Source organism: Pseudophryne corroboree, chromosome 3, assembly GCF_028390025.1.
Source record: "Pseudophryne corroboree isolate aPseCor3 chromosome 3, aPseCor3.hap2, whole genome shotgun sequence".
Taxonomy (NCBI): domain Eukaryota; kingdom Metazoa; phylum Chordata; class Amphibia; order Anura; family Myobatrachidae; genus Pseudophryne; species Pseudophryne corroboree.
In genome coordinates, this window is record NC_086446.1 from 582,715,788 (window position 1) to 582,787,876 (window position 72,089).

Here is a 72,089-nt window from a genome sequence, read left to right on the forward strand (position 1 = left end):
AAGAAAAATAGGACCTGAAAATGATCATTTACAAATCAGTAAATTTAATTAAAAATGTGGGTGACCAATTTGACATGCCTTCAGTCTGGCGCATTTTCGCTTACTGTACAGTATATCCAGGTTTGCATAGCCCGCATTTGGGCGAACACGTGAGAATGTCCCACCACAACCCAGTTAAGCATTTTTGGTTCATAAGCGTAAATATGATCAAAATGTGTAGAACTCTGACATGCCCAAACTTGGGTGCGCTAATTTCTAACTACGCACGTTCTGCATGAGATGTGTTAGACTTCTAGGTACACACTCATGTATGACCATGTGATAGACATAAACAGTAGCAAGTAGCTTTCACCTACAAGCAAAATGTTACTGGGCCTTTGTAGGATTGACAACTAGGATATTCTAATGATTTGTCAACAGATACAGCCCTGTGATACATCATTTCTTGCATAGGTAATTAACTTTCTGTAGAGAACATACCTCATTGCGGCAGAGAATCCCCATACATGCACAGAGCCATTTGACAATGCATGTCCCAATCAGTGACTTTTAACCATGTGGAACAGTTTCATTGTAACAACAAACAAAATAAATGACAGTTGTGTCACAGGTAATGATTCATTTCACAGTATTCAGCAAAATATGATATGAAGACTTTTTTTCACTTAGCATATAGAGTCAGAGGAGAGGGCTTCCGGCTTCCGCATGTTAATATAGTAGCAAAAATACATGCAAATTCTTAGGCACTACCATTTTTCTAATTAAAACAGCAAACATATATCCATTTATTTTGTTTAAGAATATTAAGGTACACACAGGTATTGTTACCCTTAGCAACCAAACAGCTTGTTACTGTTATTTAGTGAAAGTATAGTGGAGAAATTATCAAATCTTGGAGAGAGATAAAGACCCATAGATGATGTTGGTTATCAAGAACAAGCCCTGGAAAGTTTCAGTTTCTGTAGCTTGATGTATATGGAAAATGCAGTCAATCCTTCAATTTTTCTGAGGTTTAACCACATTTTTGAGAATAGTGCAGTGCAGAGTGAGAGAGCTAAAGTACCAACCAATCAGCTTTACATCGGTATTCTGTTCTGCTGTAGTATTCCATTAATTCTACTATCTCTCTGTTTCCCCGTCATGACACTGTCCCTGTCTCACTGTTCTCACTAATAAGGGACTATTTATTAATACTGGGGTAATAAAGTAGTAGTAGTAGTAGTAGTAGTAGTAGTAGTAGTGACAGAGTTTAGTTTCATCCCGATCGCCAGGAGTCTTTGTGCATGTGTCAACCAGTGTTGCTGGTATACAAAGTGGAACTGTAAGCCTAACTTAGGACTGAAGTTCCACTTTTTTAAAAAAAAAAGCATAAACAAATATATAAAACTAAGTTTTTTTTGTTTTGTTTTTATTAATTAAAAAAGCATTTATCCTTGTGACGCTGCTATTTATACCTTGAGATGGTGATAGTGATTGGAGAACAGTGACGGAGGAAAGCCATGGTATAAGACTATTAAACATGCAAAGTCACTAAAGATAGTTTATCGCTGTTGAAACTCAACCATAGTCACCAATGGCTTTAGCCTTTAATAAATTGTAAAGAATCTGTGGTGAAATAGCAGGGTTTTTCACAGCTTGATATATATACCACAACAATTACGTGAATGGATAGGTCACTGTCTCCCACAAGATTAGAACACTTACTGAAATATACTGTCCGCATTTTGATTATCTGATTGGCTCTGGTTTTAACACCCACTTCAAAATATAGTGCGTGAGGACTAACAGAATGTGAAGATTGACAATACAAAAGTACTCCCAACCTCGTCCAATACACCTCAAAATGTGTTGTTGTCATTGGTCAGCATATTTTTATTAACATACTATCCCCAATGGGTTGGTATTGGGAGACCGGCGTTTGGGAGACCGGCGCTTCTGATCCTGGCAGTCAGCATACCAACCCCGGGATCCAGAATGCCGGCAGTGGGGGCGAGCGCAAAGAAGCCCCTTGCGGGCTCGATGCGCTTGCCATGCAGCAGGCTCGGTGGCTCGTTGCGCTCGCAACAGGTTCTATTCCCAGTCTATGGGTGTCATGGGAAAAGTAGGAATAGTCCCTGTTAGTCGGCATGCTGACTGTTGGGGTGTCCAACGCTTGGGATTCCAGTATTGGTATAGTGACCAATGACTACATCCCATCCCCAATTTTTATTTTATCGGTTATCTACCAATTTACCTCCTCCATCTCCCATGCCGCTGACATTCAACGCAAATAAGAGAGGAGACAGACTGAGTAGGCAATCTAATACTGTAAACAGAAAGATGCCTCCTCCACTGCAGCTTTGCTTAGTGGAATAGACAAATGAAGAAAATCCTTTCTGGTTTTACTAAGCAGTTATTTTTCATGTTCCAAATAGAACATTTGGTATTATGTGGTCATAACAATAGATTCAATAATGGAATAAAAATAAATATGAATACCATGGACAGCCCTACTAATAGATGTCAGAATATGGGTGACCTAAAAATAATGCCCCCCAGATTTTAGAAAAGATGAACAATAAAAACCAAAAAAACCCATCAATCATGTGTCCTGTGTTAGCACTGCTTAGTGAATTGTCCTTCAGTTAAGATATTACCGTGGTAGCCTCAACCCTCCCAACTTTTTCCATAACAAATGACTGAATCATCATTAAACAATGAGTGGGCTGCAATTTATATCTCATACTTGAGATATTAAACACATGATTTTACCATGCTGAATGAGAGCGGGTCATAAACCGCACTACTCTCCTGTCTCTCCAGTGTGGATTCTGTGACCTCTATAGATCTTTTATCCTTCTAGTGAATGCACCAGGAGACATACAAATACAGCTCAGCTAAGAGCGAAACCTCCAGAGTAACACAGTCCAAATAATTAAACTATAAGCAGAAGTACTTGTCTATCTGTAAGGTGACCTGTTTCTATCTACTTAAACAATGACATACAGTAGGAAAAGAATATGTGTTAATTGTGTCTAATGATGTACTGTATTTGTCATCATAATTTAGGGGAGATTTATCAAACCTAAAGGGAGCAAATGGCAGTGTTGTCCATAGAAAACCATAGACATCCTTTAGCACATTCTACAAAATGATAGCTAGAATCTTATTGGTTGTTATGGGAAACACCTCTTTAGAAGGTCTGATAATTCTTCACTAATAGGGGTAGATTTACTAAAGTCTTTGAAAATTAATTGGTGTTGCCCATAGCAACCAATCAGATTTGGTCTATCATTGTCTAAGATGCCATAGAGAAACAATGGGGGTAATTCTGAGTTGATCGCAGCAGCAAGTTTGTTAGCAATTGGGCAAAACCATGTGTACTGGAGGGGGGGGGGGGCAGATATAACATTTGCAGAGAGAGTTAGATTTGGGTGGGTTATTTTGTTTCTGTGCAGGGTAAATACTGGCTGCTTTATTTTTACACTGCAATTTAGATTTCAGTTTGAATACACCCCACCAAAATTTAACTCTCTCTGAAAATTTTATATCTGCCCCTCCTGCAGTGCACATGGTTTTGCCCAATTGCTAAAAAAATTGCTGCTGCGATCAACTCAGAATTAGGCCCAATATGTAGAATCCTATTAGCTGCTACGGGCAACATCACTTTTTGTTTTTAGAACCTATAATAAATCTACCCCATAGTTTTATTTCTTTAATAACAGAAATAAAGACTGAAGAAATACAGTTGAATGTAAAAAGACTATTTTATTAAGTGAGTCAGATATGTGTTATAGTGAGATCTATGTCAGTGAGCAGAAACTAGATCAGAGAATATTGGCGTCACAGCAAAGCCTCAGAGGGCCACCTCTCCACTGCAGTTTTAGAACATTGAAAGCATTCTCTAGTCAAAATGTGAGAACTCCTTGTCCTCACAATTAATCATCTGGTTTTTTTTAATTTAATAACTTGTTTCTGTAGGCCAGGTGGGTGCACTAGATGTAGAAAGGCATTTTAAGGAGCCACCTATGAAGGAACAATTAAAAAAATATATTTTGTTACACATTTGCACAACCAAGTCAACAAGGAAAGCAATATTAATGTACGATACATGAAAAAAACAAATCTGGAATATAAAATATAAAAAAGAAAACATGCCTGGTATACACAGTCAAGAGGTACAGTATAACTAGAAGAGACAGGAAGAGGGCATGTTTAGGTTGGCTGTAAATAGGCACCGGCAGTATGCAGATGTTCATGATGATGTTACTTAATGTAATGTGTGGCCGCTTTATGCATTGGGCAAGGGACATAGGGACTAATTCATGTTTGTACGCAAATGCATACGCAACTGCTTTTTCATAGGTTATGGAACTGCTAATCATCGTAAGTGAAGCAGCCGCCCAGGAAAGAAGATTGATGCCCACTGGATCCATCACAAGTTCTCAGCAAATATGTGCGCTTATGTAGCACCGATGCAATAACATTGACTCCTAGGGTTGACCTATGGCTACGCAGATTGACCGCGGCAGTAGCAAGGCTGGCGACATGTTTCTCTGCATGATCACAGCTGAAGCACATATTTGCCTCGAAAACAGCCATGGGTCCTGCGTTTTTGTAGCCACTCCCACATTAACTCCCCCATACGGTCCTTTCCTGTCAATCGCTCTGCGCATGAAATGTCAGTGGAAGCACAATTGGAAAGGTACCTTGGCATTGCATACAAACATGATTTAGGCCCATAGTACCAACAATCATGGACTGTTTATAAAAAAGGGTGGCACACACCTGTTGGTTCTAGATTTAGGTAAAGAAGTATTATTAAACCTCAGGAAAAGGGGATCTGTCAACATAATCTAGTATAGCACAAAACACTAAAAGTTGGTGGGTGGAGAGTTTGGGCCATTTAGACTCAGTATTGAGTTGACAATGGTGCTTGAACCATGGAGTTGTAGAGAGATAGCATCAGATAGCATTATAAGCTGAATCCCATATATGAAGAAAGGCTTTTATGGCTAAGATGGCAGTGACTGAAATTAGGTGGAGCTGCAGCACAGTCCAAAATTCAAATAGAGAGGCCGCACCAACTGCCACTGAGTCCCGGCTGATGATCTTTGGCAGTGTTTGGGGTGGCAGTTGGTGTGGCTCCCCTATTTGAATATTGAACTACGCTGCAGCACCACCTCTGGAGTCCCCACTGCTTAGGAAATGGCTAGTTTAGCGGAAGGGTAACAGCATAATGATTGAAACTGGAATTTGTTGAACTGACTTACTGTAGTACAGGTTGAGTCTCCCTTATCCAAAATGCTTGGGACCAGAGGTATTTTGGATATCAGATTTTTCCATATTTTGGAATAATGGCATACCATAAGGAGATATCATGGTGATGGGACCTAAATCTAAGCACAGAAGGCTTTTATGTTTCATATACACCATATACACACAGCCTGAAGGTAGTTTTAGCCAATATTTTTTATAACTTTGTGCATTAAACAAAATGTGTGTACATTCACACAATTCATTTATGTTTCATATACACCTTATACACACAGCCTGAAGGTCATTTAATACAATATATTTAATAACTTTGTGTATTAAACAAAGTTTGTGTACATTGAGCCATCAAAAAACAAAGGTTTCACTATCTCACTCTCACTCAAAAAAGTCCGTATTTCGGAATATTCTGTATTTCGGAATATATGGATATGGGATACTCAACCTGTAGTAGTCAAGTTTATTGGTCTTCATGTTTTGCAAAGAGAACTCAAGGATTTCTAAGGCTGGATACAACCGTAATAGTCAAGGAGGCTGGATTTAATCTATATATAGTATATTACTTCTATAAGGTTTTTTTTTGTGAGACCTGTTTTAAGATAATGGCTGAACGTAAAAATATGGTTGAGGTATTAAAATAAAAGGCTTACCATGTATATGTGCCAGTCGAAAAGAAAAATGAGATTGAGGGAACGGTTCGGGCATTGCGGTATGGCAAAATTCACATGCAAAGTCTATGGGAGAAGCTTGAACAAGCAACACATTTTCCAGTAGTAGCAATTATATCCTCAAACAGTGACTACATTTCTACAGTGCAGTTCCGCACGTGAGAACGTTCTCATGGCTGGTTTATTGTAAGGACACAGAAATTGCGTTTTTCCCGCAAAAAAAGTTATACGCAGAAACAAACTTAAAACAATAGAATTTACCTTGAGAGCTTACAATCTATTTCCAGTTTCCGGTGAATATTGTAGTCCATTTATATCATCCCAAACTACAAACCTTTTGTGAACCCTGTAATGGAAGTAGCACTGTATGTTGTGGAATACAAATATTAGCTCTATGATTTATGTTAGAATGACAAAGCATATGGGGACAGGGTTGTTGGTCAGAGACCCATAACTCAGCGTTTCCAAACTTTTATTACATTTGACGTTGACCCATAACACTCCCTTGGCATAGTTTTTTTAATGAATCGTCCTAGTTAGTTTGTACATCACTGCTTCCGCTGACAGTGCTCTGCAGGAAATAAAATACTCCACTTTCCCTCTCAACCCCATTTGTTCTCTCCTTATTTTTTTTCTGGTTGTTTGTCTTAGACTAAATTCAATGGTATGGAAAATGCAAAGGTAAACTCTTCTGGCAAAAAGGAATAATGCTGCAAAGCTTTTAAAAGTCATAAAACCAAAATCCCTATCACAGGAGAGAGCCATTAATGGCAATTTAGAATACAGTGTCCAATTGCGGATTTGGATAACTGAGCCTATTTTTGTCTTTACACAGTGTGTAACAACCCTTATGAATTGGCAGGTTATTGTCGGTATTGTTCATCCATGGTTACATATATAACTGACACACTCCAACGCAAGCATCATGACTGCCCCAGTGTGTGTGTGGGAGCATGAAAGGTGTGGGTGAATACTGTTTAAATGTCTGAAAATAAAAAGAAAATATATACCGTATATACATATATATTTATATAAAAAAAAATGAGGAAAGGAAGTGAATCAGGGTCGTTTCCATTTTAATTGTAAAACAGATAAGCACTAAACACTTTGAAAAAGTAAATGACTTGAGAATAATTACTATCTATTACTCTGCATCCCAGGGGTGCAGTTTGAGGAGCCCAGATGGCTACAAAAATGGGATTTAGCAGAAAATTGAAGACATTATTCACCGTAACACATTATCAATTACCTTCATATCAATTACAATAACCTTACATTAGAAGAGGGGCCAAGAGACTTCCTGTAGCCCCCTAGACTTAATGGTAATTGTGCACTCCATGCAGAATCTGCAAAGGAGGCAGAGGGGAGGAGATAGTGAAACAAGTTAAACCATTAAGCCCCCCTTACCCGTGTCCCTCTCCTCTGCAGTGTTATATTATAGTCCTCACTCCCCCTGCCTCTTCACGCTCACCTCACTCACAGTTTCTATCTGTCCTGTTTTTTTAGGTTTCATTATTTTGCAATTACTGATGATGTTGTTTCTACTTTTCCGCATAAAAAACAAACCGGCTTGATTTGTGCGATAAGCTATTTTATTGCAATTTACCTGCACTCCTTATGCACCTGCATTTCAACAGAACCAACAAAGGGGGCGCTCTACGACACAAATCACAGAGGCCTTTAATAAATACAGTTAGCAATGATCTATGATTATTATTGCTTATTTTTGGGGATTTTTTTAATGTCAAATTTTGCTTAGGCCTTATTGCAGATTTGTAGCATAAACTATTTAAAGAAGAACGTGGATTTATTCCTTTTTTTTCACCCTTTTAAAACTCTCTACTATGTTACAGATTTACTATACTTCTGTGCAGCTCCTCTCTATGTTTTCTCCTAACTGCGCTATACACTGATAATATGAGCGCATCTTGTCAAGATGCTGCTGATTGGATGAGTAGTAGCATGCTTCAGCAACTGCATTTATATGACAGTACTGTGTGCAAGGTTAGGTGATAAGGACATAGTTTTGGGTACAGGGTTAGGGAGGTAAGTAGCAATGGTGGCTCCAGAGGTGAGACTGCAGCGCAGTCTAAAATTCAAATAGGGGAGCCACACCAACTGCCAATGAGTCCCGGGTGGCGATGTTTGCCAGTGTTTGGGGTGGCAGTTGGTGTGGCTGCCCTATTGAATTTTGGCCTGCACTGCAGTCCCACCTCTGGATACATCACTTGTAAGTAGTGAGTAACATACCATCCAACATGGTATGGGGTGCAGGGTTAGGGGGGTAAACATTAGTGTTTTCAGGGTTATGGGGTAAGAGTACAGTAAAGAGTGCAAGGTTAGGAGCAAGGACACAGTAGTGGGAGTAGTGGGTGCAGGTTTAGTGCAGTAAGGACACAGAATTGCGATATAAGGCTCCATAGTGAGGGTCAGAGTAATGCAGTGCTGTGACAGTTGTATGTGGATGAAATTCTGAGTTCACAGGACAGGGCAGAATATTGGGGTGCCGGCGAGATGGGGAAGCTGAAGAGCATTATTGGCTGATAATGTACACAGGACTGATAACGGAAATGCACAGTACAGCAGGGAGAATACAGTTCAGAGAGGGGGTGTAAGCACAGAGGTAGAGAAAGACTAAAGAGAGATAAAGAGGAACAGAGAGAAAGTGACAGACAGCAGTCAGAGAACAGGAATAATAGACGACAAAGAAAAGAGACAGCTGAGAGTAAAGAGCTTACTAGAAAACAGATTACAGAAAGAAGAGGTCACAAAGGGAAAGTGGCAGCATAGGCCGAAGATATGCACGGGTAGTCTGACACTGTGGCTGTGACTGTGTGTTGTACCTGTCCCCCTAACCCCCCCAGCCGGGTCCTGAGAATCAGAGCTCTGCGTTACAGCTTTTCTCTGAGGGTGCTCTTCCCAGGTGTTCTCTCCCCATCCCTGATCCCCGGTAACCTTGCTGCAATGATTCAGCTCAGAGCCTACTGACCAGAAGGAGGAGGAGAAGCGCCACTCCGTGCTGACATCTGCTTGAAACTCAACTGTGTAGCCTCTGTCTCACAACATGCGATGGGAGATCCTCCACCAGGCCGCTCTTCCCTGGCAGGCGGTGGTGGGCTACCTACAAGTGCATCACATACATAGTCATACACATATACAAATACATACAGTCACACTTATACACATACATACATATATACTATCACACACATAGTCACAGTACAGTCAATCACATACACAGCAACACATACAGCCACTCACACATATATACACACATATGGTCATATATAGTCATAAACATACATACAGTCACATACTTATACACATACTGTACCAAGGGTGTGTAAAAAAAATAGGGAACTGAAACTTGTATGTGTATCTTATGTACAGTATCTTATGTGTTACAGCAGACATTTTGTGACAGCCTGCATGCCACAGTACGTCATCCAGGAACGTGCATGGTGTGTGGAGCATTATTTCCAAAGTTACAGGACAGAACGGAATGGCAAGCCGTCCCAGGCATCCATAACAACTGGGTTTGAGGACAATTTTTAGAGACCTACACCACCAAACAAAACTATCTACAGCTGTAATCATGCTATCAGTGCACTTTTGCACCACAGCTGCTTGTAATCAGACTATCAGCAAGCATGAGGATGGCCAAGTGAAGCAGGGAAAGAGCCTCTCAGCCTAACACTTTCCTATAGTGCTTACCCCACTTACCGCATTACGCCTGCCCTGTGCAGGCGCTTTGTGGGTGAGTCTGAGTCAGAACCTTAGTGTTCCCTAATGCACTGTCATTTGTTTATTTTTATTGTGTTACTGGTTTTAGGAATCAAGTTGTTCTATATTATTGTGTTTTACTTAATCTAGAGATAAGCCTACAGTCAGTTCTAAAGTGCTAGTAAAAACTCTAGTAAAACACCAGTGATGTCTTAGTTAGTTTTATTACATTTTTAATTCAGTCATTCAGTTGAGTAAGTTTTAAGGAAAAGATTCCACCAAATCTAATGGTGGGTAGCCATAAATGCATTATCAATGTTCTGTGATTGCTCTGCTATTCTGGACTATGGACCTGATTTGGAGATGCCCATAAATCCGAAGGTTTACATACAGGGTCGGACTGGCCCACAAGGGTACCAGGGAAACCACCAGTAGGCCCCACTGCCTGAGTGCCCACTCCTTCCTCTAGGGATCAGGTTCCAGACTGTGCACTTGTATTATACATGGTAGATATGTTGCATTACACTGCACTAGACTATTGTGTATTTCAAGACTCTGTGGAGGCTTGCCACACCCCCTTTGTAGGCTGGCCACACCCTTAAGTATGGGCCCCTATCACTGCATCCCCCCGGTGGGCCCTTCATACCCCAGTCCGACACTGTTTACATACATCTCCAATGGTCATGCACCTGCGCATGCAGTTCCCCCAAGCCACAGCCTGATTGAAATGCTGCCTGCGTCTGGGGTTGGGTGGAGCTGGGCAGCATTCCTAAAAATGGGGCTGAGGGGGGTAGGGGTGTCTCCCACATTTTCTGGGAGTGGCGAGTACACTATCTTCATATGCAGATTTCTTATATTTGTAAATTTGCATTATGTGGAACTTATAGTCTATACATATGGTAAGATTCTGTCCTCAGTTCCTCTGCTGTGTTGTGTGTGTGGGGGCAGGACTGGTTAAACTCCTCAGAAGTAAAGTGCAAAATTTTATAACCAAGGGGCTAATTCAGGCTAGATCGCAAATCACGATCCAAGCTGAATTATTGCGATCGCCCCGCTGGTGCATGTGCAGCGCCCATCCTGCGCATGCGCCCGTACTTTCTGCATGGGGGCTGCAGAAAATGCGATTGCCTCTGCCTGTTAATTAGGAAGAGGTGGTCTTGGGGCGGCGGGGGGAGGGGGAGAGGGGGGTGGCAACGCTCTGTTTCCAGGGTAGAGACAGAGCATTGTGGGGGCGGAGGTAGCCAAACGGGGGGCAGTGCTACACTAACGGGGCATGGCGGAGGCATGATCGCGGTGGCTGCATCACGTCTCATGCAGCCGCTGCAATCAGGAACATGGCAGCAGGCCTCCTGCAGGTGCAGCTAAGCTTCGTCGGCAGGAGGCATCCCTAATTTCTGCGATGAAGCAGAAATTGCGATGCAATCTTAATTTCTTCTTCATCAAGTGGCGGGAGGCATGCTGGGCGGCGATTCTAAGGATTGTAAATTCTGCTAATTAGCAGAATTTGCAATCCTTACTGAATTAGGCCCCAAATGCGGAATATTTCACAGAAGAGTGGAGAAAATATCAGACATCTTTACATTTTAGTAGGCAACAGAATCACGTTTGTACATAAATGGTTTGAAAAAACAACAAGATTTGTAAAAATGATGTTAAATTTGAAGAATGCTGAAAATATGAGCCGGAGAATAAACTCTGCCTTTCAACAATTTTGTATGAGTTTTGAAGCCACCAAAATAAACAAGGTACACATTCTTCAGCTGTGTTGATTAGCGAAGGGTCAGATACTTCAGGCAAAAGAAGAATAGAGATCTAATCTCATTCATTACAGAGAGAAAACTGAAAACACAGAACAAAAGTTGCATAAAGTGTTTTCACTGACTCATCCCCACTGACCTCAATTCTGGCTGCTCCTCACTCCGTCATTTGTGACTTATGCATGTGCTCCAAGAAACAAAATTAACAGAGACCCTTATTCCATCCATAAAGGACCTAAAAACATTTAGTGGCCTATATGTTGATCTCCTGTTCCCTAAGCACTGTATTGCTATAAAATCGCCAGAATTGCAAATCCAAATCCATTCTGAGGAGTCAGTTGACTTTATTTATAAGTGTAAACATAGCGTTAAATGTAAGGACAGTTAAGAAATAATTTAGGTGTGCCCCTCTGAAAGATACCATATTTCTGTGAAAGTTAATTTCAGTGATCTAATCTCTGCATTCCCTTTTTCCACCAAAGTCCCAGGTCCAACCTGAGATTTGGAATGTGGTTCCAATCCAACCCAAGACAGACCCCGTTCCCGACCTGGTTATTCCTGTGTTGGCGCAATTCACACTGGGCATGGATGCAGTCTCTCTTCTCCCCCTGCCTGAAGATGACATACTCTCCAAGCCCCATGAAATCTGCTAGCCATACTTGTTTACTTTCGAAAAAACATTTCAGGGAGATTGTGGAAGTAACACCTATCAGCACGGACATGTCTTGCTATATCTGAGAGGTGTATCATAAAAATGACTTACATGCAGATGTAAATGAGTCCCAAAGTTAGTAAGATCTACTTGTTGAAGAAAAGACACAGATATTTTTAAGGATTTGTTTGTGTATTGTTTTACAAGAGGTTCCATATACTGTAAGTGGCCACGAGAAAACTTATTTAAGATGCATGCAGCCCTAGGGACCATTGTGCTTTATAACCAATGCAGAGAAATGGCACTGATGATCCCATTTGAATGTATGTATCTCTGATTTCCACTTTTCCACAAGAATATAACAGCTACATAATGGGGGTAAGGTGCAATCAGGCAGGGAAATTGCTGGGCTATTTAGGGAGTCAGGGAGATTGCTACTATTTCAGGGAGTCTCCTGCAGAATAAGGGACGGTAGGCAACTATGCTGCTAGCTACCCGGGAAGGATTGCTGGGTCACTCGACCCAGGTTTTTTTTTTAGTGAGCCATCTCCACTCACAAAAATCCCAGGTGGATGCGCATTTGTGTGCAAAATGCCTGGATTGTCATGTCAGTGGAAAAAGGGGTATTATAAGTGCTCTGCTATAATAATGGTGGATTTGCAACAGGACTTTTGATTCTGTTTTGCATACTAAACTCAAAAACAAAAAGTAGACAGTTTCTGTCAAAATTATGAAGAGCTGGTCACCCCACCATTTACCTAATTTTGGCAAAGTATATTCCTTCAAAAATCCTGTTATTACCCTTTCAAGACTTTATTGAGGGAGATGTACCATAGCGACACTTGTCACAGAAACATAGAATTTGATTGCAGATAAGGACCATATGGCCAATCTAGTCTGCCCCTTTTTAACCATATTGTTGCTTCAAACCCTATTTGATCATCATTTCTTTGTAAGGATATTCTGATAGCTATCCCATGTATGTTTAAATTGCTCTACTGTCTTAGCCTCGGCCACCTCTGATGGGAGCCTATTCCACTTATCCACTACCCTTTCTGTCATGGCGCTATAGCTCTTCCTGCATATCAAGGCAAATAATAAAGCAATAACATTGAGATGTATTAGCATCTTGGAGATAACACTTTCCACTTCGCCAATACTTGCCAGACCCACAGCGCCATTGGTGTACCTTATAACGGTTGCAGGGTGTGCAGTGCACGTGGTCCCCTGGGTCCAGGGGGGCCCACACTGCACACCATGCACCCATATAATTATACTCACCCCTCCGGAGTCCCGTGGCAGCTGGCGCTGCAGATAGAAATCACCAGAAAAATGGAAAATCTGACATTTTCCCGGAGACATGTGCAGTAGAGATGTCCTTGGGAACAAGGTGCAGGCACCATGTTCCTGGAAGAACATCTAGAGGACCCATTCAACGGAACACGGAGTTCCAAGTCAACTGTGAACCAGGACCCCAACTATATCACCGTTGCCACACGGACTTACACCTAACGGGATCCATTCTAAACGGAACACAGACTTGGTAAATACATCCATTTGGATGAACTTGTCACTATCTGGTCCATCATTATGACTGTGCTTTTATTGGTGTGTGCCTAAATCATTTGATCGTCAGCGTAAATAGATGCTCAAGTCCACTTGTAGTCATTTAAGAGACGTATAGTATTTTATTGTATTAAAGCAATTGTATTTTTATTTAAAATAATTTTCTTATATTATATATATTAAAACATTTATTTATAGACTCTATTGTGTCAAGCAGCGCTGTATATCTTTCCTTTTCTTCTTGTAAATCTCAAGGGGCTGACTACCCCTTATATATACAGCTGCTAGGGTAAACATACTCATCACAGCGCCCATATATATACTTGATATATATTCTCCCTACAACCATGTTCCTGGAGAAGTGAGCATGCACAGTGGACTCAAAGTCACAAAGCTAAAGTCTACAGTGCTACCATAGAGGAAGGGACCCACACAGAGCCTGGAAATGGGGAAGAGATGCCCAAACGGAGCCTAGTTCCTCTCCTCTCTTAAAATTCCCCTGCACAGAGCATAAGCCTAGCACTGGTCAACTGCACTATGCATGCACAAGATAATCCTGGCGATATGTGGAAAAAAAAACCATAAACCACAAAAGTGCGCTTAAATTTTTTTTATAACATCAGTATGATTTTCCGTTGCCATGCAATTCAATAGTGACGGCAAAATCAATAGATACTTGCAGATATCATAGACAAAAGTGATTTTTCACTATGTTCTCTGCTTTCATACATACCAGGGTTCAATGTCAATGTGAATTACACTGGTTATAGCACATTTCACACTTACCACCTCTTCTTGCATCTCCCTCATTATTCCCAGTAATATCAGTCATTTTCAGTCATAGGCGGGTATCCAATTGCAGGTGTTAATTTAACGCACCGCAAAAATGGGCTGAAATTGCCCAATAGAATATTGGGCTCTTCAATTATAGCCTAGTTTCATAGGGGCAGATGTATTAACCTGGAGAAGGCATAAGGAAGTGATAAACCATTGATAAATTCAAGGTGATACATGCACCAGCCAATCAGCTCCTAACTGTTCATTTACATATTGGAGCTGATTGGCTGGTGCGTGTGTCACCTTGCACATATCACTGGTTTAACACTTCCTTATGCCGTCTCCAGGTTAATACATCTGCCCCATAGTGTGGTAAATTACCCATTTTCAGGCGATAACAAATCTGATCAGGATAAGTTCCTGGACCCATGCATTATCATGCAAAAACGAGTCTCCGACGCCTGCTTATCGCGGATTATGCTTTGGGTGCCTGAGACATAATCCCCAATAAGTGCTGCATATCGGTGTTAATTGGTTATCCCCAGTCAATTCCATTAGCTGCTATAAATTACCGCAGCTGATTGGATCCAGGCCTTAACTTTTATTCTTTCTAGAATGCGAATATAATAAAAGCGATAAATTCATCACTTTTAACTTTAAGTTAAAACATCTAAATACTTTGGGTACTCTTTCAAAAGGTCGATCAGCCTCCCCGATCTGCCTACTTCCAAAAGAAAGGGACGTTCTGGGGACTTCATAATGTGTTTTTGTTTGTGGTGAATCTTATCATTCTTACCCATAGCAGCACAACTTGGCTTCTGTTACTAGTATTTCATTTCTAGGGCTTTCGTTTCCCTTTAGTTTATATCTAGAAGAAAAAAATTGATCTGGTATCACCTGTGATTACACAACAGCCGGTGAAAATGTCCTACTGTATATCAAGCTGAAGGCAATTTAGCACATTGATGTAGGTACAACTAATTTCAAATGTAATCCATGACATTCTAGAAAATTACCCATTATGTTTAACCACATTTCATCCTGTGAATATACAAATTTGTGGCCTGACTGGTGAACCATTCTGACAGATCAGCTTGGGACTGATTCCCAGATCTGTTAATTAGAATGATATTAAATATGAAGTCTGTGAGGTAGTCTTTGTGAATGAGCATTGACAAATTGTAACGCGGTTTCAGTGGCAGCAGTAGAGATAGCAGGCTGAGGTACAAGGAGGTGGTTGCAAAAGAAAAAACAGATGTGACTTTAACAATAATTACATATAAATGGTCCTTACAAAATCAGTAGGAATGCCCTGCAGTCTCTTTGACATATGCTCTAATATTGCAGACACCACCTTTCAATTGTTCAGCAGATGTAAAGTATTGCTATAATGGTTACGTTAGGAAGCCATACGCAAACCATAAGAGGCAGAGAGCGTCTGTGGTAAATATGTGGGCCTTCACTACCAAAAACGGCAGGAAATCTGTACTTCCATTTAACCTGTTAACTGCCAATACCTTTTCTATCGAAGCTTGCTTTTTAAACAGAAGTTTGTGTGAGTGTCTTTCGAGTGTGTTATAATCTGGCAACAAACTAATTCTGGCAGTTCTTATAATCCCATGAGTACTGAATTTGTTAACTATTGAAATGTATACTATATTATTCATTTTTATATGAATAAATGCAGTTATGCTGTCACCGACATATTCGGAATGCAATGAATCTATATGTTTTTATTAACATTTTATTTTTATAGCACACACATATTCTGCAGCGCTTTACAGAGAATAATTGGTCATTTGCATCCCGTTGGAGCCAAATAACCTACCAGTATATTTTTGGATTGCGGGAGGAAACCTGAGTATCCGCAAGCACAAAGAGAACATACATAGGACGTTATTCAGCTTCAATTGCATTTTGCTAATTTAACAAAACTTCAACTGCTAGCACTCGCATGATGGGGGCCGCCCAATGCAGGGCAAGGCCGTCCAGCATTCCAGCATGCTAAATGCCGCCAGCTATCGCAATTGTGATCACATCGCAGACCCCGCAAAAATAAGGGTAGCCTGCCTGCGAAAGGCAGTCGGACCACCGCCATCTTACTTGTCGCAGCGGGCATGTGTGATGTCATGCAGCCACGCGTAAATGGCACGGACATGCCGCTGTTTTCCCCTCCACATCCCCGCAACGCCATCTGGTCGCACCGCGAATGCCTCTATCTGTCAATCAGACAGAGGTGTTCGCATCACTGCGATGCGATCACATTGCCCAGCCCATGCATGTGCAGAATTGGCTCTGCGCGTGCGCACTGGGCCTAAATCGGATAATGTGATTTCATTGCCTGTTCGATCATTACTGAATAAGGCCCATACTCCACACAGTTAGGGCCGCTATGGGAATCGAACCCAAGACCTGTTGGGCTGTTATATAATAATTTTAATAGATATTCTGTAGTATTACATCCTGTTGGGCTGTTATAGAGTATAATCATTTTTATATATATATTCTGCAGAAATGAGTTTTTTCAAAGGTATTTACAAGAGAGGACCAAATGCAGGGACTAACATACAAGCTCAATAAAGATAATGTCCCACTGCTAAATGCTTATTTATGTGAGGAGGTAGTCTGTGACCAATTAAAAAATTTAAAGAATAAGTCACCTGGTTCTGATGGAATTCACCCAAGGGTTCTTATGGAGCTTCACTCTGAACTAGCAAGCAAGACCACTATTTTTGATCTATAAAGATTCAGTTATATCAGGTATGGTTCCCAAAGACTGGTGTATAGCGGAAGTAGTGACAATATTCAAAAAGGGAAGTAAAGCTGAACCAGGTAATTATAGACCAGTTAGTCTTACATTTATAGTGGGGAAAGTATTGGAAGGTATTCTAAGCGATAGTATTCAGAAGTTCCTTGAAGCCAATAAGGTCATTAAAAGGAATCAACATGGATTTGTGAAGGACAGATCATGTCAAACCAACTTACTTGGCTTTTATGAAACAGTAAGTGCGAACCTTGATCAGGGTAAGGAGGTGGATGTAATCTTTTTAGACTGTGCTAAAGCTTTTGACACAGTACCACACATGCGACTTATCTATAAGCTACAAGAAATAGGGTTAGGGAGCACAATATGCACTTGAGTCAGAAATTGGTTAGATAATAGGTAGCAGCGCGTTGTGGTTAATAGATCATTTTCAAATTGGACTGAAGTGCAAAGTGGTGTGCCACAAGGGTCTGCACTTGGACCACTATTGTTCAACATTTTCATTAACGACCTAACAGTAGGTCTAGAGAGCATGGTGTCAATTTTTGCAGATGATAGCAAATTGTGTAAGGTTATAAATACGGAGGGGGATGCTGAGTCTCTTCAGAATGACTTAGTTAAATTAGAAGCATGGGCAACTAAATGGAGAATGAGCTTCAATACAGACAAGTGTAAGGTGCACTGTGGTAAAAAGAACAAAAATAACACCAACATACTAAATGGGGTAATATTAGGTGATTCTGTACTGGAAAAAGACTTAGGTGCTCATATAGATAGCAAACTTAGCAGAAGTACCCAATGTAGGATTGCAGCAGAGAAGGCTAATAAGATATTAGCATGCATAAAACGGGGAATTGATGCAGGGGACGAGAGTGGTATACTCCCATTACATAAATTACTAGTGAGGCCACATCTTGAGTACTGTGTAAAATTTTGGGCACCATACTACAAAAAGGATATCATGGAGCTAGAAAAGGTTCAGAGGTGGGTGACCAAACTAATTAAGGGCATGGAAATGCTGGAATACAAGGAAAGGCTTGCAAGGCTAGGTATGTTTACACTGGAAAAGAGGAGACTAAGAGGGGACATGATCAACATCTACAAATATATAAGGGGACAATACACAGAGCTTGCGCGGGACCTTTTTTTGGTAAGATCAGCACAGAGGACAGGTGGACACTCGCTTAGGTTAGAGGAGAGGAGATTCTGAGCAAAGTGGCGAAATTTTTTTTCACAGTTAGGACAATATGTGTTTGAAATTCCCTGCCTGAGAGAGTAGTAATGGCTGACTCAGTGAACACCTTTAAGAATGGGTTAGATAAATTCCTAATAGATAAGGTTATCCAGGGTTATGGTGCGTAGTCACTCACTATATTTATTTAAAAAAAGAGGAATAAAACACAACGGCTGACATCAGCATCAGACAAAATTTAGTCCAAAAATAATACTGCATAGGTACCACAAATCGGTTGAACTCGATGGACAAATTGTCTTTTTCAACCTTAGATACTATGTTAGAATTGTATATCTCCTCCCTCTGCAGACTGGGGCAGAAAAGTTCCATACTGAGGTATCACAGTCCTGTTTGACCCCTGATACCTTACCCTTAGGGACCAAGTCAATTACTGTTGATGTGTGTGAGACGACAAGTTTCTATGCAGTAAAATCACAGGGAAATTCATATTCAGATGAGTGGATTGTGCTGAACACAGGCATCCGAGCCACTGCTCAGAGCTTCCTGCCTAACTTGGATCTGACATCGAGGCCGAACATCATTTTCCCAGTGTCAGATTCTCGCGGGACTTATAAAGAGCCACGCCCAGGACTCGACGCCATTTCACTGCATGCTGGCTGTTAGCTGAGCTGCGCTATAGCGGCTGTGCGCTTCTTCTAAGTTCTAACAATACTATATCTAATTGGCTGTGTCCATCAAAGAGTTGTGTCCACTAAGGGGTTGTGTCCACCAAGGGACTTTGTCTATCAAAGGGCTGTATCCATCAAAGGGCTGTGTCTATCAAAGTGTTGTGTCCACTAAGGGGCTGTGTCCATCAAAGGGCTGTGTCCACTAAGGGGCTGGGTCCATAAAAGGACTGTGTCCACTAAGGGGCTGTGTCCACTAAGGGGCTGGGTCCATAAAAGAGCTTTTTCCACTAAGGTGCTGTGTCCATCAAAGAGTTGTGTCCACTAAGGAGTTGTGTCCACTAAGGCACTTTGGGGTATATTCAATTAAAGTCGGATCCATTCTGACATGTATTTGTCGGAATGGATCCGACAAGCCCTATTCAATCCCATCTTAATTCGACTTTTTCAAGTCAAATTGAGATGGGACGCAGAGGAGGAGAAGGGGGGGCAAGCCGCGGGGGGACAGCCGGCGGGCATACAGGGAGATCAGCACTACAGTAGCGCTGCAGCAGGATGTCACTCAGCCGCCCGACCTCATGGCAGCTTTCACCTAGCTCCAGCAGTGTGCTGGAGCCGGGTGGAAGCTGCCGTGAGGTCGGGCGGGTGAGTGACATCCAGCTGCAGCGCTACCGTAGTGCTGATCTCCCTGTATGCCCGCCGGCTGTCCCCCCATCTCCCTGCGGCTCCCCCCCCTCGTATCCTCTGGGTCTGCATCTCAGTCCGACATAATTTTGATGTCAGACTGAGATGGTCGAAAAGGGGGCCAACAAAACCACGTGGATCGGCAGCTATTCCGCCGATCCACGTGCTTTTCGATAAGTCAAATTTATCGACTTGTCGAAAATTTTTACAAAATATTGAATAGGTCGAATTAGGATTTGACCTTAAAAAGTCGAAAACTGCCGTCTTTTCAACAGGCGGCAGTTTTTTACTTCAATTGATAATACACCTTTGTCTATCAAAGGGCTGTATCCATCAAAGGACTATGTCCACTAAAGGGCTGGGTCCATAAATGGGTTGTGTCCTCTAAGGGGCTGGGTCCATAAAAGGATTGTGTCCACTAAGGGGCCGTGTCCACTAAGGGGCTGAGTCCATAAACGAGCTGTTTCCACTAAGGTGCTGTGTCCATCAAAAGGCTGTGTCCATCAAAGATCTGTGTCCACTAAGGGGCAGTGTCCATCTAATGTTACTGTTCTGCTGCAGTGACTCCATGCAATTATATTTTTTTTAAATATTAATAAAAAATAGTTGTATTTGATTAGATTGTTCACCACACCCCAGTACGCTGTGTCTCAGAGCACTGGGTAAAAGCGGTCTAATGCCAGGCAGTGTGAGTTAAGCACACAATTTGCATTGATCTACAAATTGAAAAATGGATAATGATCAGCAACCAAATCGCGCTCCAACTACTGCCACCAGTCTTAATGACGATGCTAGTCCAGCAACATCATATACTAAAGCCGATGCTCAAGGTTACAGCAGGTCTAAGTCATAGTATCTAAAATAAAAAAAACTATATACATTGAATCATCTTCTTCTGTTTCTCAAAGTCTAGAAGAGGTGTAAAAAATTTAAATCCACTAAGGCAGTACAACAAACTGTGTATTCAGAAACAGAAATGTCACAAATTTCTGAGGAGTCTAAGGGTGGTATTCAATTCTGTTTACCCCTTCCACACCCGTTCTGTTTTTGCTGACTGGCATGATATAATCATTTCAGCTCGCTACCCCTGGGGTAGCGAGGGTGCCTAACCCTTTATGCAGCTATATCTGATTACTATGGGTGCGATATGTGCAATAACAAGGATCAGTTTAGAAAGGAGATTGGGTGTGATATATCATTTGTATACCGCCCTAAGTGTGTCCAAGAGTGCTATGTGTGAGCATGATTTTTCTGATACTGTACTTGCAGAGAGGCACCTTCTACCATTTTTTCTCCCTCTGCAAATGTGGGGATGAGCAACAGAAGTATAGCTGATGACATAGAAATTGAGGATGCCACTGTGAAATTTCAAGAGGATGAGAGGGATATTTGTGTAGCAGACGCTGGTGCAAATGAGGATGTTGAGGATGTTGTTTATACTGTATAAGTAAGGCACCAGTGGAAGCAGCTTTTGGCCATGATAAGATGGCCATTACCATGCCTGGGCATAGGACCAACAAATCCACCTCAGATGTGTGAAATTACTTTTACCCAAATCCTGACAACATTTGTCAAGCCATCTGTAGAATTTGTGGAACCACAGTAAGTAATGGTAGGGCTGTTAAGCATCTGGAAACTTCCTCTCTGTTATGTTATTTGCAGCGAGCTTATGACAAGTTATTGATAACATCAAAAGCTGGTGCTTAAAAAATAACAAGCAGTCTTAGAAAAACTAAGGGATGTCATAGAAACATGGCTTACCCCACTTGGTCTCTCCTCAGGATTTGTGATATCTGATAACACAACAAATATTGTAAGAGGATTACAGCTGGGTGAATTCCAACACATCCCCTGCTTTGCTCACACAATCAACTTAGTGATACAGGGCTTTATAAAAACAATGACAGGTGCGTGCAGGAGATGCTGTCTGTGGCCCAAAAATTTTTGGGACATTTGCGGCATTCAGCAACAGCATGCAGGAGATTGCAGCACCTGCAAGAAAAGTTTAATATGCCCTGCAATCAACTGAAGCAAGAGATGGTAACAAAGTGGAATTTCACCCTTTATATGCTTCAGCGGATGGAGAAACAGCAAAAAGCAATCCATAGCTATACGACAAGCGATGACATTGGGAGAGGATGGGGACTGTATCTTAGCCCAGCACAGTGGAGAGTACTTTCTGGCTCATTCAAGGTGCAGAAACCCTTTGAAGCAGCCACCTGTGAAGTGGTGGTTCCCCTAATTAGTCTTTTGGAAAATCAGCTGGAGAAATTGAAGTAGGAGATTAAACAAAGCGAATCTGCAAAGTATGATGGACTTGTAGATCAAGTCCTTTATTCGCTTCATCAGGGTTCAGGGGTTGCCAATATCTTGAAATCTGATCACTACATTTTAGCAACCATGCTTGAATCTAGGCTTAAGTTGAACGCTAGGTCTTTCTTTCCAACTGGTCCAGATCTTAAGAGATGCAAAGAGCTCCTGGTGAGCAAGTGACACATGGCACTACGACATTTTCTCATTCAGATTCTTCAGCAGCAGCAAGAAAAAAAGCTCAGTTTTCCCAAAATACCCAGTGGTGATGCAGATATACGTCAACCCAACATTTTCACATCTGGTCAGGTCTAAAAAAAATTGCCCAACATTAGTGACACCTCTACTGTAACGCCATCTAATACGGTCACCATCCAAAGAAATGGAGGATTAGTTTCATGACATCGTACAAATAGGCATGTCACAGAGTCCTTTCAAGTACTGGAAGGAAAAAAAGGAATTTGGAGGCCCTTGTACACATTGGCTTTACATTACTTAAGATACCCATGCTCCACTGTGTACTCGTGGAGAGTTTTCAGCACAGCCAGGAACTTTGTGAGTGAACGGCGTATGAGGCTACTTCTTCAAAATGTGGAAAAGATGATGTTCATCAAAATAAACTGGAAATTCCACGAGGAAGTCCTTTCCCGGCAATTACATCAAAGTACAGAGACTGCTGTAATGGTGGATTCCAGCGTGAATGAATTAATATTGTGTCAGGATGATGTACACACTGATGAGGGTGAGGATGGCAATGATGATGACATCTGGCTACTGTAGAGCTGTTGCCATAAGCATATTAATAGCTTGTTTTGTGGAGACCCCAAAAAATCAAAAACTTTAGCCACAAAAGTGATAATCCCTGTTGCTGAAGTACTTGGGTTGTTAAAGTGTGCATGTTCTTTTTAATATCCAACATAAAGGTGGGTAGGAGGGCCCAAGGACAGTTTCATCTCGCACCACCTTTCGTTTCTGCCACTGCTGTGTGGAAACATTTCATAGATGTGCTATAAATTGCCGAGTGTTTGTGCCGCTGCTTTATCACTTAGTAACCAGCCAGCTCACTGCAGCCATTAGCCAAAAATGGAGAAAACAATATTGTGAGCTGTTAGGTGGTCAACATTGACTGGAAATGACTGGAAATTAATGTTATTGGGGTTAATAATAGTCTAGGAACAAAAATTTGATTTTAGTTTTGGTTAATTATTGGAAAAAAAAATCCAAATCCAAAGCCAGTCACGGCGGTTGGCCAATCCAAATCCAAAGCCTGGCGATAAATCAGAGCCAAATCCAAATCCAGCAAAAATGGTCCATCTCTAGAAAAGTATGCTGTACTCTGAATTAGCATAATGCATGTAAGAATTTCTTTCTGATTACCGATGTTGATTAGTTTATAAATTCCTTGTTGATTTACAACAAGAAAATAAATATATTGTTATCAAGATACAGTATGTAGTCTTACGTCATGATAGAAAATGCAATTATACATTTTTACAGAAAAGGATATACTGTATGAGACCAACTCCAAAAGTGACATATTGATTTGTTCTTCAAGTCTGTATTATGAGGGAAGGGCTTGCTCTGAGAAGCAGTGTGAAGAATAGGATAAGCTTGAAAGCACGGATTGTATCTTTTATTGTGTCTTTGTGGCATAGGGTTAGCAAGAAAAGAAAGCATGTACGTACCTTCTCACTGAACACAGATGGGCTGGGGCTGGAGGGCTAGACACTGCTGCTCCTGCTGCTTTGTTGCAGCCCCCTGAAACTACCGCTGGCCTGTCCGCGGGCCAGCACCTGCATTTTACTCCACAATTTCCTCCTCAGATGGGTCCAACTTGGATCCGAAGGCAGCATTGAGCAAGTTAATAAGTGGCAACAAGAGGGACTGTGTGCCACAGTGTTAAAAAGTACATGCACAGTTTAATAAACCAAGCACTTTCCAGTGACAGGGACTGCCACCTTTGTGGCTGAAGTCCTTGGTTTTTTTGGGCCCCCACAAACCAATTTTTTGGAAGCACTATCTCTGATCACTAATGAGGAGGTTGATGATGAGGATGGTGGTGGAGATTGCGTGGGCTGGTCCAAACTGCTGGTAGCTGATACTGGACTGCTTGTTATTATTTTGCAAATTATTATAATTTTGTCCCTACCTCTACTAACTTTGGCATCACAAATGGAGCAGATGTTTTCACAAATGTTGTCATGGTTTGGGTGAAAATAATCCCAACCCATGAGGTGGCTTTTTTGGTATTATGTCCAGGCATCACCATGGCTTTCTTTTTATCATGGGCAAGAATTGCTGCCACTGTTGGCTGACTTACACAAATAACATCATCAACATCCTCATCATCCTCATTAGTGTCAGATAGTACACAAATATCCCTCTCATCCTGTTCTACTTTCACACAAGCATCCTCAATTTCTATTATGTAATCATCACCATTTTTACTTGTACTGCTCATCCCCACATTTGCAGATGGTGCAGAAATGGTAGAAGGGTCGAAGCAGGCTTCTCTATAAGTACAGTATCAGTAAGGTCAGGCTCACACATTGCACTCGTGGACACACTTAGGGGTAAATTTACTAAAGGCTCTAAATATTAAAAGTAGTGATGTTGTCCATATCAACCAGATTCTGTCTATCATTTTCTAGGATGCAATAGATAAATAAGACAGAATCTGATTGGTTGCTATTGGCAACATCACCACTTTTCATTATAGAACTTTTAGTAAATTTACTCCATAGGCTTTACTTAGGGATTTATGATGTTTCTGAGCCCACATTTTGTTCTGCTGCCTTAGTGTTTATTTCAGCATGTATTTTCTAGTTTTTAGTTTTGGCACCTCTTCTTGACTTGAAGTGAGAAGGTCTTGTATCATCATGAGAGGCAGAAAAAGATGCCTCACTAACAGTTGCAGATCCACTATTTGCAAACAAATGCCAAGACCTGAGCCTTTTCTTGCCACTGTGTGTGGTAAATGGCATGTTGCCAATTTTATGTTTTTCAGCTGTAAACTTTCCCTGATATAGAGGTAATTTTTTTTCTTTACCATGTATAGTTTTGATTTCAGGTACCCTTTCTTAAAACTTGAGCATTGGTTTTAGCAGACATTGAAGTGCTAATATCACAATCTTCATGACTGTCAGCAGCAACAGCACTTGTACTTGGTTGCTGCTCCTTCTCTTCCATCCACTGACCGTGATACATATCGACTCAGTAATTATATTTATTAATGCAGTGGGTCCCTGTACCTACTTGGCTTTATTGAATGCACAATTGTACACAAACAAATGCTTTTTATTTTTTTTATTTCCCCTGCAGGACACTGCAGCCCATGGGATGGCAAAACAGTGCCCACAATGCTATCTATTCCTCAATAATTAGGATGGTTGGAAGGTTTGCATAATCTTAAATTCAGCAAGATTCATTATATATATATGACAATAATAATTTTATGAGTTATAAGAAACTAATCACATATGTTCTTTCACAATATTTGGATTCTACTAATTTATAACATCACATACGTCATATTATAATAATGGTTGTCTGCTGAATCACTCCATAATTTATAGACCAGTCAGTATACTAGTACTTACTTCTAAATAACAGTTCTCTGCTATTTTGCAAGAGCTGTATCATTCATGAAACATAAGGGCTTCTAATTGAGCCGAGTATTGTGCCTATGTTGAAAAAGAGACCAAGTCTAAATATAACCCAATTTTTTGTATATTCACTTATTTTCCGTAATGTGTAATAAGAGGATGCTGTCTGCCGTAATGTGTAAAAAAGGGGGACGCTGTCTGCCGTAATGTGTAAAAAGGGGGATGCTGGCTGCCGTAATGTGTAAAAAGGGGACACTGTCTGTCATAATGTGTAAAAAGGGATGCTGTCTGCCATAATGTGTAAAAAGGGGGACGTTGTCTGCCGTAATGTGTAAAATGTTGGCCGCTGTCTGCCATAATGTGTAAAAAGGGCACGCTGTCTGCCATAATGTGTAAAAAGGGGACGCTGTCTGTCGTAATGTGTAAAAAGAGGAACACTGTCTGCTGTAATGCATAAAAAAGGGGAAGCTGTCTGCTGTAATGTGTAAAAAGGGGACGCTGTCTGCTGTAATGTATAAAAAAGGGGACGCTGTCTGCCGTAATGTGTAAAAAGGGGGACGCTGTTTGCCGTAATTTGTAAAAAAGGGGACGCTGTCTGCCGTAATGTGCAAAAAGGGGAACACTGTCTGCTGTAATGTATAAAAAAGGGACGCTGTCGGCCGTAATGTGTAAAACGGGAGACGCTGTCTGCCGTAATGTGTAAAAAAAGTGGGACGCTGTCTGCCATAATGTGTAAAAAGGGGGACACTGTCTGCTGTAATGTGTAAAATGGGGACGCTGTCTGCTGTAATGTATAAAAAAGGGACACTGTCTGCCGTAATGTGAAAAAAAGGGGATGCTGTTTTCCATAATGTGTAATAAGAGGATGCTGTCTGCTGTAATGTGTAAAAAAGGGGGACGCTGTCTGCCGTAATGTGTAAAAAAGGGGATGCTGTCTGCCGTAATGTGAAAAAATGGGGACGCTGTCTGCTGTAATGTGTAAAAAGGGGGATACTGGCTGCTGTAATGTGTAAAAAGGGGACGCTGTCTGTCATAATCTGTAAAAAGGGGACGCTGTCTGCCATAATTAGTAAAAAGGGGGACGCTGTCTGCCGTAATGTGTAAAAAGGGCACGCTGTCTGCCGTAATGTGTAAAAAGGGGGACGCTGTCTGCCGTAATGTGTAAAAAGGGGGACACTGTCTGCTGTAATGTGTAAAAAAGGGGAAGCTGATTGCCATAATGTGTAAAAAGGGGGCGCTGTCTGCTGTAATGTATAAAAAAGGGGGCGCTGTCTGCCGTAATGTGTAATAAAGGGGACGCTGTTTGCAGTTATGTGTAAAAAAGCAGACGCTGTCTGCCGTAATGTGTAAAAAGGGGAACACTGTCTGCTGTAATGTATAAAAAAGGGACGCTGTCTGCCGTAATGTGTCAAAAGGGAGACACTGTCTGCCATAATGGGTGAAAAGGGGGACGCTGTCTGCCGTAATGTGTAAAGAGGGGGACACTGTCTGCTGTAATGTATAAAAAGGGGATGCTGTCTGCCGTAATGTGTAAAAAGGGGAACGCTGTCTGCCGTAATGTGTAAAAAGGGGGACAATGTCTGCCGTAATGTGTAAAAATGGGACGCTGTCTGCCGTAATGTGTAAAAAAAGGGGACGCTGTCTGCCGTAATGTGTAAAAAGGGGAATCTGTCCACCTACGGCGCGCATCGCACCTTTTTTACATTGAGTGGGGGGACTCCGATGCCGTGTCTTGCACACAGCGCTAAAATGTCTAATTACAGCACTGTTGCTAGGTATCCATTTCCCTGGCCCTGAGCAGGTCCCCTCACCAGATACTCTCCAGGGGTGAGGGGGTGGACTTGGATGGGATGGGGGGGCACAAAGCATTTTGTCGCACATGGGCCCACCGCTCGCTAGTTCCACCACTGCCCCTGTGGGTCAGTCCAAACCTGTTATGCACCATACCATTTCCAGCAGTACGGCTACTGATAGGCATATCTGTATCTCTGTGGCTCTGCCTCAGCTCCCTTTTATGCAAACAACCCCTTATGCCCCCCCCCCCATTTCTCCAGGTGTAATGAGGCACAAGTGTCAGATCTGAAACAGCTGCTGAACTAATACTATAATTTGTAGTCATACATGACATTAAACATTCAGATACCAGATATGGGTATTTTGCTATGTACCACATATATGCAAATTTCAGCAACCTTTGGCATATTTGAAAATTGTATGGTGTAATGAACAAGCCAAAGATAATCATGTATGAAACCAATACCCCATATTAACATTTATTCCCCTCCTACATAGGTATTGCTAACTCCAGGCTCTCCTCATCCCTGCATTTACTGCTTACACAGCAAGCCATATGGGGTTAACCTGCTGGCAGTCCCTTCCATTCTGCCATCACACGAAGAAGTGTGTCCACTGGGTGAAAGGACTAATTGCTATTAAAAGCATTTTATCTGGGAGATTAGTGCTGGCTCCAGGCACTGTTTTCACAGGATGGAGATGTTTCCGATGCGAGGAACGAGAATTTGTCCTGCTGTTTTGTTGATAGAAAATCATTTTCCCCTCTTTTTTCCTCCTTTGTTTCCCTTCCCTCCCTCTTTCTTCACTAGCTGAAATTCCTGTTTATTTGCTGTACGTCATAGCCGTTACCTCAAATTATAATTAATAGGCTCCTTTGTGCTAGTTTGTATTCAGATTATTGAGCCCCCACATTGCTCTATATTAGGAACAAATAAAAAAATCAAACTAAGAAAGCAGTCGGCTTCCGGTTGGGGAAAGATTTTGTGAAAGCTGTGACACTGGAAACAGGCATTTTATTAGACCTAATGATGTTTGCATTTTTTTCCCACTGAATTATTGCTGTTTGCTTTAACGTAACATGAAAAATTGAATCATTTGTATAATGGTATTAGCAAAACAATGAGGTTTAGCATCACCCCATAACCTTATTTGTATTACATGAAAAATCTAAATGTTCTATAAACCCTTCCAAATCACTAAGTTGTACAGTATATTGACAAAAAGAAACTGATGACACATGATTTCTCAGATAATTAGTATGTTTACAAGGTAAACTTTTTGAACCTATATTAAGTTTTCCAGCTGGTTTTCAAAATCCCCCCTTAACCGGGAAACAGTTAGCTTCCCGACGGCGGGATCCCGAGGGAGGACACAATCCTGGCGTCAATATACAGACACCAAATGGGTTGCCGGCGTCAACATACCGACACACGTGTTCTCGAATGTTCTGACAGCAGGACGTGCTGCCGTCCAGCCGCGGAGGCAGGGGGGTGGGGGATGGGTTAGGTTTAGGGTCCAGCAGAAGGGGGGTTAGGCTTAGGGTCCACGCACGGAAATGTTAGGGTCCCGGGAGGGAGGGTTAGGCACATAGAGGGGGAGTTTAGGGTTAGGTACCTAGCGGGGAGGGTTAGGTTTAGGCAGCGGGGAAGGGATGGTTGGAGTTAGGGTAGGGAGCGTTAGAGTTAGGCATCCAAAAGGGAGGAAAGGTTAGGGTTAGGGTAGAGAAAAGATGAGGGTTAGGGGGCTAAATGGGGGGCTGTCAGGATTATGATGGATGGGATGCTGCTATCGGTATAATAACAACCAGCATCCCGTCCATCAGTAGATCATATTTAACCCCCTTAACCAACACAAAACAATATAGCATAGCTCACCTTGTAGTCTGCCTGATTCTATTACATTAATGTTAAATTAATGAATATCACTTTGCTGGAGGAAAATTGTAACCAGTAACCTGATTTCTCTCCCTTGACAAATATGAGGAACTACTGTTCTAAGCACTGTACTGATCACCAAAGAGGTATTGTCCTTAAAGGTGGACATTTGTAGTAGGTTGCAGTAGTGGTTTTGAAAATTTTGGGTCCTGGGTGTACTCGTACATAGGGGCTAATTCAGACCTGATCGCTGCTGTGCGTTTTCGCACAGCAGCGGTCAGGTCTGAACTGCGCCGGCGCCGCAGTGCGCCGGTGCATGGCAGACAGCCGACGGCTGTCTTAGCCCTGTTATCGCCTCTGCCTGACTGACAGGCAGAGGTGTTCGGTGGGCAGAAGGGGGCGGGCCGGCGGCATTTGGCCGCCGTTTTAGGGGTGCAGTACGGGCAACGCAGGCGTGCCCGGATCGTGCGGGGGGTGGGGCGCGTCAGCTTCGTGATGTCTCACGCAGCCGCTACGAGACGGCACACGCAGCCACTGCGACCCTCACACCGACGGGTAGCTCACTGCCAGTGCGCAGGAGCTGCACTGGTGGGGTGCTACTCTTCAAGTACAAAAGCATCGCCGTCGTGCGATGCTTTTGTACTTGTGCGATGGGGTAGGGCCTGACCTGCGGAGTGGACTAGCTCTGTGCTGGGCGTCTCCCCGCATGTCAGGGAAGCTGATCGTAGCACATCTACAATCAGGTCTGAATTACCCCCATAGGCTTGATTGTCACACATTATTCCCCAAACCTGCATATATATATATATATATATATATATATGGGATGCAGTCAGTTTACCTCCAATCAAAATCCTGACGTTCAAAATCCCAACACCAATTGAAGGATGGTCAAAATCCCGACAAGGTCAAAATCGCGACATGGACAAAATACCGACATTTAAAATATCGACAAGTTCAAAATACCGACATGTAAAATGCCGACAGGTCAAAATACCGACATGAGTTTTTCATGATTTTTTTCATTGAAACCGACTTGTTCATACTTTACCATCCCAGTGGACCTGAAGGGGGAATATAATAGTGTGCCGAGCGTAGCGAGACACCGTGCTCGAAGCATGGCGAGCGCAGCGAGCCATGCGAGGGGGACGCGGTACACTTTATATGGTCTCCATGTTGACGTATGTCGACATACACACAAAAAACAACAAGAAAACGTGTCGGCATTTTGACCTGTCGGCATTTTACATGTCGGTATTTTGACCTTGTCGGTATTTTAAATGTCGGTATTTTGTCCATGTCGGTATTTTGACCTTGTCGGGATTTTGACCATCGGTCAATTGGTGTTGGGATTTTGAATGTCGGTATTTTGATTGGAGGTATTTCATACCGATCCCATATATATATATATATATACACACATATATATATTAGAGATGAGCCGGTTCGGTTCGTCGAGATCTGAACCCCCCCCGAACTTCAGCTATTTTACACGGGTCTGATCTTCCTGCCTTGCTTGGTTAACCCGAACGAGGACGAACGTCATCATCCCGCTGTCGGATTCTCGCGAGATTCGTATTCCATATAAAGAGTCGCGCTTTGCCGCCATTTTCACTCGTGCATTGGAGATTGAATGGAGAGGACGTGGCTATGTTCTCTGCCTGAAAAGCTCCATAATCTGTGCTCAGTGTGCTGCAAATATCTGTGCTCAGTGTGCTGCAAATATCTGTGCTCAGTGTGGTGCAAATATCTACGCTCTCTGCCTGAAAAGCTCCATATCTGTGCTCAGTGTGCTGCAAATATCTACGTTCTCTGCCTGAAAAGCTCCATATCTGTGCTCAGTGTGCTGCAAATACCTGTGCTCAGTGTGCTGCATTGTGGGGACCACCAGTATATAATTATAGTAGTACAGTACAGTAGGTCATTGCTGTATCTTGCAGCACTGTGTCAGACTCAGTTCTAGATAGTATCCTGATCATCAGTGCTCAATATATGCTGCATTGTTGTGTGACCAGTATATAATATATATATTATATATAGTAGTACAGTGCAGCATTTTGGTGACCACCAGTAGAGTAGTACAGTACAGTAGGCCATTGCTGTATCTTGCAGCTCCGTGTCACTTCAAGTATCCATATCTGTGCTGCATTGTTGTGAGCAGTATATATAGTAGTACAGTGCAGCATTTTGGTGACCAACAGTATATAGTTGTACAGTACAGTAGTCCATTGCTGCATCTTGCAGCTCCGTGTCACTGCAAGTATTCATATCTGTGCTGCATTGTTGTGAGCAGTATATATAGTAGTACAGTGCAGCATTTTGGTGACCAACAGTATATAGTTGTACAGTACAGTAGTCCATTGCTGTATCTTGCAGCTCCGTGTCACTGCAAGTATCCATATCTGTGCTGCATTGTTGTGAGCAGTATATAGTAGTACAGTACATTAGGCCATTGCTATTGATATAACAATATTACTTGCATATAATTCACATTAAAAAATGGAGAACAAAAATGTGGAGGGTAAAATAGGGAAAGATCAAGATCTACTTCCACGTCGTGCTGAAGCTGCTGCCACTAGTCATGGCTGAGATGATGAAATGCCATCAACGTCGTCTGCCAAGGCCGATGCCCAATGTCATAGTAGAGAGCATGTAAAATCCAAAAAACAAAAGTTCAGTAAAATGACCCAAAAATCTAAATTAAGAGTGTCTGAGGAGAAGCGTAAACTTGCCAATGTGCCATTTATGACACGGAGTGGCAAGGAACGGCTGAGGCCATGGCCTGCGTTCATGGCTAGTGGTTCAGCTTCACATGAGGATGGAAGCACTCATCCTCCCGCTAGAAAAATGAAAATAGTTAAGCTGGCAAAAGCACAGCAAAGTACTGTGCGTTCTTCTAAATCACAAATCCCCAAGGAGACTCCAATTGTGTCGGTTGCGATGCCTGACCTTCCCAACACTGGACGAGAAGAGGTGGCTCCTTCCACCATTTGCACGCCCCCTGCAAGTGCTGGAAGGAGCACCCACAGTCCAGTTCCTGATAGTCAAATTGAAGATGTTACTGTTGAAGTATACCAGGATGAGGATATGGGAGTTGCTGGCGCTGAGGAGGAAATTGACAGGGAGGATTCTGATGTTGAGGTGGTTTGTTTAAGTCAGGCACCCGGGGAGACACCTGTTGTCCGTGGGATGAATAAGGCCATTGACATGCCTGGTCAAAATACCAAAAAAATAACCTCTTCGGTGTGGAATTATTTCAACAGAAATGCGGACAACAGGTGTCAAGCCATGTGTTGCCTTTGTCAAGCTGTAATAAGTAGGAGTAAGGACGTTAACCATCTAGGAACATCCTCCCTTATACGTCACCTGGAGCGCATTCATCAGAAGTCATTGACAAGTTCAAAAACTTTGGGTGACAGCGGAAGCAGTCCACTGACAACTAAATCCCTTCCTCTTGTACCCAAGCTCCTGCAAACCACACCACCAACTCCCTCAGTGTCAATTTCCTCTTTAGACAGGAAAGCCAATAGTCCTGCAGGCCACATCACTGGCAAGTCTGACGAGTCCTCTCCTGACTGGGATTCCTCCTACGGATCCTTGAGTGTAAAGTCTACTGCTGCTGTTGTTGCTGCTGGGAGTCGATCATCATCCCAGAGGGGAAGTCGGAAGACCACTTGTACTACTTCCAGTAAGCAATGGACTGTCCAACAGTCCTTTGCGAGGAAGATGAAATATCACAGCAGTCATCCTGTTGCAAAGTGGATAACTCAGGCCTTGGCAGCTGTGTTGGTGTTAGATGTGCATCCGTTATCCGGCGTTAGTTCACAGGGACTTAGAGAATTTCTTGAGGTAGTGTGTCCCCGGTACCAAATACCATCTAGGTTCCACTTCTCTAGGCAGGTGATACCGAGAATGTTCACAGACGTCAGATAAAGAGTCACCAGTGTCCTAAAAAATGCAGTTGCACCCAATGTCCACTTAACCATGGACATGTGGACAAGTGGAGCAGGGCAGACTCAGGACTATATGACTGTGACAGCCCACTTGGTAGATGTATTGCCTCCCACAGCAACAACAGCAGCGGCGGCACCAGTAGCAGCATCTCGCAAACACCAACTCATTCCTAGGCAGGCTATGCTTTGTATCACCGCTTTCCATAAGAGGCACACAGCTGACAACCTCTTACGAAAACTGAGGAACATCATCGCAGATTGGCTTACCCCAATTGGACCCTCCTGGGGATTTGTGATATCGGACAACGCCACCAATATTGTGCGTGCATTACATGTGGGCAAATTCCAGCACGTCCCATGTTTTGCACATACATTGAATTTGGTGGCGCAGAATTTTTTAAAAAACGACAGGGGCGTGCAAGAGATGCTGTCGGTGGCCCGAAGAATTGCGGGCCACTTTCGACATTCAGCCACCGCGTGCTGAAGACTGGAGCACCAGCAAACACTCCTGAACCTGCCCCGCCATCATCTTTAGCAAGAGGTGGTAATGAGGTAGAATTCAACCTTCTATATGCTTCAGAGGATGGAGGAGCAGCAAAAGGCCATTCAAGCCTATACATCTGCCTACGATATAGGCAAAGGAGGGGGAATGCACCTGACTCAAGCGCAGTGGAGAATGATTTCAATGTTGTGCAAGGTTCTGCAACCCTTTGAACTTGCCATACGTGAAGTCAGTTCAGACACTGCCAGCCTGAGTCAGGTCATTCCCCTCATTAGGCTTTTGCAGAAGAAGCTGAAGAGATTGAAGGAGGAGCTAAAACGGAGCGATTCCACTAGGCATGTGGGACTTGTGGATGGAGCCCTTCATTCGCTTAACCAGGATTCACGGGTGGTCAATCTGTTGAAATCAGAGCACTACATTTTGGCCACCGTGCTCGATCCTAGGTTTAAAGCCTACGTTGTATCTCTCTTTCCGGCAGACACAAGTCTGCACATGTTCAAAGACCTGCTGGTGAGATACTTGTCAAGTCAAGCGGAACGTGACCCACCAACAGCTCCTCCTTCATTTTCTCCAGCCACTGGAGCTGCCAGGAAAAGGATTAGATTTCCAAAACCACCCGCTGGCGGTGATGCAGGGCAGTCAGGAGCGAAAACTGACATCTGGTCCGGACTGAAGGACCTGCCAATGATTACTGACATGTTGTCTACTGTCACTGCATATGATTCTATCACCACTGAAAGATTGGTGGAGGATTATATGAGAGACAGCATCCAAGTAGGCACGTCATACAGTCCGTACTTATACTGGCAGGAAAAAGAGGCAATTTGGAGGCCCTTGCACAAACTGGCTTTATTTTACCTAAGTTGCCCCCCTCCAGTGTGTACTCCGAAAGAGTGTTTAGTGCAGCCGGTCACCTTGTCAGCGATCGGCGTACGAAGTTACTTCCACAAAATGTGGAGAAGATGATGTTCATCAAAATTAATTATAATCAATTCCTCCGTGGAGACATTCACTGGCAATTGCCTCCAGAAAGTACACAGGGACCTGAGATGGTGGATTCCAGTGGGGACGAATTAATACTCTGTGAGGAGGGGGATGTACACAGTGAAAGGGGTGAGGAATCGGAGGATGATGATGAGAAACATAGAAACATAGAATTTGTCGGCAGATAAGAACCACTTGGCCCATCTAGTCTGCCCCTTTTTTTTTTTTATATATTATTTTTATCTCTAACCTTATTTGATCCTTATTTCTTTGTAAGGATATCCTTATGTCTATCCCATGCATGTTTAAATTGCTCTACTGTCTTAGCCTCTACCACCTCTGATGGGAGGCTATTCCAATTGTCCACTACCCTTTCTGTGAAATAATTTTTCCGCAAATTTCCCCTGAACCTCCCCCCCTCCAGTCTCAGTGCATGTCCTCGTGTCCTATTGCTTCTCTTCATTTGGAGAATGTTTCCCTCCTGGACTTTGTTAAAACCCTTGATATATTTGAAAGTTTCTATCATGTCCCCTCTTTCCCTTCTCTGCTCCAAACTATACATATTGAGATTTCTCAGTCTTTCTGGGTATGTTTTGTGATGTAGGCCATGCACCATTTTAGTTGCCCTCCTTTGTACAGTTTCTAATGTATTAATATCCTTTTGAAGATATGGCCTCCAGAACTGAATACAGTATTCTAGATGAGGCCGTACCAATGACCTATACAGTGGCATTATTACTTCTTTCTTTCTGCTGCTGATTCCTCTCCCAATGCAGCCAAGCATCTGACTAGCCTTCCTCATTGCCTTGTTACATTGCTTACCTGCCTTTAAGTCATCTGAAATAGTGACTCCTAGATCCCTTTCCTCCTCAGTAGTTTCCAGTATAGTGCCATTAATACTGTATTTAGCTTTAGGATTTTTGAGACCCAAGTGCATGATTTTGCATTTTTGGCCATTAAACTGTAATTGCCAGACTCTTGACCATTCCTCTAGTCTACCTAGATCCTCAATCATTTGTTTTACCCCACCTGGTGTGTCTACCCTGTTGCATACCTTTGTGTCATCTGCAAAAAGGCATACTTTCCCTTTAATGCCATTTGCAATGTCACCAATAAAGATATTAAAAAGCACTGGTCCAAGTACAGATCCCTGGGGTACTCCACTGGTAACATTTCCCTCCTGTGAATGCACTCCATTTACCACAACTCTCTGTTTTCTATCCTTCAACCAAGATCTTATCCATTCAATAATCCTAATATCCAATCCCAAACTTTCAAGTTTATTTAGCAGTCTGCGATGTGGAACTGTGTCAAAAGCATTACTAAAGTCTAGATAAGCTATATCCACGGCTCCACCTTTATCCATAACTTTAGTCACACAATCAAAAAAGTCAATAAGATTTGTTTGACATGATCTCCCCCCAGTGAATCCATGCTGTTTGGGATCCAGTAAATTGCCGGATTTGAGATAATCTACAACTCTTTCTTTTAAGAGTGTTTCCATCAATTTCCCTACTATTGATGTAAGACTCACTGGTCTGTAGTTGTTTGCCTCTTCCTTGTTTCCACTTTTGTGCAGTGGGACTACGTTTGCTCTTTTCCAGTCCCCTGGAATTACTCCTGTAGCTAATGACTGGTTGAATAATTCTGTCAATGGTGCTACCAGCATCTCTTTAAGTTATTTTAGTATCCTTGGATACTAAAAGAACTTAATGAGGTGGACATCTTGCCTCTGTAGAGCCAGTTTGAGCAAGGAGAGATTGATTGCTTCTTTTTTTGGGTGTGTCACAAACCAACCAGTCATTTCAGCCACAGTCGTGTGGCAGACCCTGTCGCTGAAATGATGGGTTTGTTAAAGTGTGCATGTCCTGTTTATACAACATAAGGGATCTTGAACCTCTTTTTTTATTTATTTATCTTTGCATCATGTGATGTTTGGGGCCAATTTTTATAAGTGCCATTCTGTCTGCCACTGCAGGGCCACTCCTAGATGGGCCAGGTGTTTGTGCCGCTCACTTGGGTCGCTTAGCTTAGTCATCCAGCGACCTCGGTGCAAATTTTAGGACTAAAAATAATATTGTGAGGTGTGAGGTGTTCAGAATAGACTGGAAATGAGTGAAAATTATGGTTATAGAGGTTAATAATACTATAGGATCAAAATTACCCCCAAATTCTATGATTTAAGCTGTTTTTGAAAAAAAACACTTGAATCCAAAACACACCCGAATCCGACAAAATTTTTTAAGGGAGGTTTTGCCAAAACGCGTCCGAATCCAAAACACGGCCGCGGAACCGAATCCAAAACCAAAACACAAAACCCGAAAAATTTCCGGTGCACATCTCTACATATACACACACACACACCTCCATTATTAGGCCATGCCCCCCCCCCCCCAGCTAGCTTTCTATGGCCCTGCTCCCTCCTATTGTCATGTATGACCCACAATCTCTAAACTATTATCATATACTGTATGTTCCCTGTCCTATTATGATCACATGTAATCCTAACCCACCCTTCCATTATCACATACTGTATGATTCCCACCCTCCATTATCACATTTAGGAGTCGCTTGGAAAGTGATAAAATGGAGAGTGAAAAAGTACCAGCCAATAAAGCTCCTAACTGCCATTTTTCAAACACAGCCTGTGACATGGCAGCTAGGAGCTGATTGGCTGGTACTTTTTCACTCTCCATTTTATCACTTTCCAAACGATGATGCATCTAGCCCTATGTGGGTAATTCAGACCTGATCACTCGCTAACAGTTTTTTGCAGCGCTGCGATCAGATAGTCGCCGCCTACAGGGGAGTGTATTTTAGCTGTGCAAGTGTGCGATCACATGTGCAGCCAAGCGGTACAAAAAGATCTTTTGTAGTTTCTGAGTAGCCCAGGACTTACTCAGCCGCTGCGATCACTTCAGCCTGTCCAGGACCGGAATTGACGTCAGACACCCGCCCTGCAATCGCTTGGACACGCCTGCGTTTTTCCAACCACTCCCTGAAAACGGTCAGTTGCCGCCCACAAACGCCTTCTTCCTGTCAATCTCCTTGCGATCAGCTGTGCGAATGGATTCTTCGTAAAACCCATTGCACAGCAACAATCCGCTTTGTACCCAGGGGACGCGCCTGCGCATTGCGGTGCATGCGCAGTTCTGACCTGATCGCAGCGAAAAAAAGCTAGCATGCGATCAGGTCTAAATTACCCCCTAAGTACTAAGTCTTGGAGAGAAATAAAGTGGATGGAGATAAAGTACCAGCCAACCAGCTCCTTTCATTTTTCAAGTGGGTCAGATTTACCAAGCCTTGTTGAGTGATAAATTGCACTGTGATAAAGAGATGTACAAAGCAGTGATAAAAGTGGAGAAGTGAGCCAGTGGAGAAGTTGCCCATGGCAACCAATCAGCATTGATGTAACATTTATAATTTGCATATTATAAAAGCAAACAGAGTAGCTGGTTTTGTTGCCATGGGCAACTTCTCCACTGGCTCACTTCTCCACTTTTATCACTGCTTAGTACATGTCCCCCAAAGTCCCAGCCAAACAGCTCCTAACTGCCATGTTACAGGCTGTGTTTGTAAAATGACAATTATGAGCTGATTGGTTATTACTTTATGACCGTACTATTTATCACTCTCCAAGGCTTGATAAATCTGGGCCACAGCCTGTAACATGGAAGTTAGGAGCTGACTGACTGGTAGTTTATCTCCATACACTTTAACTCTCTCCAAGACTTAGGGGATCATTCCGAGTTGATCGCTAGCAGCCGTTGTTTGTTGAGTAGCGATCATTGAAAATAACGGCTAATATGCGCATGCATATGCACCGCAATGCGCACGGGCATCGTACGGGTACGAAGTCCTTTGTGGTTTTGCACTGGTTCTAGCGACAATTCCAATCGCACAGCCAAACGCAAGGAGATTGACAGGAAGAGGGCATTTCTGGGTGTCAACTGACCATTTTTGGGGAGTGTTTGGAAAAATGCAGGAGTGGCCGTGCGTTTGCTGGGCGGGTATCTGACATCATTACTGTGTTGCTCGTCGCAGCAATCATCGCACAGGATAAGTAACTACAGGGCTGGTCTTGTTTTGCCCAAAATGTGTTTGCAGGCACTCTGCTGCACAGGCGTTCACACTCCTGCAAAGCGAAAATACACTCCCCCGTGGGTGGCAATTATGCGTTTGCACGGCTGCTAAAAACTGCTAGCGAGCGATCAACTCGGAATGACCCCCTTAGAACATAGACCCCATAATCCCCACCTTCTGAGGAATCAGCTAATGTGGAGCTGCTCCTGAGACCAGACAAGTGTTCAGTGAAATATGCGGTTGAGCACTGGGATGCATGTGTGAAAATTGAGGATGTTTGGAAACCAGACCACAGATACAGTATGAGAGAGTATTTCCAGAAGTATAAGAAGATCATGAATGCCTACAGCCAGAGGCGTAACTAGGGTTTTCGGAGCCCAGGGCAAGATGAAGAGTGGTGCCCCCCCCCCCCCCCCCCCCGAAAAAAACCTTACAGTAATGCATGTGCGCTCGCCGAAAAAAGTGATTTTAAATCACCCATGCAGATTGTTGCAACCAAAACACAGCTTATTTGGTAGAATGGAATATAGACAAGTGGATATACAATCACCAGACAGATGTGATTTTTTCCAGGTACAAGGTACACAGGTGACGGAAGCGAAGTTCCTAGTCACTAATCCACAAACACACCAATACAGTTAAAACACAGATTATATTCCCTTTATTATTCCCATGCTGTTGGAGCTAATGGTGGGCACATTAGAGCGGGTTGCCAGATCCTGATAGGTTGAAAAATGTTAAGACTTAACTCTGAGTGTCCTTCCCCCAAGGCAGTTGTTGACCGTTTATTTGCCATATCTATGCTGCCAATTAACCCTTGCAGTGCCACAGGTTAACATAGCCTATTAACTATTTTAGATAATAGCGCCACTGTTACACTATACACTTGTTTATACAGCGCAAAGCACATACTGAATACATCAGAAAAATACATCGATTTTACCTGTGCGGGATGTAGTCATGTCCTACATGACTACATCCCGCACAGGTAACATCTATGTATCCCAAAATGGTGTGCTCCTGCAGCAGAAACATGTTCATAAAGGTATACAGGTAGAGGGGTAATGCGGGCAGAGGAGCACTGATTAGTAAACTTGCTGATGAAATGGCTTGCCGGAAGGGGCTAACCGAGTCTGAAAAGGGGATCATCGTAGGATGCATAATTCTTCCAGGGTAACGCTGGACTGATATACAAAAAATTTTGAAACATGGATGGACTGGTCAGTTCAGAGTACAGATCTTAACCCCATTAAGAACCTCTGGGACAAATTGGAGCGACGAATACGTTCTAGACCGACTCAACCTTCTTCAGTCTCACAGTTAGTTACTGTACTAAAGGCGGAATGGCGAAACATACTACTGCTTTTGGCCCTCATTCCGAGTTGTTCGCTCGGTAATTTTCTTCGCATCGCAGCGATTTTCCGTTAATTGCGCATGCGCAATGTTCACACTGCGACTGCGCCAAGTAAATTTGCTATGAAGATTGGTATTTTACTCACGGCATTACAAGGTTTTTTCTTCGTTCTGGAGATCGGAGTGTGATTGACAGGAAGTGGGTGTTTCTGGGCGGAAACTGGCCGTTTTATGGGAGTGTTTGAAAAAACGCTACCGTTTCTGGGAAAAACGCGGGAGTGGCTGGAGAAACGGAGGAGTGTCTGGGCGAACGCTGGGTGTGTTTGTGACGTCAAACCAGGAACGACAAGCACTGAACTGATTGCACTGGAAGAGTAAGTCTCGAGCTACTCAGAAACTGCACAGAGAAGTCTTTTCGCAATATTGCGAATCTTTTGTTCGCAATTTTGATAAGCTAAGATTCACTCCCAGTAGGCGGCGGCTTAGCGTGTGCAAAGCTGCTAAAAGCAGCTTGCGAGCGAACAACTCGGAATGACCACCTTTATCCAGGAACTTGTAGACAGTTTGCTAAGAAGGGTGTCCGCAGTAATTACTGCCCCTGGTGGACCTACAAAATACTGATGTCAATAAAATCTTGTTTATCTATTTGCTGTCAGCGTCCAATCACTTTTGTCTACATAGTGTAGTAATGTAGTAATGTTACATTTACTATATTGAAGGAAATTAGAACAAGATGCAAATACAAAATAAAAGTCTTAAGTACAAATCGATACAAACATTCATTCCCTTCTTCTTTTACAGAACAAATGAATATATGCTTTATTGGTCTGGCCTGAATGCTAATATCACTGTAATAATTTAAATATCGTTTGTCAGCGTCCGGAGTCTTACCGGTACGCTGGGGCCGCGGGGCTGGTTTCTCTGGTGGTGTGCGGGCAGCGTCGGAGGTGGGCTGCTGTGCCTGGTACGTGGGCAGCAGTGGCGGCGGTGAGGGGGTCCACTCGTGGCGGCAGGACGCCGCTATAGCGGGTCGCTCTTGCTGAGCCGTTGCTAGGAGACCAGAGGCAGTGAGCAATGTGGCTTTGCAGAAAGGTCTGCATTACTGGGCGCCGCCATGTTGGAGACCAAGTTGTAAGCATAGTTCCTGTTTCCTGTTTCTTCCAGCCAATCCAGAGGAAGCTCTCCCTATAAAAGGGGTCTGGTTTAGGACAGGGACGCCAGTGCTTCAAGTTACAACCCTGTTGTAGGTGCTTTAGCCTGTGCTCCCAGGATCTTTGTCGTATTCTGGTCACTCCTGATCCTGCTTGGTCGGTTCTCTGTTGCTGCTGCAGTCCTGCCGTTCCTAACCTGCTTCTGCCTGTAGAAGCGCTCCTGGAAAACCCGGTACAGTAAGACTCTTTGGGCACAGTCGGCCCCGGGTCTTCTGCCTCGTCTTTCAAGCCACACTCCACAGATCTACGTCACCAGCCACGTCTTTGTACCACCGACCACAACCTGCAGATTGTTATCTTCAGCCTCATTCTCCAAACCACAGTCCACAGTCCTTGTCTCCAGCCACGTCTTCAACTACCATCCAGAGTTCCACACTTCATTATCTACAGACTCGTCTTTCAAATCACAGTCCACAGTTCTTTGCTCCAGCCACAGTTCTCTAACTCAGCCCTGTACATAATAAATACTATTCATTGACTCTCAACCCCGCCTACATTCTTCATTGCTCCGTGTCCCATGCAAAGGAACTATATCCAACCCCCTCATCTTGTTCACCCACAGCCAACTACCTCTTCGGGCAAGTCTCAGCTGCCGGATCCTCAAACTTTGCTAGACGTGACAGTAAGCACAGGCCCAATGGATTCGATGAGTGATCAGGCCTCAGGAGGGGATTCAACTGCAGATATCTGGTGTCGCTTAAGTAAGCAGGAGGCCACACAATCTCAAATTGTGCAGTTCATGCAGAATATGTCCGAACGTCTCGACTCTCTCTGTGTTGCCATGATGGCCCCTCAAGTATCTACAGCTGCTCCCACATTAGCACCCCCGGTCCCGCTTCCTCCTGTACCAGTACCACTTCCACGGTTGCATTTGCCATCTACCAGTAAGTTCGATGGGAATCCAAAACAATGCCATGGGTTTCTTATCCAGTGTGAAATCCAGTTTGAACTACAGTCGGCCAGCTTCCCATCAGCACGAACCAAAATAGCTTATATAATTTCTTTACTCACCGGGCAAGTGTTGGAATGGGCTTCACCCTTGTGGGAGAGGATGAATCCCATCCTGTCTAACTATTCAGAATTCGTGGTCACCTTTCGAAGAATCTTCGACGAACCGTGCAAGACTTCTGCCGCCTCATTGTAGATCCTGCGCCTGCATCACGGCATGCGTACGGTCAGTCAGTACGTGATCCAGTTTCGTACTCTCTCCGAAAAGATCAAAGATGACCTCACAACTCTGGATGTACCTGATAAGTTGGATAAATTAATTTCTTTATGCAATAAATTAGACCTGAGGTACAGAGAACGCTGTATGGAGAGGTCGCGGTCAGATCGCCCTAAGTCTAGAGTTGTTCTTCCATCAACACCATCATCACCAACTGCGGAAGAACCCATGCAGATCAATCGCTCCCGCCTCTCCAACGAAGAACGTCAGAGATGGTGTCAAGGGAACCTCTGCTTGTATTGTGGCGCATCTGATCACTTTGTCAAAACTTGCAATCTACTTCCGGGAAACGCCCGCTCCTAGCTTGTGCTGGAGAGATCAAGCTAGGAGAATTCTCAGAATTACATACCAAGAAAGAGTCTGTCTTGTTAACCCAATTGGAGCTCCCTTCTTCTCTTCTCATCCCTGCACTACTCGACTCCGGAGCTGCCGAAAGCTTCATTACATCAGCTCTGGTCAAACGATCTGGAATACAAACGGTTCCTTTGGATCGTACCATTTCTGTTACTGCGGTGGATGGAAGTTATATCCCTGAGGGTATTATATCCTTTCGTACTATTCCTCTCAAGATGAAGGTCGGAGTTCTTCGTTCAGAAAAAATCTCTTTCCTTGTAATTTCTAAAGCCTCTCATGAACTGATCCTAGGATATTCATGGTTAATCAGACACAATCACCACATAGACTGGCAAACTATGGATGTTCTCTTGGGGACAAGACTGCTTCCAGAACTGTTTACCTTCAGTAAGACCTCTCTGTTTTTCCAGTCCTTCCAGCCTTCCTGCGGAATACCAAGCCGTGCAAGATGTTTTCAGTAAGCATGGAGCGGACACCTTACGAATACCTGGTAATGCCTTTTGGCCTATGTAACGCCCCAGCCGTCTTTCAAGAGTTCGTCAATGAAATCTTCAGAGACCTCCTCTATGACTGCTTGGTAGTGTATCTGGATGACATCCTCATTTTTTCTAGGGATCTGAAGACCCATCGGGAACAAGTCAGAGAAGTGCTAACTCGTTTACGAAGGAATAAATTATTCTGTAAATTAGAGAAGTGCACCTTCGAAGTACCCACGATTCCATTCCTCGGTTACATCCTCTCGGGGCAGAGGTTACAGATGGATCCCGCTTTAGTCCAAGCGATTCAGGATTGGGCACTTCCAGCTACCCTTAAAGGAATTCAACGTTTCCTGGGGTTCGCTAACTTCTACCGAAGATTCATTCAAAATTATTCTTCTGTCATAGCTCCCATAACCGCACTAACTAGGAAAGGAGCCGATCCTGCCAAGTGGTCTCCGGAGGCTTTGGAAGCCTTTTCGTCTTTAAAGGATGCCTTCATGACCGCTCCAGTTCTTAGACAACCTGATCTCAGCCGTCCGTTCTTGGTGGAGGTTAATGCCTCTACTGTAGGAGTAGGGGCAGTATTATCCCAGCTCTTTGAGGACAAGAAGGTCCATCCTTGTGCATTCTTCTCGTGAAGATTTTCCCCGCTGAACAGAATTACGCTATTGGGGAACAGGAATTACTGGCAATTAAGTTGGCCTTTGAGGAGTGGAGGTATTTGTTGGAGCGAGCTCAGTATCCAATCTCGGTAACCACGGATCACAAGAACCTCCTGTATCTACAGTCAGCCCGATGTCTGAACCCATGCCAAGCAAGATGGGCACTCTTCTTTACCCGTTTTAACTTTAAACTTAGTTACCGACCAGGTTCCCTCAACAAAAAGGCAGATGCATTATCTCGCTCCCTAAGTTCTGAAGAACCCTCTGACCGTTCTAAAGAGCAATTCATCCTGGAATCCACCTCTTTTTCAGCCACCAATACCTTTCCACTTCCTCCTCCAGGAAAGATCTTCGTTGCACCAAATCTTCGCAAAAAACTTCTTACATGGGCTCACTCCTCCTCATTCATGGGTCATGCAGGCGGTCATAAAACACTCAAATTCATTCAGCGTTCCTACTGGTGGCCTCATCTCAGGACTGACGTTAAGGAATTCGTGGCTGCCTGTCCAAAATGTGCCCAGCATAAGAGTCCCAAAGGTCCTCCAGTCGGGTTACTCCATCCGTTACCTGTGCCACTAAGAACATGGATGCATATTTCTATGGACTTTATTACTGATTTACCTACGTCTGGTGGACGGAACACTGTATGGGTCATAGTTTACAGATTCTCTAAAATGGCACACTTCGTTCCTCTGGCTAATCTCCCATCAGCATCCCAGTTGGCAAAATTATTTATAGCAGAGATCTTTCAACTTCATGGTCTACCACAGGAAATCGTGTCTGATAGAGGTCCTCAGTTTGTGGCCAAGTTTTAGAGATCCCTATGTTCTGCTCTTGGTGTGAAATTGAACTTCTCCTCAGGATATCATCCCCAAATGGATGGTCAAACAGAGAGAGTGAACCAGGATCTGGAGACTTTTCTGCGTTTATTCATGTCCTCCTCAAAGGACGACTGGCTGGACTTCCTCCCGTTCGCAGAATTTGCCCATAACAATCTCTATCACTCGGCCACAAAATCTTCTCCATTCTTCATTAATTATGGTTAACATCCGAGACTTCATGACTTCCAACTTCTGCCTACACTCGAGGTTCCTGCCGCAGGGTCAACACTTCGACAATTTACTGAAACCTGGAAACAAATTCACAAGGCCTTGCTCAAGACATCCAAGAGGTATAAAACCTATGCAGATCAGAAGCGAAAAGCTGTACCAAGCCTTAAAGTGGGAGATCGGGTTTGGGTTTCCACACGTAACCTAAGATTTAAGGTTCCTACGAAAAAGTTTGCTCCCAGATTTATTGGGCCCTATCCAATCGAAAAAGTTCTGAATCCTGTGGCTTATAAAGTGAAATTACCTCCGCAGTTAAGAATCCCTAATGCATTTCATATTTCTCTCTTAAAACCTTTGGTACTTAATCGATTCAGAGCTGCTTTGCCTAAATCACCCAAGATCCAATCAGCACAAGGAGACGAATTTGAGATTCACAAGATCCTCGATTCTCGCAGACATTATGGTCGCCTCCAGTACCTTGTTGATTGGAAGAGATATGGACCAGAGGAGAGATCTTGGGTAGAAGCAGAAGATGTCCATGCTCCAAGACTTCTTCGGACATTTCATGCCAAGTTCCCAACTAAACCATATAGCTGTCCGGAGTCCACCCGCAAAGGGGGGGGGGGGTACTGGCAGCGTCCGGAGTCTTACCATTACGCTGGGGCCGTGGGGCTGTGATTTCTCTGGCGGTGTGCGGGCAGCGGCAGAGGTGGGCTGCTGCGCTGGGTCTGTTGGCAGCAGTGGCGGCGGTGAGGGGGTCCGCTCGTGGTGGCGGGACGCCGCTACAGCGGGTCGCTCTTGCTGAGCCGTTGCTAGGAGACCAGAGGCAATGAGCAATGTGGCTTTGCAGAAAGGTCTGCATTACTGGGCGCCACCATGTTGGAGACCAAGTTGTAAGCATAGTTCCTGTTTCCTGTTTCTTCCAGCCAATCCAGGGGAAGCTCTCCCTATAAAAGGGGGCTGGTTTAGGACAGGGATGCCAGTGCTTCAAGTTACAACCCTGTTGTAGGTGCTTTAGCCTGTGCTCCCAGGATCCTTGTCGTATTCTGGTCACTCCTGATCCTGCTTGGTCGGTTCTCTGTTGCTGCTGCAGTCCTGCCGTTCCTAACCTGCTACTGCCTGTGGAATCTCTCCTGGAAAACCCGGTACAGTAAGACTCTTTGGGCACAGTCGGCCCCGGGTCTTCTGCCTCGTCTTTCAAGCCACACTCCACAGATCTACGTCACCAGCCACGTCTTTGTACCACCGACCACAACCTGCAGATTGTTATCTTCAGCCTCATTCTCCAAACCACAGTCCACAGTCCTTGTCTCCAGCCACGTCTTCAACTACTATCCACAGTTCCACACTTCATTATCTACAGACTCGTCTTTCAAATCACAGTCCACAGTTCTTTGCTCCAGCCACAGTTCTCTACCTCAGCCCTGTACATAATAAATACTATTCATTGACTCTCAACCCCGCCTACGTTCTTCATTGCTCCGTGTCCCTTGCGATGGAACTATATCCAACCCCCTCATCTTGTTCACTCACTGCCAACTACCTCCTCGGGCAAGTCTCAGCTGCCGGATCCTCAAACTTTGCTAGACGTGACAGCGTAGATTGCAGCAGTCAGATTACTATAGTATTATCATAAAATGGAGTCAGTGGTGGAACTTATGAGTGAGGGAGAGAGTGACAGGGAGAGGTAGAGGGTGAAAGGGAGAGGCAGTCTGTGGGTGACAGGGAGAGGGTGACAGGGAGAGGGTGATTCCAGGGAGAGGCAGTGGGTGACAGGGAGAGGGTGATTCCAGGGAGAGGCAGTGGTTGACAGGGGGAGGCAGAGGGTGACTTCTGGGAGAGGCAGCGGATGATGGGGAGAGGTGACAGTGAGAGGCAGTGAGTGATAGGGAGAGGGAGACAGGCAGTGGACAAAAGGGAAATGGGCAACAGGTGATATAGAGTGGCAATGAGTGATGCCAGGGAGAGGGTGACTGGCAGTGCGTAACATGCTGAGGGTGATGGAAAGAAACAGTAGGTTGCGCTATTGAGAGACAGTGGGTGACACCAGGGAGAGGGAGTCTGTGACGGAGAAAGGCAGTGGGTGACAAAGAGAGGCAGTGGATGGGGTGACAAGCAGTGGCTGATAGGAATAGTGTGACAGAGAGGCAGTGGGAGACACCATGTAGAGGGTAACAGAAATGCAGTGGGTGATGTCAAGGAGAGGGTGATAGGCAGCAGGTGACACCAGGGAGAGGGTGACAGAGAGGCAGTTGGTATTGCTAAGGGTATGGGTGACACCAGGGAGAGGGTGGCAGGAAGAGAAATGCAGTGGGTAACACCAGGGAGAAGGTGACAGGCAGCGGGTGACAGAGTGAGGCATTGGGTGAAACCAGGGAGAGGGTGACAGGCAGAGGTTGACACCAGGGAGAGGGTAACACAGAGACAGTGAGTGACACCAGGGTGAGGGTGACAGGCAGCAGGTGACACAGGGAGAGGGTGACCAGGAGAGAGATGCAGTGGGTAACACCCGGGAGAGGGTGACAGACAGTGGGTGACACCAGGAGAGGGTGACAGAGAGGCAGTGGATGGTGCTAGGGGTATGGGTGATACCAGGGAGAGGGTGGCAGGGAGAGAGAGGCAGTGGGTGACCCTAGGGAGAGGCTGGCAGGAAGAGATAGGCAGTGTGTGACACCAGGGAGAGGGTAACAGAATGAGGCAGTGGGTGACGCTAGTGATATGGGTGACATCAGGGAGAGGGTGGCAGAGAGAGAGTGGCAGTGGGTGACACCAGGGAGCAGGTGACAGAATGAGGCAGTGGGTGACGCTAGTGATATGGGTGACACCAGGGAGAGGGTGGCAGAGAGAGAGTGGCAGTGGGTGACACCAGGGAGAAGGTGACACAGGGAGAGGGTGGCCAGGAGAGAGATGCAGTGTGTAACACCAGGGAGAGGGTGACAGACAGCGGGTGACACCAGGGAGAGGGTGACAGAAAGGCAGTGGGTGATGCTAGTGGTATGGGTGATACCAGGGAGAGGGTGGCAGGGAGAGAGAGGCAATGTGTGACACCAGGAGAGGGTAACAGGCAGCGGGTGACACGAGAGAAAGGGAGACAGAGAGGCAGTAGGTGATGCTAGGGGTATGAGTGACACTAGGGAGAAGGTGGCAGGGGGGTGACAAGCCACAAGTGACACCAGGGAGAGGATGACAGAGAGGCAGTAGGTGATGCTAGGGGTATGGGTGACATCAGGGAGAGGGAGGCAGTGAGTGACACCAGGGAGAGGGTGACAGGCTGCGGGTGAAGTAACACCATGGAGAGGGTGACAGAGAGGCAGTGGGTGACACTAGGGGTATTAGTGACACCAGAGAGAGGGTGACAGGGAGAGAGAGGCAATGGCATTGGTGACACCATGGAAAGTGTGACAAGCAGTGGGTGGCTAGTATATATAAATAAATTACCTGCCCAGAACTGCAGTGCACTCCTCCGTCGGCTTTACACCAGGACTGTCACCAGATGCTGATGTCAAATCCCTGCCACCGGCAGAAAGGCAGCAAGGTCAGAGAGGAAGCCGGGGTTACAGATTTGGTAGCATCTAGTTTCCCTTCATGGAGGAGACCCTTCCCATGAGCACCTGGGTCCATGTCACAAACTATTTGGAATAGTAACCTGTGGCGAGCGAAGCTGAGTAAGACCCCGGGACCGAAGCGTGGCGAGCGAAGCAAGCCCGCGAGGGTCCAAGGGTGCATGGATAAAACGAAATAACCTCAAATGAACGGAGAATGGATAAAATATTTAGGTTCTGTAAGGGCGGAAGTTATCTACTGCCCTTTCGTTATTTCACTTCCTGGTCCTGATCACGAAGAGAAAATAGATACAACCTTACAGCTGTACGCCAGAGAGGAGAGGGGAGGCGCTAGGAAGCTGGAAGTATACTGGATCGTGGCCCCTCCTATCCATCTGTCTGGGCTCATGATGACACTGTGCATAGCCAGCAGCTCAGCCTCAGTCCCTGCTGAGCTGCTCACTAATTAACAAGGCAGTTGGCGGCTAAGAGTAGGGACCGACAGCAGCTGGCAGCGGCATTAGATGAGTCAGTTTGACTTTGGGCACCTTCCCTGCTCAGTGCAATGCACCGCCTGCACCAGAGCAAGTTCCACAACTGATGGGAGTCAATAAAATACATAAGCCAATCAGAAGCAGCCACTTTCGATTTTGCACCAATAGTCAAGTACTTACTTCTGTCCTGAGCCCAACAAAAGTTATCTTCTAGAAATCAGCAGAATTTAAGGCATTTGCACAGAATCACTAGCCAGAAAAAGATAAAGGTCTAGGGGGGCCCCTGGGCAACAAAGTTGTTGGGGACCCTATTAAATAAATATATATATATATATATATATATATCATGCTGTTTAGCCATGTGCAGGGAGAGAGAGTGCTGACTGTTTCTGCAGCACCCACTCTCCCCAGCTCAGTCCTCTCTCTCCATGCTGTCTAGAGTGAGGAAGAAGGGGGTAAGGAGTACCCGCTCTCCTCTCCCCAATTCTACCCCCCTTCCCCCTTGCTTGGCGCAATGGGTGGCTGAAGAGGACTGTGGTGCCAACATGGTAGCTGGCTGGGTCAGCTCAACACTGGCCACTGGCAGGATGCTGGGCGGCTGCGGGCTGAGGCTCCCCCCAGATGGGATATTGCATACAGTGCCCGGCAGAGAGGAGGAGCTGAAGGTGCGAGGTGGAGACAGAGGCTGGGCGTGGTTAGGAAAGGCCCTCTCCTCTGCTCCTGTGTGCTGCTTCGTTCCTGCTGGGCTACCCGCAGCGTACTAACATACCTCCCAACATGACCCTCTCCAAGCGGGACAAAATGCTCTGTTCCTGGACTTTTCTCTTATTTATGATTGCTGGCACCTGTTTTAAACAGCTTAATGTATAAGAAAGATGTTTCAGCACAGGTGATGGCAATCATATATTAGAAGGAAAGTCCAGGAGCAGAGCATTGTGTCCCTCCTGGAGAGGGTCATGTTGGGAGGTATGTACTAATAATGAGTCAGTCTGGCTCATTATTAGTACTGCTGTTAATGCCACTGACCGCAGACCCGGGTGCAATGCACCAGCAATGTCGGACTGGAGTATGAAGGGCCCACCAGGGGTATGCAGTGGTTGGGGCCCATGATTAGAGGTGTGGACAGCCTCCAAAGGGGGTGTGGCCAGCCACCACAGAGGTTTGGCTAACCATTATAGAGTACCTGATCTGGACTCCTTGATAATTTATATAGTAATTAATACTAGTGCATGCATGATAATGTGCCAGATTAATGACAGCAATGTACTGTAGAGAATATATCATAATCCTGTGCAGTATAAGGTAACATATGTATAATATATAATTCAAGTGCACAGTCTAGAACCTGATCCCTAGAGGAGGAGGGCCCCCCAGGCAGTGGGGCATACAGGTGGTTTCCCCTGTACCCCTGTGGGCCAGTCCGAGCCTGTGCACCAGTGATCGATCTGCCTGTGAGTGTAAAGTATGTCTTGGGGACAGTGTGTGGGGGCCCCGGGACAACCGCCCCTCCTATATTCCAGCTCTGTAAAAAGCACTTATTTCCTTAAAGGCCGGGTACACATTTGAATGAATAGCAATTGTGCCAATGGTCAGGGTGACCATCACAGATTGCCGGTACACAGTACACAATGTAATAAATGATGGAGCGATCTCTCATTCCGTCCTTCATTAATTTGCATTGCCACACACAATATCGTTTGATCGACCATGCAGCATCTTGTATGTAGTCCATGGGAGCGCGTGAATGAGGGTACACACTAGGCGATGTAGACAATTTGTCATTTCAATACGACAAATTGTCCCGAAATCGTCTTATTGTGTATCTGGCCTAAGATATAACAGATAATATTATCAATTTGTGATTAAAATATATACACTATCAAGTACAGACTGTGATCATAGGAAATCAAAATAATTACTTTATTAGCATATATATTAGTATGCAGCATTATTGTGTTGCACGTTTTAATGCATAGCTCTGACAATGCTAGTTTATTCAAGGTGCATATTGATTTATGTAAACTGAAGATGATACTCTAGCTACAACGGTAGTCATTATTTACAGCATGTTTGTAGACAATCGCTGATTATTTATTCCAGTGTATGTAAATAGGCAAATTATAGCATTACTCACATCTAAAGTAAATATTCAGCATGAACTGTCCATGCAAGGATTGATTTATATCCACAAGTATGCCTAGGAAGCATAAACTCTAGAGATGAGCGCCTGAAATTTTTCGGGTTTTGTGTTTTGGTTTTGGGTTCGGTTCCGCGGCCGTGTTTTGGGTTCGAACGCGTTTTGGCAAAACCTCACCGAATTTTTTTTGTCGGATTCGGGTGTGTTTTGGATTCGGGTGTTTTTTTCAAAAAACACTAAAAAACAGCTTAAATCATAGAATTTGGGGGTCATTTTGATCCCAAAGTATTATTAACCTCAAAAACCATAATTTACACTCATTTTCAGTCTATTCTGAATACCTCACACCTCACAATATTATTTTTAGTCCTAAAATTTGCACCGAGGTCGCTGTGTGAGTAAGATAAGCGACCCTAGTGGCCGACACAAACACCGGGCCCATCTAGGAGTGGCACTGCAGTGTCACGCAGGATGTCCCTTCCAAAATACCCTCCCCAAACAGCACATGACGCAAAGAAAAAAAGAGGCGCAATGAGGTAGCTGTGTGAGTAAGATTAGCGACCCTAGTGGCCGACACAAAAACCGGGCCCATCTAGGAGTGGCACTGCAGTGTCACGCAGGATGGCCCTTCCAAAAAACCCTCCCCAAACAGCACATGACGCAAAGAAAAAAAGAGGCGCAATGAGGTAGCTGTGTGAGTAAGATTAGCGACCCTAGTGGCCGACACAAACACCGGGCCCATCTAGGAGTGGCACTGCAGTGTCACGCAGGATGTCCCTTCCAAAAAACCCTCCCCAAACAGCACATGACGCAAAGAAAAAAAGAGGCGCAATGAGGTAGCTGTGTGAGTAAGATTAGCGACCCTAGTGGCCGACACAAACACCGGGCCCATCTAGGAGTGGCACTGCAGTGTCACGCAGGATGTCCCTTCCAAAAAACCCTCCCCAAACAGCACATGACGCAAAGAAAAAAAGAGGCGCAATGAGGTAGCTGACTGTGTGAGTAAGATTAGCGACCCTAGTGGCCGACACAAACACCGGGCCCATCTAGGAGTGGCACTGCAGTGTCACGCAGGATGTCCCTTCCAAAAAACCCTCCCCAATCAGCACATGATGCAAAGAAAAAGAAAAGAAAAAAGAGGTGCAAGATGGAATTGTCCTTGGGCCCTCCCACCCACCCTTATGTTGTATAAACAAAACAGGACATGCACACTTTAACCAACCCATCATTTCAGTGACAGGGTCTGCCACACGACTGTGACTGATATGACGGGTTGGTTTGGACCCCCCCCAAAAAAAGAAGCAATTAATCTCTCCTTGCACAAACTGGCTCTACAGAGGCAAGATGTCCACCTCATCTTCACCCTCCGATATATCACCGTGTACATCCCCCTCCTCACAGATTATCAATTCGTCCCCACTGGAATCCACCATCTCAGCTCCCTGTGTACTTTGTGGAGGCAATTGCTGCTGGTCAATGTCTCCGCGGAGGAATTGATTATAATTCATTTTAATGAACATCATCTTCTCCACATTTTCTGGATGTAACCTCGTACGCCGATTGCTGACAAGGTGAGCGGCGGCACTAAACACTCTTTCGGAGTACACACTTGTGGGAGGGCAACTTAGGTAGAATAAAGCCAGTTTGTGCAAGGGCCTCCAAATTGCCTCTTTTTCCTGCCAGTATAAGTACGGACTGTGTGACGTGCCTACTTGGATGCGGTCACTCATATAATCCTCCACCATTCTATCAATGTTGAGAGAATCATATGCAGTGACAGTAGACGACATGTCCGTAATCGTTGTCAGGTCCTTCAGTCCGGACCAGATGTCAGCATCAGCAGTCGCTCCAGACTGCCCTGCATCACCGCCAGCGGGTGGGCTCGGAATTCTGAGCCTTTTCCTCGCACCCCCAGTTGCGGGAGAATGTGAAGGAGGAGATGTTGACAGGTCGCGTTCCGCTTGACTTGACAATTTTGTCACCAGCAGGTCTTTCAACCCCAGCAGACTTGTGTCTGCCGGAAAGAGAGATCCAAGGTAGGCTTTAAATCTAGGATCGAGCACGGTGGCCAAAATGTAGTGCTCTGATTTCAACAGATTGACCACCCGTGAATCCTTGTTAAGCGAATTAAGGGCTGCATCCACAAGTCCCACATGCCTAGCGGAATCGCTCCCTTTTAGCTCCTTCTTCAATGCCTCCAGCTTCTTCTGCAAAAGCCTGATGAGGGGAATGACCTGACTCAGGCTGGCAGTGTCTGAACTGACTTCACGTGTGGCAAGTTCAAAGGGCATCAGAACCTTGCACAACGTTGAAATCATTCTCCACTGCACTTGAGACAGGTGCATTCCACCTCCTATATCGTGCTCAATTGTATAGGCTTGAATGGCCTTTTGCTGCTCCTCCAACCTCTGAAGCATATAGAGGGTTGAATTCCACCTCGTTACCACTTCTTGCTTCAGATGATGGCAGGGCAGGTTCAGTAGTTTTTGGTGGTGCTCCAGTCTTCTGTACGTGGTGCCTGTACGCCGAAAGTGTCCCGCAATTCTTCTGGCCACCGACAGCATCTCTTGCACGCCCCTGTCGTTTTTTAAAAAATTCTGCACCACCAAATTCAAGGTATGTGCAAAACATGGGACGTGCTGGAAATTGCCCATATTTAATGCACACACAATATTGCTGGCGTTGTCCGATGCCACAAATCCACAGGAGAGTCCAATTGGGGTAAGCCATTCCGCGATGATCTTCCTCAGTTGCCGTAAGAGGTTTTCAGCTGTGTGCGTATTCTGGAAAGCGGTGATACAAAGCGTAGCCTGCCTAGGAAAGAGTTGGCGTTTGCGAGATGCTGCTACTGGTGCCGCCGCTGCTGTTCTTGCGGCGGGAGTCCATACATCTACCCAGTGGGCTGTCACAGTCATATAGTCCTGACCCTGCCCTGCTCCACTTGTCCACATGTCCGTGGTTAAGTGGACATTGGGTACAACTGCATTTTTTAGGACACTGGTGAGTCTTTTTCTGACGTCCGTGTACATTCTCGGTATCGCCTGCCTAGAGAAGTGGAACCTAGATGGTATTTGGTAACGGGGGCACACTGCCTCAAGAAATTGTCTAGTTCCCTGTGAACTAACGGCGGATACCGGACGCACGTCTAACACCAACATAGTTGTCAAGGCCTCAGTTATCCGCTTTGCAGTAGGATGACTGCTGTGATATTTCATCTTCCTCGCAAAGGACTGTTGAACAGTCAATTGCTTACTGGAAGTAGTACAAGTGGGCTTACGACTTCCCCTCTGGGATGACCATCGACTCCCAGCGGCAACAACAGCAGCGCCAGCAGCAGTAGGCGTTACACGCAAGGATGCATCGGAGGAATCCCAGGCAGGAGAGGACTCGTCAGAATTGCCAGTGACATGGCCTGCAGGACTATTGGCATTCCTGGGGAAGGAGGAAATTGACACTGAGGGAGTTGGTGGGGTGGTTTGCGTGAGCTTGGTTACAAGAGGAAGGGATTTACTGGTCAGTGGACTGCTTCCGCTGTCACCCAAAGTTTTTGAACTTGTCACTGACTTATTATGAATGCGCTGCAGGTGACGTATAAGGGAGGATGTTCCGAGGTGGTTAACGTCCTTACCCCTACTTATTACAGCTTGACAAAGGGAACACACGGCTTGACACCTGTTGTCCGCATTTCTGGTGAAATACCTCCACACCGAAGAGCTGATTTTTTTGGTATTTTCACCTGGCATGTCAACGGCCATATTCCTCCCACGGACAACAGGTGTCTCCCCGGGTGCCTGACTTAAACAAACCACCTCACCATCAGAATCCTCCTGGTCAATTTCCTCCCCAGCGCCAGCAACACCCATATCCTCCTCATCCTGGTGTACTTCAACACTGACATCTTCAATCTGACTATCAGGAACTGGACTGCGGGTGCTCCTTCCAGCACTTGCAGGGGGCGTGCAAATGGTGGAAGGCGCATGCTCTTCACGTCCAGTGTTGGGAAGGTCAGGCATCGCAACCGACACAATTGGACTCTCCTTGTGGATTTGGGATTTCGAAGAATGCACAGTTCTTTGCTGTGCTGCTTTTGCCAGCTTGAGTCTTTTCATTTTTCTAGCGAGAGGCTGAGTGCTTCCATCCTCATGTGAAGCTGAACCACTAGCCATGAACATAGGCCAGGGCCTCAGCCGTTCCTTGCCACTCCGTGTGGTAAATGGCATATTGGCAAGTTTACGCTTCTCCTCCGACAATTTTATTTTAGGTTTTGGAGTCCTTTTTTTTCTGATATTTGGTGTTTTGGATTTGACATGCTCTGTACTATGACATTGGGCATCGGCCTTGGCAGACGACGTTGCTGGCATTTCATCGTCTCGGCCATGACTAGTGGCAGCAGCTTCAGCACGAGGTGGAAGTGGATCTTGATCTTTCCCTAATTTTGGAACCTCAACATTTTTGTTCTCCATATTTTAATAGGCACAACTAAAAGGCACCTCAGGTAAACAATGGAGATGGATACTAGTATACAATTATGGACTGCCTGCCAACTGCAGACACAGAGGTAGCCACAGCCGTGAACTACCGTACTGTACTGTGTCTGCAGCTAATATAGACTGGTTGATAAAGAGAAGATGTCTATGTAACTATGTATGTATAAAGAAGACTGAAAAAAATCCACGGTTAGGTGGTATACAATTATGGATGGACTGCCTGCCGAGTGCAGACACAGAGGTAGCCACAGCCGTGAACTACCGTACTGTACTGTGTCTGCAGCTAATATAGACTGGTTGATAAAGAGAAGATGTCTATGTAACTATGTATGTATAAAGAAGAATGAAAAAAAACCACGGTTAGGTGGTATACAATTATGGACGGACTGCCTGCCGAGTGCAGACACAGAGGTAGCCACAGCCGTGAACTACCGTACTGTACTGTGTCTGCAGCTAATATAGACTGGTTGATAAAGAGAAGATGTCTATGTAACTATGTATGTATAAAGAAGAATGAAAAAAATCCACGGTTAGGTGGTATTACAATTATGGACGGACTGCCTGCCGAGTGCAGAGACACAGAGGTAGCCACAGCCGTGAACTACCGTACTGTGTCTGCTGCGACTGGATGATAAATGATATAAAAAATATATATATATCACTACTGCAGCCGGACAGGTATATATTATATATTATATAATGACGGACCTGCTGGACACTGTCTGTCAGCAGAATGAGTTTTATTTTAATAGAATAAAAAAAAAAAACACACAAGTGAAGTCACACGACGAGTGTTTAACTTTTTCAGGCAATCACAATATAAGTATACTACTAACTATACTGGTGGTCAGTGTGGTCAGGTCACTGGTCAGTCACACTGGCAGTGGCACTCCTGCAGCAAAAGTGTGCACTGTTTAATTTTAATATAATATGTACTCCTGGCTCCTGCTATAACCTATAACTGGCACTGCAGTAGTGCTCCCCAGTCTCCCCCACAATTATAAGCTGTGTGAGCTGAGCAGTCAGACAGATATATAATATATATAGATGATGCAGCACACTGGCCTGAGCCTGAGCAGTGCACACAGATATGGTATGTGACTGACTGAGTCACTGTGTGTATCACTTTTTTCAGGCAGAGAACGGATATATTAAATAAACTGCACTGTGTGTCTGGTGGTCACTCACTATATAATATATTATGTACTCCTGGCTCCTGCTATAACCTATAACTGGCACTGCAGTAGTGCTCCCCAGTCTCCCCCACAATTATAAGCTGTGTGAGCTGAGCAGTCAGACAGATATATATAATATTATATATAGATAATAGATGATGCAGCACACTGGCCTGAGCCTGAGCAGTGCACACAGATATGGTATGTGACTGACTGAGTCACTGTGTGTATCGCTTTTTTCAGGCAGAGAACGGATATATTAAATAAACTGCACTGTGTGTCTGGTGGTCACTCACTATATAATATATTATGTACTCCTGGCTCCTGCTATAACCTATAACTGGCACTGCAGTAGTGCTCCCCAGTCTCCCCCACAATTATAAGCTGTGTGAGCTGAGCAGTCAGACAGATATATATAATATTATATATAGATAATAGATGATGCAGCACACTGGCCTGAGCCTGAGCAGTGCACACAGATATGGTATGTGACTGACTGAGTCACTGTGTGTATCGCTTTTTTCAGGCAGAGAACGGATATATTAAATAAACTGCACTGTGTGTCTGGTGGTCACTCACTATATAATATATTATGTACTCCTGGCTCCTGCTATAACCTATAACTGGCACTGCAGTAGTGCTCCCCAGTCTCCCCCACAATTATAAGCTGTGTGAGCTGAGCAGTCAGACAGATCTATATAATATTATATATAGATAATAGATGATGCAGCACACTGGCCTGAGCCTGAGCAGTGCACACAGATATGGTATGTGACTGACTGAGTCACTGTGTGTATCACTTTTTTCAGGCAGAGAACGGATATATTAAATAAACTGCACTGTGTGTCTGGTGGTCACTCACTATATAATATATTATGTACTCCTGGCTCCTGCTATAACCTATAACTGGCACTGCAGTAGTGCTCCCCAGTCTCCCCCACAATTATAAGCTGTGTGAGCTGAGCAGTCAGACAGATATATATAATATTATATATAGATAATAGATGATGCAGCACACTGGCCTGAGCCTGAGCAGTGCACACAGATATGGTATGTGACTGAGTCACTGTGTGCTGTGTATCGCTTTTTTCAGGCAGAGAACGGATTATAAAGTAAACTGCACTGTCCTCACTAGTAAACTCTCTCCACTCAGTCTCTACACTTCTACAGTAACAGTACTCCTCCTAGTCAGCTCCAGTAAATCTCTCTCAGTCTCTTATAATCTAAATGGAGAGGACGCCAGCCACGTCCTCTCCCTATCAATCTCAATGCACGTGTGAAAATGGCGGCGACGCGCGGCTCCTTATATAGAATCCGAGTCTCGCGATAGAATCCGAGCCTCGCGAGAATCCGACAGCGTCATGATGACGTTCGGGCGCGCTCGGGTTAACCGAGCAAGGCGGGAAGATCCGAGTCGCTCGGACCCGTGAAAAAAAACATGAAGTTCTGGCGGGTTCGGATTCAGAGAAACCGAACCCGCTCATCTCTAATAAACTCTTGATTTTTTTTTTTACTGTATTGCAATGGAGTTACTGTATGTGTCACTGGCAAACAAGCCTGAAACCGGACAGTAAAGTTACCAGCTCAAACTTAATATTTCCAAAACAGAATTAATTATATTTCCACCGGCCAGTAGTAGTAACCAACCTGATATTTTTATCACTGTTGAGAACACAGCAATCATCCCTAGTCTCCTGCACCTCCTCCTCTGTCTCCCCTCCATCCCTCTGTTTCCTTCCCCCTCCTTTCCTGTTACCCCACTTTCATTCACCTCTGCCCCATGGTCCTGCTACCCCACAACTCAGCCCTGCTCCCTCTCTCCCTTCCCTGTCACCTCCCCACACCCCCATCCACATCACACTGACCTCCCTCCCTGCCCACCTCCTGCAGTTTCCCCTCCTAGCTCAGGCACCCGTATCATCCCTGCCCTCAAAGTTAATCTCACCTCATCGCTACAGCAACCCTGATAAACTCATTCACATCTCTCCCACAAACTCATACCCCCTATCCTATGCCCTCTGGAATGCCAGATCTGTTTGTAACAAACTGGTCCCCACTCATGACCTTTTTATTTCCAACTCCCTACACCTACTAGCCATTACTGAAACTTGGATTATGCCATCTGACACTACTTCTCCTGCTGCTCTCTCTGCTGGGGGGCTCACATTCACACACACACACACCCCGAACTGGGGGTCACCATGGGGGTGGTGTTGGGGTCCTTTTACCTTCTAGTTACTCCTACCAACTCATACTACCAGAACCGTCCCTTACATTCTCTACATTTGAGGTCCATGCCATACGCCTCTTCCAACCAGTCCATCTTAGAGTAGCTGTCATTTACCGCCCACCTGGCACTGCTTCCAAATTCATCGACAACTTTGCTTCCTGTCTTCCTCTCTTCTGACATTCCCTCCATTATCCTAGGTGATTTCAACATCCCTATTGACATCCCCACACAATCTAAACTCCTTAACCTCACCTCTTCACTTGGTCTCTCCCAGTGGACCTCCTCACCCTCCCATGTGAATGGGAGCTCACTGGATCTGGTCTTCACTCACCGCTGTGATATTTCTGATTTTCCAACTCCCCATTTCCCCTCTCTGACCACCACCTGCTCTCTTTTAACCTATATCTCTCGACTTCCCCATCTCTACCTCCTAAGGCTACCATCACTAAGCGTAACATTGAAGCTATTGACACCACATTCCTTTCCTCCCTGTTTGACTCACTTCTCTCTCCTATTCTTTCTCTCTCATGCCCTGAACAAGCCACTTCCACATACAATGCATCCCTTACTTCTGCTCTTGACTCTGTTGCTCCTCAACCACTATTCACCCTCGCAAATTAACACCTCAACCCTGGCACACCAAATGCACCAGATATCTGCAAAAATGCTCACGTACTGCTGAGCGACACTGGAGGAAATCACGCTCTAAGGCAGACTTCCTCCATTTCAAACTTATGCTCTCATCCTTCAGTGCTGCCCTTTCTCTTGATAAACAGTCATACTTCAAGAACCTCATCTCCTCCCAGTCTTCCAACCCCCGGCGCCTCTTTGCCACTCTCAACTCACTCCACTGCCCACCTCCACCTCGTCTCCCTTCCTCACTCTCTGCTCTTGACTTTGCCACTTACTTCACATCCAAAATTGACTCCATACGTCAGGACATCACATCACACCAGTCCATCAGTAACAAGCCTTCTCCCATCCCTTACCAACCCTCCCCATCCCTCGCACCTACTCTGACATCTATCTCCCATGCATCTGGAGAGGAAGCCATGGCCCTCAATCTCTCCTATTCTTAAAAAACCTACCCTTGATCCAAACACTCTCTCCAACTACCGATCCATCTCTCTCCTCCCTTTTGCCTCCAAACTCCTTGAGCGTATTGTCTACAACCGCCTTACTTCCTTTCTTTCCTCACACTCACTGCTTGACCCATTCCAGTCTGGCTTCCGTCCTCTCCACTCAATTGAAACGGCCATTACAAAAGTATGCAATGACCTCCATGCTGCTAAATCTAAGGGACACTAATCTCTACTTATTCTACTTGATCTCTCTGCTGCTTTTGACACTGTGGACCTTCCTCTCCGACTGCAAATCCTTCCCTCCATTGGTCTGCGTGACACTGCCCTCTCTTGGCTGTCCTCCTACCTTTCTGACCGTTCATTCTCTGTCTCCTCTCATGACTCCACCTCACTTCCACTAACTGTAGGGGTACCCCAAGGTTCTGTCCTTGGTCCTCTTCTCTTCTCTCTCTATATGTCCTCACTAGGTAAGCTCATTAGTTCTTTTGGTTTCCAATATCATCTCTATGCTGATGACACCCAAGTGAGATACAAGTGAGGAGACCTCTCCCCTGCTCTCCTCACTTGTATCTCCAACTGTCTCTCTGCTACCTCTTCCTGGATGTCCCAGCGCTTTCTTAAACTTAACATGTCTAAGACCGAGCTGATCATCTTCCCTCCCTCCCGCATAACCTCACCTCCTACAATCTCATTATCTATTGATGGCACTACTATCTCCTCTAGCCCCAAAGTGCGCTGTCTTGGAGTAATCCTTGACTCCTCCCTCTCCTTCAAACCACACATTCAGCACCTCTCACAAACCTGCCGTTTTAATCTAAAAAAAATATTTCCAGGATCAGACCCTTTCTGACCCAGGATGCTACTAAGACTCTTATCCACTCACTGGTCATCTCCAGACTGGACTACTGTATTCTCCTCCTGACTGGCATTCCTGACAAATACCTCTCTCCACTCCAATCTATCCTCAATGCTGCTGCCCAGCTCATCTTCCTCACCAAACACATTACGTCCACCTCTCCTCTCTTACTAGACCTTCACTGGCTCCCCTTCCCTTTCAGAATCCATTTCAAGCTTCTCACACTCGCTTACAAAGCCCTCATGCACTCCTCTCCCATCTACATCTCTGACCTTATCTCCCTTTACACTCCCACCCGTCCTCTTCACTCTGCTAATGCACGCCGACTCTCCTGCCTACGGATTACTATCTCCCACTCCTACCTCCAAGATTTTTCACGTGCTGCACCACTTCTCTGGAATTCCCTACCTCTCCCCCTCAGACTCTCCACCTCTCTACAAAACTTCAAACGGGCTCTCAAGACTCACTTCTTCACCATACCCAGCCAAATCTCATCCTAACCCTCTGTTCTACGCTCTCTATGTACCCCATCTGTGTCACCCCTGTCTGTCTACCCCTCCCCTTTAGAATGTAAGCTCTCACGAGCAGGGCCCTCTTCCCTCATGTGCTTATCCTTTCTTACTTTAATAATCTTCAACTGCACCAAATCCAGCAGTCTTCTGCCACCTGATACTTATTCCAGTGTCATCTGCTGATGTAACTATGTTCATTTACCCTGTACTTGTCCTATACTGTCATTATGCTGTTTTCCTGTGTTGAGTATGTGCATATGTACTCTGTAATTGGGCGCTGCGGAACCCTTGTGGCGCCATATAAATAAAGGATAATAATAATAATAATAATAATAATAATCCCTACCCCACAAGCTCGCTGCCTAGGTGTCATTCTTGACTCTGAACTGTCCTTTGTTCACCACATTCGATGTGTCTCAAGATCATGTTACATACAAAATATATCCAAAATGCGAGCATATCTTACACAGGACACAGCAAAAAAACTCTAATCCATGCTCTCATTATCTCCCGCACTGATTATTGTAATAGTCTCCTGACCGGTCTTCCTAAACATAGGCTCTCATCACTACAATCCATTTTGAATGCAGTGGCGAGGCTAATCTTCCACGCTAGACATTCATCGTCTGTAGATCCGCTCTGTCAGTTCCTCCATTGGTTACCGGTATTCTATCGTATTAATTATTAAATACTTTTACTGATATACAAGGCTAGTAACCAAACTGCACTAACATACATCTCTTCACTCATCTCAAAATATCTCCCTACCCGACCTCTCCGCTCTGCACAAGATCTGCGTCTCTCATCCACACGTATTACTTGTTCACACTGAAAATTACAGGACTTTATCTGGGCATCACCCACTCTGTGGAATGTCCTCCCATGCACAATAAGACTCGCCTCTAGTCTCCAAACTTTTAAATGTTCCCTGAAAACTCACCTCATCAGACAAGCCTACCAAATTCCAGACTTACCCACATAACCTTCAGTGCTTTCCTATCTAATCACATCCTCTCCATACAGTACACATAACATCACATATCTTGTCTTTCTTTACTCTCACACCCTCCTGACACTTGGCCAACATTGCGGGGTGATCATATCATACAACCCATTAAGAAACTAGCAATCTGGTGGACCATTATGCAATAGGTGGCATCTATCCTTGTGTATCAATGCCTATTTCCCTATAGAGTGTAAGCTTGCGAGCAGGGCTCTCCTACCTCTATGTCTGTTTATTTTTACCCAGTTTTGTTCTATTACGATTATTCTAATTGAAAAGCACAACGGAATATGCTGCGCTATATAAGAAACTGTGAATAAATAAATAAGAGGTCATCCATCAATGGGCTTCATCAGCATGTTTGGTGGCAAAATATTTTTTCCCCTGTTGTGCCTAAAGAAAACAAATATTCACCTATTGTAGAATATTGTGTATTTAAATAAGATAGCATGGTTGCTACACATTTGGTCTAACATGAAAGATAAATGTATATTCCACCTTAAGGTACCTACAGTATATTGATTTACCATAATTACAGTACCTACTCTAACAGAGCCCCTGTGAAACTCCCTAATTTTTGTGGAGTCCCAATTTAGGGGAGTCCCAAATTTAGCACATCTACAATCAGCTTTCCTGACATGCGGCGAGACGCTCAGCACAGGGCTAGTCCGCCCCGCATGTCAGGCCTACCCCATTATACAAGTACAAAAGTATTGCACAGCGGTGATGCTTTTGTACTGGAAGAGTAGCTCCCTACAAGCGCAGCTCCTGCGCGCTGACTGGGAGCTACATGCCTGCCTTGCCCAGACAGCGGCCCTTAAATGGCGGCCAAATGCCGCCGGCCCGCCCCCTCTTGCCCAGCGACTGCCTCTGCCTGTCAATCAGGCAGATGCGATCGCAGGGCTAAGACAGCGGTCGGCTGTCTGCCAAGCGCCGGCACACTGTGGCGCCAGTGCATGCGCACTTCAGACCTGATCACTAACACGCACATCAGCGATCAGGTCTGAATTAGCCCCAGAGTTTTATTGGGCCTCCACTATTAGAGCTAATAGCTCTGCTTATCAAAGGTAATATTAAGGGTTCAATCGGGATCTGGTATTCCTTTCTAATGAGCTCCTACCCAGATGAAATATCCAAAACTCAAGTACAATGGAAAGCAGAGGTTCATACTACATTTATAATTAAACAATGGGAAACAATTTATCTCAATGCACAAATTTTTGGTCTTGTCAAGGGGTACAACATCTATGGTATGAGATGTTTACACTAATCTCTAAAGTTATAAACTATGCAATACAACCCTCCCCGGTAATAGACCTGCTTTGAGTCTTCCCTATAGATATACCAAAACAACAACACTTTATATTAGGCTAAATATTGCTAGCCACTAAAAGAACAATAGCCCAGCATTGGAAAATCCCTTTCCACCACCGCTAAGTAACATCATAGCTAAGGTACAGTCTGCTTAGAAGATGGAGAAATTGGGAATTACACACTCAGTTAGTCCTATTATTATTATTATCCTTTATTTATATGGCGCCACAAGGGTTCCGCAGCACCCAATTACAGAGTACATATGCACATACTCAACACAGGAAAACAGCAACTTACAGTTGATGACAGTATAGGACAAGTACAGGGTAAATAAACATAGTTACATCAGCAGATGACACTGGAATAAGTATCAGGTGGCAGAAGACTGCTGGATTTGGTGCAGTTGAAGATTATTAAAGTAAGAAAAAGGATAAGCACATGAGAGAAGAGGGCCCTACTCGTGAGAGCTTACATTCTAAAGGGGAGGGGCACACATACAGGGGTGACACAGACGGGGTACATAGAGAGCGTGGAACAGAGCGTTAGGATTAGATTTGGCTGGGTTTGGTGAAGAAGTGGGTCTTGAGAGCCCATTTGAAGTTTTGTAGAGAGGTGGAGAGTCTGAGGGGGAGAGGTAGGGAATTCCAGAGAAATGGAGCAGCACGTGAAAATCTTGGAGGTAGGAGTGGGAGGAAGTAATCCGTAGGCAGGAGAGTCGGCGTGCATTAGCAGAGTGAAGAGGACGGATGGGAGTGTAAAGGGAGATAAAGTCAGAGATGTAGATGGGATAGGAGTGGGTGAGGGCTTTGTAAGTGAGTGTGAGAAGCTTGAAATGGATTCTGAAAGGGAAGGGGAGCCAGTGAAGGTCTTGTAAGAGAGGGGAGGTGGACGTAGTGCGTTTGGTGAGGAAAATGAGCCGGACAGCAGCATTGAGGATAGACTGGATTGGAGAGAGGTATTTGTCAGGAATGCCGGTCGAGGAGATTACAGTAGTCCAGTCTGGATATGACCAGTGAGTGGATAAGTGTCTTAGTAGCATCCTGGGTCAGAAAGGGTCTGATCCTGGAAATATTTTTTAGATGAAAACGTCAGGTTTGCGAGAGGTGCTGAATGTGTGGTTTGAAGGAGAGGGAGGAGTCAAGGATTACTCCAGGACATTGCACGTGGGGGCTGGAGAAGATAGTAGTGCCATCAATAGATAATGAGATTGATGGAGGTGAGGTTATGCAGGAGGGAGGGAAGATGATCAGCTTGGTCTTAGACATGTTAAGTTTAAGAAAGCGCTGGGACATCCAAACAGAGATAACAGATAGACAGTTGGAGATATGAGTGAGGAGAGCAGAGGAGAGGTCTGGAGAGGAAAGACAGATTTGAGTGTCATCAGCCTAGAGATGACATTGGAAACAAAAAAAAACTAATGAGCTTACCTAGTAAGGACATATAGAGAGAGAAAAGAAAAGGACCAATGACAGAACCTTGGGGTACACCTACAGTTAGTGGAAGTGATGGGGGAGGTGGAGTCATGAGAGGAGACAGAATGAACAGTCAGAGAGGTAGGAAGACAGCCAAGAGAGGGCAGTATCACGTAGACCAATGGAGTGAAAAAAGCAGCAGAGAGATCAAGAAGAATATGTAGAGAGTAGTGTCCCTTAGATTTAGCAGCATGGAGGTCATTGCATACTTTTGTAAGGGCAGTTTCAGTGGAGTGGAGAGGATGGAAGCCAGACTGGAATGGGTCAAGCAGTGAGTGTGAGGAAAGAAAGGAAGTAAGGCGGTTGTAGACAATACGCTCAAGGAGTTTGGAGGCAAAAGGGTACTGAGGAGAGAGATTGGTCGGTAGTTGGAAAGAGTGTTTGGATCCAGGGTAGGTTTTTTAATAATAGGAGAGATGAGTGCATGCTTGATGGCAGCGGGGACAGTGCCTGATGAGAGGGAGAGATTGAGAAGGTGGGAAAGATGAGAACAGACAGAAGGAGAAAGGTAGCGGACGAGGCGGGAGGGGATATGGTCAAGTGGGGAGGTGGTGAGGGGGCAGAAATGAATGAGGGCCATGACTTCCTCACCAGATGTATGGGAGAAAGATGTCAGAGTTGTTGAGAGGGATGCGGAGGGGTGGTAAGGGATGGGAGGAGGCTGGTTGCTGATGGTCTGGTGTGATGTGATGTCCTGACGTACTGTATGGACTAAATTTTGGATGTGAAGTAAGTGGCAAAGTCAAGAGCAGAGAGTGAGGAAGGGAGACGAGGTGGAGGTGGCCAGAGTATTGAGTTGAGAGTGGCAAAGAGGCACCAGGGGGTTGGAAGACCAGGAGGAGATGAGGTTCTTGAAGTATGACTGTTTAGCAAGAGAAAGGGCTGCACTGAAGGATGAGAGCATAAGTTTGAAATTGAGGAAGTCTGCCTTAGAGCGTGATTTCTTCCAGTGTCACTCAGCAGTAAGTGAGCATTTTTGCAGATATCTGGTGCATTTGGTGTGCCAGGGTTGAGGTGTTAATTTGCGAGGGTGAATAGTGGTTGGTGGAGCAACAGAGTCAAGAGCAGAAGTAAGGGATGCACTGTATATGAAAGTGGCTTGTTCAGGGCATGAGAGAGAGAGAATAGGAGAAAGAAGTGAGTCAAACAGGGAGGAAAGGAATGTGGTGTCAATAGCTTCAATGTTACGCTTAGTGATGGTAGCCTTAGGAGGTAGAGATGGGGAAGTCGAGAGAGATAGGTTAAAGGAAAGCAGGTGGTGATCAGAGAGGGGAAATGGGGAGTTGGAAAAATCAGAAATATCACAGCGGTGAGTGAAGACCAGATCCAGTGAGCTCCCATTCACATGGGAGGGTGAGGAGGTCCACTGGGAGAGACCAAGTGAAGAGGTGAGGTTAAGGAGTTTAGATTGTGTGGGGATGTCAATAGGAATGTTGAAATCACCTAGGGTAATGGAGGGAATGTCAGAAGAGAGGAAGTGAGGAAGCCAGGAAGCAAAGTTGTCGATGAATTTGGAAGCAATGCCATTCTCCGTTACATGGCTTAGATTGGCATAGATTTATTAGCGGTCAAGAAGGAAAGGATCTCCTCATGTCATTTGCTATAATGCTTTGTATATGGAGATAAGCATGTCCTAAAAATATGTCTAATTGTGATTTCATAATGTAACTGTTTATATATGCACTGGATGAGATTGCATTGTGGCTCTTGAACCCTCCCCTATCCCTTAGCTGATTTATTTTTCTGTACTTTCCCTTTTTATTTAACTGTAAAAATGAATAAAAATTTTTTTTAATTAAAATATGTATTGTTATTGTGAAATTGGAACATTACTTATGTTTTATTTTAGTTGTCTTCTAGCATTGTGATTCACGCTGGTAACATTGGTCATATTATGGTCGTAACATTGGTCATATTATGGTCAGCCCGATACATGTCTACTTTCAAAATACATTCCTACTGTTCGCTCTCATGAGACTCCTGCACATGCTAAAAGTGCACCTTGGTAAGTGCACACTGCAAAAAACTGTACATGTCATATCACAGTTCAACTTCTTACAACCTTAGAGCAATTTGTTTCATGGAAATATTTTATATCCTCCTAAAGTACTGCTTATGCTGGGCATATATTATCTGGGTGATCCACCCAGTGTTAGACTGGGGCATGAAGCGCCCATCATAGGAGTTCAGGGTAGGGGCCCATGCTTAGAGGCATGGGCAGCCTCCAGAGGGGTTTTGGCCAGCCAACACTGGGGTTTGGGACCATTAGAGACCGTATGATCTGTGCCTATATATCTATATATACTCCTCCAAAGCAAGCTCGGCACTCGTAGGGACTCGTCCTGTACCAACCATGATCTGTTTTTGAAGTTATTGGAGTTGACCCTTTATAGAAATTATTTCCTTTACGATGGTCACTATTATCTTCAGCAACGGGGGTGTGCGATGGGGTCACCAGTGGCCCCATCGTACGCCAACGTGTATATGTTTGAACAGGAAGAGTTGCTGTTTTTGAACCATGCAGAGGTGTCTCGGTGTATTAAATTATACACCAGATACATTGATGACATTTTCTTGCTCTGGACAGGGAGCATGGAAATGTTTAGGACAGTAATGGAGGAAATCAATGGGGGAGATTCTGCTATTAAATTTGCTTATGTCTTCAGTGAGGTACAGGCAAATTTCTTGGATGTTCAAGTAACCATTCAAAATGGTAAAATTGAAACAGAAGTATTCAGTAAGGATGTAGATAGGAACACTTTTCTGTTAGCATCAAGTCATCACCCCACATCATTGAAGCAGGGGTTACCGTTATCTCAAATGATGCGGGTAGCCAGAATCACTAGTGATCCAGAAAAAGCGGTGGTGGCGATAGATGGCCTTATAGCTAAATTTGTTGCAAGAGGTTATAATTTACAGATGTTAAAGGAGAACAAAGAACGTGTTCTGAGAATGCCACGTTCCCAATTATTGCAGCCCCGTAGTAGAAGGCCTAAGAAAGTGTTACCATGGGCAAGCAACTTTACTTCTGCTAGCCCAGTAATAAAACATGCAACCAAGGCTCTGTGGCCAATTGTGGCCTCAGATCCGGATTTGCCATCGCTTAGGAGTGTACGTCCAATTGCAGCGTTCAAGAGAGGGGGCGTAACCTCAAAGATAGACTCATGGTCACGGATATTACGGGTAGAGGTATCCCCAAATTATCGAATGTATACGTTAAACCACCAGGGTGCTACAGTTGTTATAATTGCACCACCTGTAAATTCATGGTGACCTGTAAAACCTTTCAGCACCCCCATTGTCAGAAAACGTATGATATCCGACATGGGCTTACGTGTGCCTCATCATTTGTGGTATACGTGATCACATGTCCTTGTGGCCTATATTATATTGGCCAGACCTCTCGAAAATTTAGAGAGAGGATGGCTCTCCATAGGTCGGCCATTCAGTTGTCAGCTGATGGTAGATCTTGTGATCAACCGGTGGCCCGCAATTTTAGGAGGGCGGGTCATACGTTGTCGGATCTTAAACATTTTATGATAGATCATGTTCCAGATTCTCGTCGGGGTGGTGACAGAGTGAAAGTTTTACTGTTGACTGAATCCAGGTGGATATTTCGCCTGAATACTATTGGCCCTAACGGGTTAAATGATAAGATCAATTGGAATAGCCTGATGTAGATATAGATAATGAATAAGTCTTGATTAATCTGATACAGTAATATCCCGGTCTAGCGATGTGGTAATATAGCTGGGGTGATGACAGCTGTAATATAGAGTGGGTGTCTGGTGCTGAGAATTGGGTGGGGATCATGCGGATGTGTATGGATTTTTAGGATTTGAAGTTGTTTTAAAACATGCGGTGTATATAGAGATGAGCGGGTTCGGTTTCTCTGAATCCGAACCCGCCCGAACTTCATGTTTTTTTTCACGGGTCCGAGCGACTCGGATCTTCCCGCCTTGCTCGGTTAACCCGAGCGCGCCCGAACGTCATCATGACGCTGTCGGATTCTCGCGAGGCTCGGATTCTATCGCGAGACTCGGATTCTATATAAGGAGCCGCGCGTCGCCGCCATTTTCACACGTGCATTGAGATTGATAGGGAGAGGACGTGGCTGGCGTCCTCTCCATTTAGATTATAAGAGAGAGAGATTTACTGGAGCTTAGGACTAGGAGGAGTACTGTAGAAGTGTAAAGAGTGCAGAGAGTTTACTAGTGAGTGACCACCAGACAGTGCAGTTTATTTAATATATCCGTTCTCTGCCTGAAAAAAGCGATACACACAGTGACTCAGTCACATACCATATCTGTGTGCACTGCTCAGGCTCAGCCCAGTGTGCTGCATCATCTATATATATTATATATCTGTCTGACTGCTCAGCTCACACAGCTTATAATTGTGGGGGAGACTGGGGAGCACTGCAGTGCCAGTTATAGGTTATAGCAGGAGCCAGGAGTACATAATATTATATAGTGAGTGACCACCAGACAGTGCAGTTTATTTAATATATCCGTTCTCTGCCTGAAAAAAGCGATACACACAGTGACTCAGTCACATACCATATCTGTGTGCACTGCTCAGGCTCAGCCCAGTGTGCTGCATCATCTATATATATTATATATCTGTCTGACTGCTCAGCTCACACAGCTTATAATTGTGGGGGAGACTGGGGAGCACTGCAGTGCCAGTTATAGGTTATAGCAGGAGCCAGGAGTACATAATATTATATTAAAATTAAACAGTGCACACTTTTGCTGCAGGAGTGCCACTGCCAGTGTGACTGACCAGTGACCTGACCACACTGACCACCAGCATAGTTAGTAGTATACTTATATTGTGATTGCCTGAAAAAGTTAAACACTCGTCGTGTGACTTCACTTGTGTGTTGTTGTTTTTTTTATTCTATAAAAATAAAACTCATTCTGCTGACAGACAGTGTCCAGCAGGTCCGTCATTATATAATATATAATATATACCTGTCCGGCTGCAGTAGTGATATATATATATTTTTTATATGATTTATCATCCAGTCGCAGCAGACACAGTACGGTAGTTCACGGCTGTGGCTACCTCTGTGTCTGCACTCGGCAGGCAGTCCGTCCATAATTGTATACCACCTAACCGTGGTTTTTTTTTCTTCTTTATACATACATACTACTACGACATCTCTTTATCAACCAGTCTATATTAGCAGCAGACACAGTACAGTACGGTAGTTCACGGCTGTGGCTACCTCTGTGTCTGCACTCGGCAGGCAGTCCGTCCATAATTGTATACCACCTAACCGTGGTTTTTTTTTCTTTCTTCTTTATACATACATAGTTACATAGACATCTCTTTATCAACCAGTCTATATTAGCAGCAGACACAGTACAGTACGGTAGTTCACGGCTGTGGCTACCTCTGTGTCTGCACTCGGCAGGCAGTCCGTCCATAATTGTATACCACCTAACCGTGGTTTTTTTTTCTTTCTTCTTTATACATACATAGTTACATAGACATCTCTTTATCAACCAGTCTATATTAGCAGCAGACACAGTACAGTACGGTAGTTCACGGCTGTGGCTACCTCTGTGTCTGCACTCGGCAGGCAGTCCGTCCATAATTGTATACCACCTAACCGTGGTTTTTTTTTCTTTCTTCTTTATACATACATAGTTACATAGACATCTCTTTATCAACCAGTCTATATTAGCAGCAGACACAGTACAGTACGGTAGTTCACGGCTGTGGCTACCTCTGTGTCTGCACTCGGCAGGCAGTCCGTCCATAATTGTATACCACCTAACCGTGGTTTTTTTTTCTTTCTTCTTTATACATACATAGTTACATAGACATCTCTTTATCAACCAGTCTATATTAGCAGCAGACACAGTACAGTACGGTAGTTCACGGCTGTGGCTACCTCTGTGTCTGCACTCGGCAGGCAGTCCGTCCATAATTGTATACCACCTAACCGTGGTTTTTTTTTCTTTCTTCTTTATACATACATAGTTACATAGACATCTCTTTATCAACCAGTCTATATTAGCAGCAGACACAGTACAGTACGGTAGTTCACGGCTGTGGCTACCTCTGTGTCTGCACTCGGCAGGCAGTCCGTCCATAATTGTATACCACCTAACCGTGGTTTTTTTTTCTTTCTTCTTTATACATACATAGTTACATAGACATCTCTTTATCAACCAGTCTATATTAGCAGCAGACACAGTACAGTACGGTAGTTCACGGCTGTGGCTACCTCTGTGTCTGCACTCGGCAGGCAGTCCGTCCATAATTGTATACCACCTAACCGTGGTTTTTTTTTCTTTCTTCTTTATACATACATAGTTACATAGACATCTCTTTATCAACCAGTCTATATTAGCAGCAGACACAGTACAGTACGGTAGTTCACGGCTGTGGCTACCTCTGTGTCTGCACTCGGCAGGCAGTCCATCCATAATTGTATACCACCTAACCGTGTTTTTTTTTTCTTTCTTCTTTATACATACATACTACTACGACATCTCTTTATCAACCAGTCTATATTATTAGCAGCAGACACAGTACAGTACGGTAGTTCACGGCTGTGGCTACCTCTGTGTCTGCACTCGGCAGGCAGTCCGTCCATAATTGTATACCACCTAACCGTGGTTTTTTT